Raw genomic sequence first — 72,089 nt, forward strand, 5'->3', positions numbered from 1 at the left:
AACAGCAACAACATTTACTGTGTGCCAAGAAATATTAGAAGCCCGGCATGTATGACCTCACACATATATGCACAACCATGAAGTAATAATAAGAAAATTCTTTCCTCACTACATCAATTTCCGATTACTAATTTACTTACTAACATCTTGGGATCTGTGTGGTTTATTCCTGTCATTTAACTGCTCTCTCAAAATTCATCTTTGTCTTCCATACTAACAAATCTAGCAGCTTGCTCTTCATTATTTTCTGAAATATTCATTGTGGAGGACGACATTTTTTAAAAGTTGGCCTCCCTTGGATGCCATGAAACTACATCATCTGAGTTCTCTCCCACCTCTTTGATACTATCTCCACCTGTTTTGTCACTATTTCCTTCTCATTTAACCCAAAGTGTAGAGATATGGGAAGAATCTGTTTTAACCTAACAATCCCAGCCACTTCCATAGCTTCAATTAGCATCTCCCCAGGTAGAGGGAAGTATTTAAAAGGCAAATGCAGACAATGCAATGATGCACTGATTTATTAAATATTTATTGAGTGTCCTTTTTGATAGATACTTCTTTAAATGATGGGAAAACTGCAGCAACAAAAAGAACAGAAATTCATTCCCTCATAGAATCTTATTCCTAGTAATGAGAAGGAAATAATCCTCTTAATCTGAAAAGATGATTTTTCTAATAAAAAGCAAAACAAAAAAAAAAGGAGGGTAAGGAGAATTTTATTTATGGCAGATAAAGACAGTTATTAGTATTGTGTTTCTGAAGACTCTTCAAAAATGACCATTTGCAATTTATACTTTTCACAGGCATCCTTATAAAAGAACAAAAATAGTGAACTCATTTAGTATGATGTTAAGATGCAACTAAAAGGAAACAATGAAAAGTCACTTAATGCAAAGTGATGAAGTTTTTTCTCATGTTAAAAAAATTCTATGGTACACAGGTGAAGGCAAATTTGCTGGGTCTCCAGTGCTATTGAATATAAAAGACTCTAAAACTGTATCCATTTTCATTCATCAATTCCTATCATATCAAAGGTACATACGATCAACATATTTTATGACTTGATGTTGACCTCGATCACCTTGCTGAAGTAGCATTTGTCAGGTTTCTGCACTATAAAATTACTCTAGTTTCCCCCTTTTCCATATTGTACTCTTTGGAAGGAAGTCACTGTTCACAGCCCACATAAAGCCCATATAAAGCCCATATAAAGACTGTAGATTTATGCTCCCTCTCTTTGAGGACAGACAATCTACAAAATTTATTTAGAATTCTTCTGCACAGAAGACTTGTCTCTTCCCCCCCATTTATTAATTTAGTCAAATATTTGTTTACATCTATATGGATTCATGGATATTTATTTTATATTTTGGGTTATAATCCAATATTACTTCACAAATTTTTCCAGTTTTGGCCATTAGGAGTTCTTTCAGTTGGCTCCTGTGCCTCTTAAGACACACTCATATCTGTATAGTTTCCTTCTTTATTTGTTTGAGCACTTGCATATTTTATGACACTATAAGATGCTCTAGAGTCATCTCATATGTTGCCTAGAATCAGTCATTTCTCCAGGGACCTCTGGTTCTTTTTTCTAGTAAAGGGTATCAGAAACAAAGATCTGGGTGGTAGCTATGCTCACTGCTACTGCAGTGCCATTTCTTTCAGGCCTTCTCAGCAGTCAGAGAAAAGAAATACCTATGTAACTAACTCATGTATATACACATATTCATTTTAAATATTTCTATATGGAACCATATCTATTTATATTAAGTTAAACATGAGTTCTTACCGATGTCTCCAGCTCTAAGCCCTTACCGCATGTTTTATTCTAGCCTCCTTCTCTTGCTTATCTACAAATTCCCACCCCAACAGTGTGAAACCTGGCTCCCACTATCCACCATCCTTTTGCTTAATTGTTCAATTCCAGTATACATGTATAGAAGTATCAGAAGCATTAACCCCTACCCCCAGAGGAAACAATTTATCAACCACAGCACAGTGAGCCTGTGCAGTTTTTTTTACTTGTTTGTTTGTTTTGGTTTTTCTTTTTTTTTAGTCTTTAGTATTACATACTCCACTCATTTCCAAAGTTACTTAGGTCAGCATTTTCACCCCTTTACGCTCCTCAGTGAGCTTGTTTCATACATTTGTAATACAGATGGATATTCTTGACAGAGCCTACATTCCTGCTCGTGACACCTTGAGCTCCTAAACGGTATTTTAAATTTGCAAGCGTTATGACACATTATTTGTGCTGTGAGATTCTATGCATTTTCAAAATATAAATCCTGTGACGTACAATACATTACGTGTATGATAAAGAATGGTTTCACCATCATAAAAATCCCCAGTGCTTTGCCTATTCATTCTTACCCTAAACTTTGAAACCATTGATCATTTTACTTTCTCCATAGTTTTGTCTTTTCCAGAACGTTATATAATTGGAATCATACAATATGCATCCTTTTCAGATTGGCTTCTTTCTTGTAGAAATGTGTATTTAATGTTCCTACATGTCTTTTAGGCTTGATCGCTTGTTTCTTTTTATTGTAGAATAATATTCCATTGAATGGTTATACCGAAGTTGGTTGATTCATTCAACTATTGAATAGCATCTTGGTTATGTCCAGTTTTAGCAATTGTATAAAAAGCTGCTATAAATATTCACATGCAGTTTTTTTTTTTAAATACGTTTTCAACTCAAGTGGGTGAATAGCTAGGAGCACAATTGCTATCCCATATGATAAGAGTGTACTTAGGTTTATAAGAAAGTCTTGAAATGTTTTTCATCATGGCTGTACCATTTTGCATTCCCACCAGCAATAATTGAGAGTTTCTGTTGCTCACATCCTCATCAGCATTTGGTGTTTCAATGTTTTGGCTTTTCGATATTCTAATAGAAGAACTTAAATTACTGATGAGGTCTTAAATATATTTGTATCCCCTATGGCACCGTGAGCAAATTTGAACAAATGTTTGCAGTTACCCAATATGTATGAAAATGTTCACAGATGCATTTTTCAATAAATCTACAGGAATTATTTTCACTATTTTACTGATAATTTCATTAAGGCTCAGAGGTTAACAAAGTTTCCCAAGCTAATGTAAATATCAGGGGCCAAATCACCCAGACATGTGTCAACTACAAATTGGCATGTTCCACTGGCACTTGCCATCTACCTGTACAAGGATTAAATCATGTGCTGCTGACTTTCAACACCCCTTGAAAGGAGTTCAGGTAGAGAGCAGAAATGAGGCATTCCGGGCTCTGGAAGAAAACTAGCAGAACAGGTCTTCAGATAGTTAGATATTTTCAGGACATAATTTTATGAGCCCAGTTCTTGTATCTCCTCATATCTAGAAAATCACTAAAATCCTTCATGGTGACGTCTGCTTCTCGTGACGAGCAGTAACCTGCACAAGACTAGCAGAAACCTTCTGTAAAAAATATGTGCTTGATTGCATGTACTCCCCCTTCATCAAAATCACATATATACTGACCTTCCCCCCCTGCCTCTTTGGAGCAGCTTCTCAGAGCTATCGGGGATGCAGTCTCCCGGGCTGCAGCCCTCATTTTGCCCCCAGATGAAACTTAACCAGCAACTCTCACGCTGTGCATTTTTTAAAAAGTCGACACACATTACCTCAAAGCCATGCTATTTTACCATTCCATGATAACTTCTATGGGTCTGGGCAAATGGGTAGTCGTCAATAAATAAATTGAGTGTATTTGTTCTGACCACCAATCCTGGGAACAAATAAACCTGTTATTTAATAAATGCAATTGGTAAAATGGTTCAGGTATCTTCAGCGTTATGTTATTTACCATTCCTCTGTCTGGGTTCCCTTAGAAAACTTGTTGATTGGTGAAGGGAACACAAGTTGCCACCCCAAATGTGCTTCTTCAGCATATTGATTATCTGAGCTGCTTATTTTTAAGAAATTGCACACACGTAAGAAGTTCTGAAAACAAGCAGAAGTTACCCTTTTGTAAGACATATTTACATTTATAAGGGAAATCTCCATTTGTAAGAGTATCTACCTCTCTGGACCAGAAGAGGATGACCAAATCTGTGGAACCTCTTATCAGCAGAGAAGCAGAGAAGCGGGGACTTAAATCTGCATGACAACCCTACCCTTGTTTACTATGCTTTTCCTGACAGCCTCCCCCAGGTGGTAACTGGTTCCACCACCCACAGCATCTTCTTTAGTCTTTAGCTAAACATGTTATTCAAGGTAGTGGCTTGGGCCATTTTGGAGAGTTACTCAGTTTTTCTGTGTCTCATCCATGTATACAGGGGGTGTACGTGTCCTTAAATTTCTGTTTGTTTTTCTCCTGTTAATCTGTCTTTTATTACAGGAGATGTCTCAGCCTAGAACCTAAAAGGTTAGATAGAAAATTATTTGTCCTTCCCCACATTGGCACTTATGATGGAATAAATGGTGGGCTATAAACATTGCTGCCAGAAAGTTAGAGTTTATTGAATCTTCTGCTTTCCTTATCTTTTTGTTTCTTCTTTTTGTTTCTTCTTCTAACTTCTTTTTGTTTCTTCTTCTAACTTCTCTCCTCTTTCCATTTGCCTAGCCCTCTACTTGCAAAAATAAAGAGTAGCAACCAGGGCCCTAAGGTTGAAATAACGAGCACTGGCTTTAATTAATCTGAAAAAATGTTACCTATTTGTCTTGAAAATTTTCAGACTGCTTTTTCCCCTCCTGCAAAGAATTTAATTAATCCCCTCCTTCACAAAGAACTTATAACTCACATTCCAAGCTAATTAAATCTGGAGAATGTATTACCTTGTTACAATACAGCCTATCATTTATATAGTGACAGTGGTATTATTACTTTTACCAATTATTTTGTATTTCATTCTATCTAGAATGGGACCACCTGCAGCAACCTCATTGGTCCTCACAAACATGAAACAGTAGTCAGGAATTGGTGGTGAGGTTATTGATGAAAGCAGGGTACATGCGTCTTAACATAATTCTGAAAGAGGTCTAACCCTCTAGCTCATTTCTCAAATTGTTTAAGCTGACTGCCAGTATGTCTAAGGCTGTAGAAGCTTCTGACTCCAAGGAGCAAAAACCTACTCCAATCACAGAAAAGGTATTAGAATTGGGAACAGAAAGCCTAGGATATAGGCTGTGGGGACATTTGTGGCATTGCATCTAACCAGCATTTACTCTACCTCTTTGGGGGGACTCTCCTCCCATTTGACACAATCTGGTAGGACTTCATCAAGGTGTCTGGAGAAAAAGCAAACGCAAACAAGACCAACCAAACTCTCCCCTCCATAGAATTTGAATCTTGAGAGACAAACAAAGCAGACAACAGAAATAATTTGCTCCAGCAATGCTCTTGAGATGACACAGAGACTTCGTAAGTTGCTTTATGGGCTTGATTCTTCAGCTTTTCTGATTTCGGTGAGCACCTCCAAGTCTAACAAATTCATTTTTCCCTTTAGGTAGATTTATTTTGCTCTCTGCAAAACTACCCTAATTGATACAACATGTAGCTGTTCATTACTGATTGTGTGACCTTCAGCAAGTCACTAAGAATCTATAAGCTCAACTTTTGTCAAATGTGAATAATATATGTGTCCTATAAATCTCACATAATCTTCAGGACAATAAAAGAGATTATAAATTGTCCTCATTTTGCAAATGACATGCAACATAAAATTAATAGACCTAAGAATAATATGTTCTATATGTTCTTGTTTTGCAAATTAAAAATTATGACAATATTTATTTATAAACTATATTACATATCACATATATATCTGTATATTTATGCATATATCTACATCTGTCTATCTATCTATCCATCTACCTAATCATCTATCCATCTATCTTTATTGGTTAGGATAAAGGGCAGAATAAATGGAAGGCCAGAAGCAGAGCAAAGAGACCTCCATTGATGGTTAAAAGAATGTATAAAAGGGATGAACAGGAGATATGAGAATAGTTCATAACACCAAAGTGGTGTCTTCATTGCTATCATTCTAGTTTGTCTGGATGAATATGGAAATTAGAATAGGGTTCCATATTTACTCTCGTTGGCATGTTGTAATGCAAAGAGATTGTAAGACTAAGTACTTAAAACTCATTTAATGGCTTAAAAATTTGAGTAGAACAAGATTGCTATTCTGTTTCTACTAAAGGCAGTAGAATATGACCAGGGTTTTCCGTGCATATTTTTGTCATCCGATCATCAGATGATTACTATTAACAATCATTTTGTAGGTCTGGCATTTAAGAGAAGAACAAACTTCTGCTCAGAATTCATATCTATCATTAGGTGAGATAATAAGCAGCAGGTGTAACGATGGACACCTTGTGCATTCCAAATGCAAGGAGGGTCAAGAACTTTTACCACTAGAGTTATGGTTCGATTAGGACTGTGTCCTTGGGCTGCAGGTAACTTTATGTTCCTCCATTAGGAGATTTACCTTGGATATTCTTGGCAGAGTTTTACTGCTGTTACCCAGGCAACTGGTGAACTTGCCGATGGTAATAAGGAAACTAACATTTGCGTTACCTCTCCTAAGTGCTCAAGAATTTCCTCTTTGTGCTTACAAGCTTTACCCCATTAATCCCTTAGATTATCCCTGTAAAGTTCATATAATTACAGCTATTTTTCTGGAGAAACTTCACTGTAACATCATGCTGGAAACTCTCTAGCGAAACTGCACTGATTTCTAACAGATGTTGGTCTGCAGTGCGACAAAACATACTCTCTCTGAAGTGAGGCCAGCTACCTTTCTCCTTCTCCCCCTTTCACAGTTTCCTTTGTGATTGGCCACTGTGAATTGTATCTGACTTATACTAGGAGCCAGGCTAAATGGGAGGAGGTTGCTCATTAACTACAGTGTGTGATGAAAATATGATTCCCTTTTAATATGTCTGAAAAATATATTCTTTGTAAGTATAAAATTTTAATTGTCGCAGAGCACTTTTGTGGTACAAATGATAAAGTTGTTGAGGTGTTAAGGATACTGATGATGGAATTTAAAAGTGGTAAAGCACTATGCAAATAAAATTAACTTATCAACTTAAAGAACACATTTATCAAATGCCTACTATGTGCGAGGGGGCTCTGAAAGGACTGAAGATAACAACAGTTAACAAGACATGTCTCACACACAAGAAACATATACAGTGTCGTTGTTGCTATTGTTGTATACTATTAGCTATATTTCCACTCATTTGACTTTAATGCTCTACAGCATTGGATGTGAAGTTACAAAGATGCAGCACAGCGTTTTAGGGTTTTTGCTTCACTTTGGTCCTTGATCACGTCAATCACACTTATGCAGATGACTCCCAAATTCAAATCTCAGCCTTTCTCGGTGAGCTCCAGTCTTGTGTTTACAAAGTACTTGCCCAACCTCTAAATAACCTGCTAGCCACTCAAACTCAATCTGCCCCAAATGGAGTCTCATAATCTCCTTCTCTCCAAACCTAGTTAATCAACCATAAAAATATAGGTTCAATTTTGGGTTCTTGTTGTCAGCTCAACCAGCTGTTAAGTCTAGTGAGTTCTATCGTTTCCATATGTCCTTTCTGGCTTTCCTCATCTAGAATTGCCTCACACCAACCTTTCCTATTTCTTAGTGATTTCACTTTCTTTCTAGGTATGGTTCTGATCATCTCGACTATGCTCAGAAACATTGGCACTCAACAAAATGTACTAAAATTCTTCAGTCTATTGTTGAAAGCCTTCCATCATCCGGCACGAACTTCTCATCTGGCTTGTTTTCCATAGCTCCTAATGTCCAGACCACACAGGAAAACTGTTTGTAGAACATGCCAGCACATTGCTTCTTCCTGTTCCTCCACCTAGACCCTTCCACTCTCCACCCACATGGCAATCCCTACTCACCCTTCCAGGCTAATCTCAAAGTGTATTAATTAATTCCATTAAGCATTTCAGATTCTACCCAGGTATAAGAGCAGTTCTAACTCATCTTTAATTCTAGGACCTTTGACTTGCATCATATGTATGATTCTTGATACTTTTAACATGAAATTAAAGGTATATGTTTATATACCACATCTCTGTTAGCAGATTTGAACTCAAAGCAAAAACACGTCTGATTTGTATCTGTATATATAGAGAAATACATATCTCAATATTATAGATTCAGAAAAGTACATAATCACAAATGTACATCTGGATAAATAGATATTCACAAAGCTAGCATATCCATATAGCTAATATCCAGATTGAAAACTAAATAAATTAGCAAAACACCAGAAGTCACCTCGTGTTCCCTTTCAGTCACTACCCTTGCGCCAATGGAAATCTACAGTCCTGATTTGTAACAACATAGTCTAATTTTAAACTTCATATAAATGGGATCAAATGAATGTACTATTTTATACCTGGCTTCTTTGATTCTAGTTTACATTTATGAGCATGTTGTTTCATGTACTTGTAGTTTATAGAGTCTCATTATTGTATCATGTTTCACTGCATGAATGTATCCCATGTTGTTTATCCATTCTTCTGTAGAATGGCTTGTTTCCAGTTGTGGATATTACAAATTTTGTTGTTCTCCTGAGTCGGTCTTCAGGTGCACATATATAATGCATTTCTATTAGGTATATAGTGTCTGATGTATTTTTTTTTTTTTTTTTTTTTTTTTTTTTTTTTGCGGTACGCGGGCCTCTCACTGTTGTGGCCTCTCCCGTTGCGGAGCACAGGCTGCGGACGCGCAGGCTCAGCGGCCATGGCTCACGGGCCCAGCCGCTCCGCGGCATGTGGGATCTTCCCAGACCGGGGCACGAACCCGTGTCCCCTGCACCGGCAGGCGGACTCTCAACCACTGCGCCACCAGGGAAGCCCTGATGTATTTTTTGTTGTTGTTGTACCTCAGAGTATCCAATTCAGTGCTGCTACTTGAAAAAAATGCATAAATAAATAAATAAATACAGTATATCTTTTCTTCTTAAATTGATTTTAATTTGTCAATGCACTATGCATTTTTGTTTCTTTAGGCATCAATGCTTTGTTCAGAATAAATGTGTAAAAAAACTGGATTAATATTATTTTCTTCCTGGTCCTTGAAGGTGTATGTCATAGGTTAAGACTTTTTATTACTTAGGATTTGTCAGATGCTAAAGGAATGTGGTTCCAGTTGTACGTGTACCCAAGACAGAGCTAAACGTGAATGAGATTTTTAGTGAGTGGCTAAACCTGGCCCATCACTTTATCAGAGTGCAAAAGAGATGGGTTGGGTATGAAGTCAGTTCTAATTAAGGTTCTGAAAAAAAGAGTAAAATAAAAACAATAAAATCTGCATTTAGAATCAGATACGCTTTTAAAGTTATATATTAATAAACTAGAGAAACTTTTTGTGTGTTTCTTCACTGTCTCATACCGCTAATAAAGTGATTCAAATTGCTTTAGTTTCTTCCTTCATCAACAGAGGAAAGTGCATACTTAAAGCTATAAAAACACTTCACCTAAGAAGAGTGAGCCTCCTTCAGGCAGCAAAATGAACATATATTGTTAATATAATATGGATTTTTCTGTCTCTCTGTCTTTCTCCTTCTCTCTTCCCTCTCTGTCTCTGTCTCTCTGTCCCTCCTTCCCTCTGTCCTTCCATCTCTCCCTCCCTCCCTTTTTCTCTTTTTCTCTGTTAGTTTGGTCTCCCTAGAAGTAGACCTGATACAAGGATTTGAATGCAAGGACATCTTTGAGAAGTGGATGGAACAGTGACAGCAGAGTGGAGAAATGATACATAGAGGACAGCTCAGTAACACAGTGAGTGACTAGAGCTCAATCCAGTGGGGTAAATTGGGAAATGATACAAAGCAGGAAATGATGCAAAACAATTCATACTTATCCCATCCAAGGGGTGAGGGAGGTGGAGTATTTCTATACTAACCTGAGAGTCAGTGATAAAGATATTTTCACAGAGATTGTTAATCCCTGGCACTTCTAGCCTTTCAAGCACATGTGCATCACAGCCTTCCACATTTCCAGAAAGTGACCTCAGCATAGATACAGATACTAGCAGTTCAGACTCAGTCAGGACCCGCTAAAATAGTAGGGTCTGACAGAATATGGACAGAAGGCTGACAGTAACTATTATTTCTTTCTTACACTAGTTCTTTCTTTCTCTTTGTCTCTTTAATTCTTTCTAACACCATAGCCACCATAAAAGGCTTTAAATTCACCTTGATACACTCATCGAGCATTAAAAAAAATTAAAGCTAATGAGATCTAAACAATGGGAAAATAAAAGTTTAAAAAAATAAAAAGAAAGAAAGAAAAAAAAAAAAGCATGAACACAAAATACTTTTCATGCAAGGCATGAGCCACAGGTGCCCTTGAAAGCTTTCTAGACACCAACATCAAAGGTAAACATGATACAATTTATATTATCTATGGCAGAATAAAGCAATCCTGCTTCCCAGGAAAAGCACTTTTTACTAATACCAAGATCATAGAGACTTTCTACACCAGGCCCTCATAAAGTGTGTGCACTATTCAGTGTGGTAAACAATGTCATTGTCAAACTTCCTAGAGAAACAGAAGATGTACAAAGCTGGAGGGAAATCAAATTTAAGGCCTTCGGAGCAAAACTGAAAGCAAGCCTGAAAGGAATCATGTCTCCTCTGAAAACTATTCTCCAGCTTCAGAATCAAACCTTCAGGAAAGAGCTGTCACAACCAGGAATCTCTAATGGCATCATTAAGAAGTTGATAATTGGCCTGAAGATGCTTCAAGAAACCAGGGACCATCTCAATGACACACTGACCTTTGAAGAGCCTCTGGAGAAAGATCAGGGGCAGTCAATCCAAGAACTGAGGAAAATAAAATACAAGGATCAAAATCATTCTTGCTGTCATCAATGGCTATCCAAGCATGACTATTTCAGGGACTGTCACCACTCTGGGCTTCAGGGGCAATGAGAAAGAAAGAGCTGGCAGCCATCTGTCTCAGAAGCAGTAACACAATTCCTCCAGCAATTAGACCCCATAGCCACACTGTTTAATTAAACCAACAATACAACTGGGTGATAGACCTTTCATCCCTGTCACAAAAGTTCTCCCCTCAACCTGACCCTCTAGTCTTTAGAGTTGCTGTCATCAAGATGTTCTACAGTTCCTTGATTCTAACTAGCTATACCCTACGTTTTACATTTTCAAACTATTCACTCTGCTTTCTTGAAACACAACTCTATAATAAACAAGCTCACTTTTATCTTTAATCTTTTCCCTTAGCTTTTTCTTTACTTCCTTGCTTTAATGAACAATTACTTTCTCCTAAAGATATAGTTTCCCATGATAATTCTGTCTTCTATCAAAATTCATATATTATAAATTTGAGGAGAACGTTAGGGTTTTTGGTTTTTATTTTTCATTAAGCCTTGCTATTCACAGGAGTGTTAATCCCCTGTATAAGTCAAGATAGGCTTGAATAAGCCACAGGAACAAAGACATCTGAAATTTCACGGTGTGACACAGAAGTTTCTTTCTCACTCAAGAAACAGTCTGAAGAGAAGGTCAACTGACCTTCCTCAAATAGGCTGCCTTTTTGTGGTTGTTCCAATCATCTTTTGACATTAAGGTCATCTTGGTGTCATTCAGACAAAAAGAAGAGAAATATATTGAGGAGAATACACACTATGTAAGTATTCACCTCAGCAAGAAAGTGACACGTTAGTTCTGTTTACATCTCATCAGCCATAAATCAGTCCTGTGGCTCCAAGCTAACCGAAAGAGTGGTTTTGAAACATAGACTTTTAGGGTTCCCATGAAGAGGAAATAAGACTGTGGGTATCCACCACAACTCAGTATTCTGGTCAACAAACAGACATTTTGTCCTTTCTCCAACACATAGAATACACTCTTTATTCCTAAGAGGGATAGGCCAAATTACTATCTGGTCACTGTTTCTAACTCAAAATTCCAGGAGATTCCCAGTCCTCTACATCAAGTCCACATGCAACTCTTTTTTCATTTAGATAAAATATATACCTCACTTCAATATAAAATATTGAAGTATGAAAAAGATATCCACATCAGACACTTTCCCTCAAAAAGAAAGGGGTCAGGAGATAATGGAAGACACATGGCAGTCACAGGTTCATAGCAATTTTGAAATTCAGGGGACCAGGCACTGGGACTTATCCTTGTCTGGGAGATAGTCAAGATTCCATGAACTGGTTCTACTCTTTGGACGAATCTCTTTTGGTTATAGCTCTCCATGACCTCACGTTCATCTCTCAGTAAGTGTTCTCTTTCCCACTATCCTACATGGCCACATCTTAAATAAGGATTAGCTAGTGTGACCTCCTTGATGCAATGGCTGCCTCTTGATTGTGGGAAACTAGGGAAGTTGTGGGAAACCGGAAGTTGTTTTCATAACTAGAACAGCATTACAGATTTTTTACCTGGTCTTGACGTTTTCCTGGCAATACATTTTTTTTATTTTTCAAAACTTATTAGGCTTGGGTTTTGTCTTCTTCTAGTCAATTCACGGACCAATAAATACATCCAAAGTTCTTTCTAGATATAATTGTTGAGCTGTGACTTTCTCTATGTTATAATGACTATTACCTTGATGAGCTCTTGAAATAAACATGAACACAGACTATACACTCTATTTCATCTTCACCCTAAACCATTTTGGTAAAATGAAAAGTTGAACTGGATTTTGACACTCAAGAAAATTTTTATTCCATTTCTTACTATCTGGAGTCTAAAAAGATGCTTTTCCGACCCTACGTGACCCAAATATTTTTGACTCCCTATATTCCCTTTCATTTCCACTAGAAACCCAGACAATTTTTCATCATGTAAGCCCTTTCTTAAAACATTTTGCAAAATGCAGTCAATAACAGCCAACTCACATTAATTATATGATTTTTTCAAATCTCTTCCACTAAACTTGCCAGCTCAATTAGGCAAATCACCTGCTTTCAAAGTGTTACCAGAAGTGACAATTTTCCAAATGTTTTGCCTCAACAAAACATGAGTTAACTTTTTCCAGGCTTCCAATAGCATGTCCTACCTGCTTACTCTCCTACTAATAAGCCAGTGCCATATATTTGTGGAATTCTTTGTGTGTGATATAAATTCACTTCAGCTCAAGATCAAACCTGAATAAGTATTAAAGTATTAAAATTCAGTGACTTAATACAATAGAAGTTTAGTTCTCACTCATGCCATATTCAGTTGTGAAAGGTAAGATTTCCTGGCAGCTTTCCTCTAAGTGTTCACTCATAGATCCTGTTATCTTCTATCACGTCTCTGTCATCTCAGAATCCTTTTTCCATCCACAAAAAGGCAAGAGAGATAATGGCCAAGGAGATTTCAACTGGTTTGAGAATTCAGGCCTGGAAATAGCCTACATTATTTCCGCCCACATTTACTTGACCTATTAATCATATGACTCCTTCCTAATTGCAAAGGAGGTTGGGAAATCTAGTCTTCTCCTACTCCTAGAAAAAGGACATAAAATTGATGAGATTCAACCAGTTCCTGCCAGAGTTCAGGCTTCTGGTCAACAAATACCTGCCTAAATGCATACAAAATTCTCACTCATAACAAAACAACCTGAAGTCTCCATCAGCCACTCCTTCTGGCTAAATTTCTGGAATAAAGAATGAGTCTCAGCTTTCTCTCTCATCTTTGGATATGGTTTATCCTGATCCCATAAACTGTGGACTAAAATACATACATATACATACATACATATGTATAAAATACATGCATGTATATGTACATATGTATGTATAAAATACATACATATACATACATATAGTAGTGAAGCAGGGACAGGATATCAGCAGTAAATATTCCCATTTGGAAACGTGAAGAATAAAAATCTCACCATTCTCACTGGTCCAAATAATTCTGCACTGTTGCTGGCAGACACAGTGAAAGTCTCTTCCACAGGGCTTGTGATTCTAACTCTCTGGGAGACATCTCTTGTCCATTGGTCTCCATGGGCCTTGGATCCCTCCCTTTGGGAGACTTTTTATTCTTAATCACATCACTGGTCTGTCTAATAAATGCAGTTAGAACATTTCTCCTCTGAGAAGTGACTCAAAAATCAATCTATTTCCACCTTTTGTTCCTTACATCTTACAGTTTTAAGTTAATTCTGAAAACATCCAGCAGAGGCAGATGGAGGGAAGACATCAGAGGGTAGATATACTGGTTATTCCATTATCTTGTTAAAAGACTGACAACATTACTTCTTTTTCATACCAATGGCCGGAACTCAGTTGCATGGCCCCAATATAACTGCAAGGGAGGATGGGGACTGTTGTCTTCTGATGTGGCCAAGAAGAAGAAATGGGATTGGTTAGTCTCTGAAACTCTTCCCCACTCTCTTATAAAAAGCTGCTCCTTGAGAGCTATTGTTATTTGACTCTATGATTTTCCTCTCTCCCAGAACCATCATTCCCAGTAGTCCTATTCTTATCTGTCCTGCATCCAAAAAGTTGGTATTTTGAAAACTCTTCTTTTCTACCTTTATTGTCATTCACATGGTTAACTCATCCATCCTCAACTTGATTTCCTCAGCTCTGATGATCTCTTCCAACAGGATGCCTTAAGCACCTACTCAGATTCACATCCTAGAACTTATTATCATCACCTGAACCAGCTCCGTTTCCAAAATACTAATCCCACTTTCTCTCTATGCCCCCACCCAACTCAACATTGTGGTCCAAACATCATCTTTATCTTTCTTACTTTAAAAACTTCTTCATAATTCATCATTTAAAATCCACTTTTAATCAGTCTCTATGATCCTAGACCCCTGTTACTCCAGCTGACTTAGTCAATTGACCCCTTTGTACCTAGGCTAATTCCCTCTCCTTTTTCCCAATGCAATAACCTTCCCCTTTCACTAATTCTCTCATTATCCAGTTTAGTTTCTTTGATTCACCATTTCAAAAACATTCTTGGCAAAAACTTCCTTTCTATTATTCACTAAACCAATTTTGAAAGATACCAACCCTGAATGAAATCAAATATTCCCTTTCTCTCTGCTGCCATCCAAGCAACTGGATACTACTTGAGAAAACGGTACAAAAGAGCATATTGATACTATAAGATTTTACGATCTTCAAATTAAGAAGCCCTAATGCTTGCTTTAAATCAGACATTTCTCTGGTCCACAAATCTTGTCCACTTTCCACAACAATCATTTTAAACTTTTGTGCTCCCCACAGAACTCTGACTATCCAGCTTCTCGCCTCACTCTCATTGCCTAAAAAAAGAGAAATGTAAGCCATAACACAGGAATCTTTTATCATCTCCCTATCAGCCTCAGAAGACTACTTTCTTCATTCCCGGGGCCCCTTCACCTCTCTCATTATAACTGAAGAGATATACATTCTCCAGTATATGACTTACCTATATTTCAGTCTTCATTCTCATCTGTTCTCATAAGAAATTACTCTCTTCTCCCCCTCTGTTATTACTCACCCCAATACTTAACTTTTCTCAATAGCATTTAATTCCACTTAAGTTTGTCTCATCTGAAAAATACAGTAAATACACTAAAAATTCTCATTTGTATCCAGAGCTTCCATCTCCATCTTTGTGTCGATGACTGCTAATTCTCCTCTGAGCTTCAATACACATAATCTTCAGCTACCCTCCTGACACACAACAAGCAGCTTGAACTGAACACACCCAAAACTATAAACACTGGCTATTTTACACTCTAAAATCTTCTTGTTTTTCCCCCTCTCATAGTGAATGGCACCACTGTTAATCCTTTTCAGAATGTCAAGTGCCTGGGAGTCATCTTTGACCACACCCTCTCTTTTTCCACCTCCATTAACAAATCCTGAATGCCACATCTCCTAAATACACCTCAAATACATCCCCTTCTATTTCCATTACCAACACTAGCCTGGACCAAAGAACCTCACATCCTTCTGGACCATCAAAACACTCCCTTTCCTCTTTCAGTTTTTAAATTCCCACTCAACTCCATTTAATCAATTCTCTTCCCTGCAAGCAGAGTGGTAGTTCCTAAATGCAAATCTGGTAATACATCACATCTGTGTAAAATCCTTAAAAGAATTATTTTTGCTCTTTGCTCTTGGGGTACAATTAAAATAGTTAATATGGCTCAACAAGGTCTGGGCCCTAAATACTGCTTTAGTATCATCTCACACCATGACCCCCTCAGCTTTCAAAGCTCTAGCTATATAGACCTTCTTTTTAATCTTCAAATAAAATATGCTCTCTCTCACCACAGGGCTTTACACATGCTGCTCTATTTTTGAATATCAGCTCTCATAACCATTTTTCACCAATTCTTTCTTACCCCTTTAGTCCTCAAATCAAATGCTATTTCCCCAGGAGAGCCTCCCTTGACATGTCAGACTAGGTCAAACACCCTTTTTCATACTAACATTGTATATTGTTCATTTTCTTCATAAGATTTATGATTTCATATTTATGTATATGATTTAAATTTATTTATGCTATTATTGCATTGGAGTCTATCTCACTCTCTCCCCAAAACTCCACAAGTATAAGGACTATGCTTTACTCTCTGATGTGTATTTCCAACACCCAGCACAGAACAGGGGTATAGGGAGTACTCAGTAAATATTGTTGAATAAAATATATTAATTAATTTTAAGATGGCAAGATAAAGAGCAAAACAGTGTGTCCCAGATAGGCAGCTACCTTATTCAGGGATGAACCACGGAAGAATAGATGGAGAGTATACACATTATGCATTATTCAACCCCCTATAATATGTCCCTCAATTTCATTTTTTTAAAATAGTGGATGACAGTTCAAAATTATCTTCCTTGAAAAATAACTAGAGAGAAAATATTTGTGCTACCATTTTAATACAGATCCTACCAGGCTTGGGGTTAATTAATATACTGTACACACCAGGAAGATAAGTATAGATATAATCATGAAAAATTAATTTACACTATCTCAGACAAGCCTACTGAGAAAATGCTGAGTGAGACCGGCACCATATTTCAGGAACTCCAGGTTGAGGGATCTCATGGTTATGTTAGGATATGTTCTCCTAGAATTATCTCTTTCCAGGGTGAGTTTCAGAGAGGTCATATAATGGAAGGGATGGGATCCTCTGTCAATCAAAATGGTGATATAACAGGATAAACTCTTGATTAGAAATTAAAAACATGTTTCAGTCCTGGCTTTGTCACAGTGTGATATTCTGTACATTGAATAAAGTCTCTGAAACTCAGTTTTGTACCTTTCAAAATGTGAAGGTGAATTTATAAAATCCCATTCACATCCAAGAATCTCAGACTCTTAATTCAGCATCCTTGTTATGTTTCAGTAACAACCACGATGGGCAATTCAGAATTCATCTGAACACAGAGTTTAATCAAATACTGCAGGGTCAAATATAAAATCCAAAAAGTGAGAAAACACACACATACAAAGAGAAAACAAATAAATAAAACATCAAACCCTTCAATAGTTTCTTATTCTTGGCCCACCTAGTTCTTCTGTTGCTTGATATCCTGAAGAGACATATTTTATCCAAGTTTTATGCTCTTGTTAAAAAATTAATATGAATATACTAAGAATTTTCCCATCGGGTTTGCAATTATTATTTCCTACAATGTTTGGCATGCACATGGGTGGAATGAAAATATAACTTGTCCTGATTTGTTTTCCCTTTGGTGGGTCTGGATATTATCCCAGAACAATGAAGCACAAAAGGTTAAAGAGAGGTAGTAAAATGAAATATAGATGGAAGTTAGGAATTGCTCATACAGCTTGGGAAGAGTTTATCTCTAAAAATAAGAGAGCCTCCTTAAAGCAGTAGCTGCTTATTGGGCTAGATTATTAAAAAGAAATACTATGGTTGTGTCACAAAACCTGGAATAATAAAACAGCATTTCCTGAAACTAATAAAGTACACTGTGGTGTCCGAATATGGGAAGATTTGCTGAAGACAGCAACTGCTATTTAATGGCTAAAAAAGGGAAGGGGACAGAGAGGACGAACCTTTTTGTAGCAGAAGTCCACATTTTGAAGTTTCAACTCACCTCAAGGCAAGAATATAATCCTCATTCTCCAGTGAGGGTAAATAAGGAAGTCTTCATCAGTTAGATTCTGGTAGGTAAGTAACCACATTTGAAAACGAAGTACCTACAACCACAAAGATGTTTTAAGAATAAAATACAGTTAAAGGAATTAGAACAGATTCTAGCTTATAGTAAGCAATTCATAAATATCAGTTATTATTGATCTTTATAGTCAGGGTCTTCTAAATATAACCAAAATGGTAAAGAATATAATAATACGGTTATTCTTCATTAGTCTCAGATTTCATATTTGCAAATTCACCTACTTGCTAAAATGTATTAGTAATCCCCAAAGCAATACTCGGGGTGTTTTTTGTAGTCATTCAAGAACATGCATGAAGGAGTGATACACAGTGGAACCCAATGTACAGAGTCCCAGCTGAGGTCCAATGAGGTGATGATAATATGCCCTCTTGTTGCAGTTCTCATACTGTAAAAAAGTCTCCTTTCTGTGGTCTACTGAGGCCACATTTTCACATTTTTGTGCTTTTTCTTGCTGATTTTGCTGTTTAAAATGGCTCCCAAATATAGAGCTGAAATGCTGTCTAGTGTTTCTAAGTACAAGAAGGTTGTGATATGCCTTATGCAGAAAATATGTGTGTTAGATAAGCTTCATTCAGGCTTCATCCAATGCTAATGACTCAACATAATATTTAACAAGGTGTCTTTCAACAGAGACACACATAAAACAAGGTTATGTATTGATTGGTTGACAAAAACTATTGCAAGCTAAGGCTGGCATGATTCTAAACCTGTATTTCCCCCAGGAACAGCATTTGCTAACTCAGTGTTCATGGCAACTTTATAGAATATAACTACTACAAATGAGAATCAGTTTTAATAATAAAAATAAAATAATAATAGTAACAACAACAATAATAATGTACTATTTCTTGAGTTCCAGGTATTTCACATTTATTCTCTCACAGGCAACGGCTGCCCATCTCAAACACCCTCAGATCACTGCCACATTTGCCTGAAGCTGCAGCCGACAGTTTTTGTATGCTGATAGCTTTCTGCCTCAAGAACATATATGTCTCTGCCTCTGCCTATGAGGTCTCTCTGCTGCACCTGAGTGCAACTCAGAAATGTGAGCAAGTTAAAGACCCAGGGGCAGATAACCAGTGAGAAATGGGAGATTGTGGGTAAAAACCCTGACATCCCAGCAATCCTGTGGGACAATGCTGAAGTATAGTACATCTCAGAATTCCCCAGCAGAATTTAGTCAGTTTCCTGTAGGGATAAGCAACCTTGGTGGCCAATCTTTCATATTGACTAGGCTTATCTGTATAATCAACAGGATATTAAGGAAGTGATATTGTATGACTTCTGAGGATATGTCATGAAAGATATTAGGGCTTCAGCTTTGTCCTCTCTTAGATCACTTGCTCTGGGGGAAGAGAGCTGTCATGTGTTGAAAATATTCAAGCAGCCCTATGGTACATATTATAAGGAACTGAGATCTACTCCCAACAGCCAGCATCAACATATTAGCTATGTGAGTAAGCCATCCTGGAAGCAGATCCACCAGCCCCAATCCTTCAGTAACTGCATCCCTGGCCAACATCTTGATTTAAACATGTGAGAGCCTCTGAGGCAGAACCACCCATCTAAGCCTCTCTCAAATTTCTGATTAACAAAACCTATATGACATGATAAATATTTATTGTTGTTTTTTTTTTTTTTTTCGCGGTACGCAGGCCTCTCAGTGTTGTAGCCTCTCCCGTTGTGGAGCACAGGCTCCGGACACGCAGGCTCAGTGGCCATGGCTCACGGGCCCAGCCGCTCCACGGCATGTGGGATCGTCCCGGACCGGGGCACGAACCCGCGCCCCCTGCATCAGCAGGTGGACTCCCAACCACTGCGCCACCAGGGAAGCCCCTTATTGTTGCTTTAAGTAACTTAGTATTGGGGTAATTTGTCACACAGCAGTAGATAGCTAACATACCCAAACACTAATAATGATTTCACTGGTCTTGGTCATTTCCCTCACCCACTTTCCTCACTCTCACATGTATGCTTCATAGGATCATCTCAAAAATAAACTACACGTGCCTGTGTTGTTATTTCAGGATTTGCTTTTGGGAGCTCAAACTTTGACTCATGTATCGAAAAGGTCCTTGAAAGCAAATACTTAGAATGGGATCCTGGGATTGAATCACTCACTGTCAATGGATCCCATTTATGGTGCTAATAGGGTGATGATATCTGGAAAAATGTGATTTCATAATTACTAAAACTCTTACTTTTGGTTTATTAAGAATTAGATACATGTAGAAAGGAATATATTGGCTTAGGTTGTTCTTCATTAGTCTCAGATGTCATATTTGCAAATTCACCTACTTGCTAAAATTTATTAGTAACCCCCAAAGTGATACTCAGGGTGCTTTTATAGTCATTCAAGAATATGCATGAAGGGGTGATAAGGCACAGTGGATAAGGCACAGTTCTTGAATGATATTGGGAAAACCGGCTTTTGTTAATTGTCCTAGAAGCCTTGAAGAAGAATGGCAAACATAAATTAATCTGCTATTCTCTTCAAGTATTTTCTGAAAAACAGGAGGCATTCATGTCAAAATTTAAAGAGAATACCCTTCCCCGCAGCTAGACGGTTCGGTCAAGTATTTGATCATAAAGGTAGTAGAGCTATAAAGACTTAATACACTGGCAGCTCTCCTATGGTAAACTGAAAGCCTTATTAGGGACATGTAATAGCATCAGATGAGGTGTATGTCTCACAAAATGATGCTTGACTTCTTCAATATCTACTCCTGCTTCCCTTCATTGCCTAACAACTAGAATCAGTCTATGAATAACATAGAGAAGTACAGTCTTACTTTGGTAAAAAATGTTTTATTTACCCAAGAACTACAGGATTTTGTTAATATGTACCAACAGTGACTAGTGACACAATAACGGGAGTGGATCTTAAAGATGTTGCATCAGGAGTGTGTAATTTGAGGAAGGATGTAGGAGTTTATTGATATGGGAACTCTCTCTTATGACCAAAATTTAATATCTTGGTAAGGACACTAGGATCAGATTCAAACATTAAAATGTATGGCTCCCATACTTTAAATAGGATAGTGACCTACAGGGAATGAGGTTTAGGTGCCAGATATCCCTTGATATAGAATTTAGGAAGGAAACAGAGAGGTGAGCATTAGAATAGATTTATTATGTGAAATCAGATAACCCACCAGCTGATTACTCCCTGGGAGGCCCAGAGATAACTCCATTTACTTAAGCAATAAAAATACACTAGGAAGGAGAGGGGCCATGGCTGCACTGAGAAGTGTAGTGGTGACTGTCTTCTATAGATCAGGATTAATAACAGAAGATGCTGTTATGGATCTGGGTTCACTGATATCAGTGGGGATGGTAGGACTCTGGGAGAGCAGAGGCAAAATGGTGATACATAACATTGAGGCAAGGTGGATGGATTACTGTCATAGGCAATAAGAGGTGGAAACAAGAGGACCTTGAAACTCAGGGAACTGTTGCAATAGCTAACAATCCAACATATTCCTAGAAATGAAATAGAAGGGCAGCCAACAAAGAACTACTTGACTTATATCAAAAGCTGGTGAATTCCATTACAGCAGCAGAAAATCATGATCTCTCACCTAGTTTCCAGATTTCTGCCATTTTGAAACCCATCTATTGAAGGAGAGACTGGGCCTTCTTGAGGTAGGATCTTACAATGACAGAAGAATATGTGTTAAATATTCTCTAAAACCCTCCCCAAACGGTCCTGTGGTCATTCTTCAGTGCAAAAGTATACTGCTGTAAAAGAAATATTTTTATCATCTTAGACTTGTCAGAAACATGATGTTGATCTGATAACCAGAAGATCTGAAATGCTAGCATGAATTCCTCTTAGAATGAAGGTGTATAGATATCTTTTGCTGAACCAAGATGGCAGAGTAGAAGGACGTGCTCTCACTCCCTCTTGTGAGAACACCAGAATCACAACTAGCTGCTGGAAAATCATCAACAGGAAGACACTGGAACTCACCAAAAAAGATACCCCAAAGACAAAGGAGAAGCCACAATGAGACAGTAGGAGGGGTGCAATCACAGTAAAATAAAATCCCATAACAGCTGGATGGGTGACTCACAGACTGGAGAACACTTATACAACAGAAGTCCACCCACTGGAGTGAAGATTCAGAGCCCCACATCACGTTTCCAAACTTGGGGGTCCGGCAATGGGAGGAGGAATTCCTAGTGAATGAGATTTTGAAGGCTAGTGGGATTTGATTGGAGGACTTCGACAGGACTGGGGGAAACAGACACTCCACTCTTGGAGGGCACACACAAAGTAGTGTGCACATCGGGACCCAGGGGAAGGAGAAGTGACCCCAGAGCAGACTGAACCAGACCTACCTGCTAGTGTTGGAGGGGCTCCTGCAGAGGTGGGGTGTGGCTGTGGCTCAATGTGGGGACAAGGACACTGGCAGCAGAAGTTCTGGGAAGTACTCCTTGGCTTGAGCCCTCCCAGAGTCTGCCACTAGCCACAAAAAAGAGCCCAAGTAGGCTCCAGTGTTGGGTTGCCTCTAGCCAAACAACCAACAGGGAGGAAACCCAGCCCCACCCATCAGCAGTCAAGCAGATTAAAGTTTTACTGAGCTCTGCCCACCACAGTAACAGTCCGCTCTGCCCACCACCAGTCCCTCCCATCAGGAAACTTGCACAAGCCTCTTAGATAGCCTCATCCACCAGAGGGCAGATATCAGAAGCAAGAAAAACTACAATCCTGCAGCCAATGGAACAAAAACCACATTCACAGAAAGATAGACAAGATGAAAAGGGCAGAGGGCTATGTACCACATGAAGGAAAAAGATAAAACCCCAGAAAAACAACTAAATGAAGTGGAGATAGGCAACCTTCCAGAAAAAGAATTCAGAATAATGATAGTGAAGATGACCCAGGACGTCAGAAAAAGAATGGAGGCAAAGATCAAGAAGATGCAAGAAATGTTTAACAAAGACCTAGAAGAATTAAAGAACAAACAAACAGAGATGAACAATACAATAACTGAAATGAAAATGACACTAGAAGGAATCAATAGCAGAATAACTGAGGCAGAAGAACGGATAAGTGACCTGGAAGACAGAATGGTGGAATTCATGGCTGTGGAACAGAATAAAGAAACAAGAATGAAAAGAAATGAAGACAGCCTAAGAGATCTCTGGGACAACATTAAATGCAACAACATTCGCATTATAGGGGTCCCAGAAGGAGAAGAGAGAGAGAAAGGACCCGAGAAAATATCTGAAGAGATTATAGTCGAAAACTTCCCTAACACGGGAAAGGAAATAGCCACCCAAGTGCAGGAAGTGCAGCGAGTACCATACAGAATAAACCCAAGGAGAAACATGCCAAGACACATAATAATCAAATTGGCAAAAATTAAAGACAAAGAAAAATTATTGAAAGCAGCAAGGGAAAAACTACAAATAACATTCAAGGGAACTCCCATAAGGTTAACAGTTGATTTCTCAGCAGAAACTCTACAAGCCAGAAGGGAGTGTCATGACATATTTAAAGTGGTGAAAGTGAAGAACCTACAACCAAGATTACTCTACCCGGCAAGGATCTCATTCAGATTCGATGGAGAAATCAAAACATTTACAGACAAGAAAAAGCTAAGAGAATTCAGCACCACCAAACCAGCTCTACAACAAATGCTAAAGGAACATCTCTAAGTGGGAAACACAAGAGAAGAAAACGACCTACAAAAACAAACCCAACACAATATAAGAAAATGATCATAGGAACATACATATCGATAATTACATTAAACGTGAATGTATTAAATGCTCCAACCAAAAGACACAGGCTTGCTGAATGGATACAAAAACAAGACCCATATATATGCTGTCTACAAGAGACCCACTTCAGACCTAGGGACACATACAGGCTGAAAGTGAGGGGATGGAAAAAGATACTCCATGCAAATGGAAATCAAAAGAAAGCTGGAGTAGCAATACTCATATCAGATAAAATAGAGTTTAAAATAAAGAATGTTACAAGAGACAAGGAAGGACACTACTTAATGATCAAGGGATCAATCCAAGAAGAAGATATAACAATTATAAATATATATGCACCCAACATAGGAGCACCTCAATATATAAGGCAACTATAAAAACAGCTTTAAAAGAGGAAATCAACAGTAACACAATAATAGCAGGGGACTTTAACACCTCATGTACACCAATGGACAGATCATCCAAAATGAAAATAAATAAGGAAACATAAGCTTTTAATGACACAATAGACCAGATAGATTTAATTGATATTTATAGGACATTCCATCCAACAGCAGATTACACTTTCTTCTCAAGTGCACACAGAACATTCTCCAGGATAGATCACATCTTGGGTCACCAATCAAGCCTCAGTAAATTAAAGACAACTGAAATGATATCAAGCATCTTCTCTGACCACAATGCTATGAGATTAGAAATGATTTACGGGAAACAAAAGTAAAAAACAGAAACACATGGAGGCTAAGCAATATGTATAACCAAGAGATCACTGAAGAAATCAAAGAGGAAATCAAAAAATACCTAGAGACAAATGACAATGAAAACACGATGATCCAAAACCTATGGGATGCAGCAAAAGCAGTTCTAAGAGGGTAGTTTATAGCTATATAAGCCTACCTCAAGAAACAAGAAAAATCTCAAACAAACAATCTAACCTTACACCTAAAGGAACTGGAGAAAGAAGAACAAACAAAACCCAAAGTTACTAGAAGGAAAGAAATCATAAATATTAGAGCAGAAATAAATGAAATAGAAACAAAGAAAACAATAGCAAAGATCAATAAAACTAAAAGCTGGTTCTTTGAGAAGATAAACAAAATTGATAAACCATTAGCCAGACTCATCAAGGAAAAAGAGGGAGAGGGCTCAAATCAATAAACTTATAAATGAAAAGGAGGTTACAACAGTCACTGCAGAAATATAAAGCATCTTAAGAGACTACTACAAGCAACTCTATGCGAATATAATGGACAATCTGGAAGAAATGGACAAATTCTTAAAAGGTATAACCTTCCAAGACTGAACCAGGAAGAAATAGAAAATATGAACAGACCAGTCATAAGTAATGAAATTGAAACTGTGATTAAAAATCTTCCAACAAACAAAAGTGCAGACTAGATGGCTTCACAGGTGAATTCTATCAAACACTTAGAGAAGGGCTAACACCCATCCTTCTCAATCTCTTCCAAAAAATTGCGGAGGAAGGAACACTCCCAACATCATTCTATGAGGCCACTATCACCCTGATACCAAAAGCAAAGATACTACAAAAAAAGAAAATTACAGACCAATATCACTGATGAATATAGATGCAAATATCCTCAACAAAATACTAGCAAACAGAATCCAACATCACATTAAAAGGATCATACACCATGATCAAGTGGGATTTATCCCAGGGATGCAAGGATTCTTCAACATACACAAATCAATCAATGGGATACACCATATTAACAAACTGAAGAATAAAAACCATATGATCATCCCAATAGATGCAGAAAAAGCTTTTGACAAAATTCAACACCCACTTATGAAAAAGACTCTCCAGAAACTGGGCATAGAGGGACCCTACCTCAACATAATAAAGGCCATATACGACAAACCCACAGCAAACATCATTCTGAGTTGTGAAAAACTGAGAGCATTTCCTCGAAGATCAGGAACAAGCCTTGGATGTGCACTCTCACCACTATTATTCAACATAATTTTGGAAGTCCTAGCCATGGCAATTAGAGAAGAAAAAGAAATAAAAGGAATACAAATTGGAAAAGAAGTAAACCTGTCACTGTTTGCAGATGACATGATACTATACATAGAGAATCCTAAGGATGCCACCAGAAAACTACTAGAGCTAATCAATGCATTTGGTAAAGTAGCAGGATACAAAATTAATGCACAAAAATCTCTTGCATTCCTACACACTAATGATGAAAAATCTGAAAGAGAAACTAAGGAAACACTTCCATTTACCATTGCAACAAAAACAATAGACTACCTAGGAATAAACCTACCTAGGGAGACAAAAGACCTGTAGGCAGAAAACTATAAGACACGACACTGATGAGAGAAATTAAAGATGATGCCAACAGATGGAGAGATATAACATGTTCTTGGATTGGAAGAGTCAATATTGTGAAAATGACTATACTACCCAAAGCAATCTACAGATTCAATGCAATCCCTATCAAATTACCAATGGCATTTTTTAAAGAACTAGAACAGATAATCTTACAATTTGTATGGAGACACAAAAGACCCCGAACAGCCAAAGCAGTCTTGAGGGGAAAAAATGGAGCTGGAGGAATTAGACTCCCTGGCTTCAGACTATACTACAAAGCTACAGTAATCAAGAAAATATGGTACTGGCACAAAAACAGAAACATAGATCAATGGAACAAGATAGAAAGCCCAGAGATAAACCCATGCACCTATGGCAACTAATCTATGACAAAGGAGGCAAGGATATACAATGGAGAAAAGACAGTTTCTTCAATAAGTGGTGCTGGGAAAACTGGACAGCTACATGTAAAAGAATAAAATTAGAACACTCCCTAACACCATACACAAAAATAAACTCAAAATGGATTAGAGACCTAAATGTAAGACCAGACACTATGAAACTCTTAGAGGAAAATATAGGAAGATCACTCTTCGACATAAATCACAGGAAGATCTTTTTTGATCCACCTCCTAGAGTAATGGAAAAAAAACAAAAGTAAACAAATGTGACCTAATGAAACTTCAGAGCTTTTGCACGGCAAAGGAAATCATAAACAAGACGAAAAGACAACCCTCAGAATGGGAGAAAATATTTGCAAAGCAATCAATGGACAAAGGATTAATCTCCAAAATATATAAGCAGCTTATGCTGCTCAATATTAAAAAAACAAACAATCCAGTCCAAAAATGGGTGGAAGACCTAAATAGACATTTCTGCATAGAAGACATACAGATGGCCAAGCAGCACATGAAAAGCTGCCCAACGTCACTAATTATTAGAGAAATGCAAATCAAAACTACAATGAGGTATCACCTTACACCAGTTAGAATGGGCATCATCAGAAAATCTACAAACAACAAATGCTGGAGAGGGTGTGGAGAAAAGGGAACCCTCTTGCACTTTTCCTGGGAATGTAAATTGATACAGCCACTATGGAGAACAGTATAGAGGATCCTTAAAAAACTAAAAATAGAATTACCATATGACCCAGCAATCCCACTACTGGGCATATATCCAGAGAAAACCATAATTCAAAAAGACACGTGCACTCCAATGTTCATTGCAGCACTATTTACAATAGCCAGGTCATGGAAGCAACCCAAATGCCCATCCACAGAGACAAGTGGATAAGGAAGATGTGGTACACATATACAGTGAATATTACTCAGCCATAAAAAGGAAAGAAATTGTGTCATTTGTTGAGATGTGGATGGATCTAGGCACTGTCACAGAGTAAAGTCAGAAAGAGAAAAACCAATATCGTATATTAATGCACATATGTGGAAACTAGAAAAATGGTACAGATGAACCGGTTTGCAGGGCAGAAATAGAGACACAGATGTAGAGAACAAACCTATGGACACTAAGGGGGGAAAGTGGTGGGAGGGTGTGTGTGGGGGGGTGTGATGAATTTGGTAATTGGGATTGACATGTATACACTGATGTGTATAAAATTAATGACTAATAAGAACCTGCTGTATTAAAAAAATAAAATAAAATATAAAAATTAAAATAAAAGAATGAAGGTGTATAAATTTCAGGTAACAAACAAAACCCTGGATGAGGTCTATATTACAACAAGCCCATAGAATTGTCCTGTGTTTTGGTTTTCCATCTAGTACCTGGATCCACAGACTGGTGGTACAGAGATTAGTGCTACCTTAAAATATTTGAATGGGGACTGGGATATCCAGCATATCCCCATTTGATTCATTGGAATGGCCTCTGCAAGAGACAACTGTATCATGGCAGATTAAGGATATCATCATTTAAACATAACTGAATGATAGCCCCAATCATGTCTACTCTGCTGGATATATCTTTAAAAGAACAGATCAACATGGGCTTGGCAGTAGGTACGGGGTCATGGATCTGACAAATGTGTTCTTTTCAATCTCCAACAGGAAAGAGAATCGAAAGCAGCTTTCATCCACTTGGCATAGATTCACTTATCTTAACTTTCCAGCTTTCACTTGGGGTAATGTCCAAAGGGACTAAGATTTCCTTGGTAGTCTGAAGAATATCATCCTGCATCCTCTATATTAATAAGGAGGATAATGTAAAAAAATGGTCCAAATCTCCATGTAGGTGTGAAGACCTTCCAAATCCTGGGTGTATTGCCAACACATAGACCTCAGCTCTTAGTCCCCCTGGGGATTGCCCCTGCTGGAAAGAGCCACCTTAGCCTGGTTTGTGCCCTCTTCCTGGGGTGGGCTGTCTCCAATGACTGATCAATGTTGAGGTATGAAGCCCTGACTGACTCTCCTTACCTGGGGAAACTTCTTAAGGGGAAGGTTTATTCCAGCTCCAGTGTTTCTATTGAAACTGCATCATAGCTCATCACCTTCTGACCAGTTACCCTTCTTCATTTACCTTCTACAGTGTTGCTCCAAAGAATACACCGTAATAAACCTCCTGCATGCTAACTTTGGTCTTGTGATCTTCTTCCTTGAGAACTCAATCTGAAACATTACAGTATTTGAACCTAGTGAAGAAAAAAAGGGCAGATATTTTGAATGCCCTCTCAAGACACGTTTGTGAGACTACAGAATATAAACCTTACAGAAATTCAAGAGACTGCCACTTTTGTGAAGTTTTAGGAGCAAAATTGTCTAGGATGGGCTGGAACACTGCTTTTAAAGTAATACAAAAGTTACTGTACTTTGTGTCTTCAGCATGAAGGAAAATGCATAGTGCTTGATGAACCACTTTGGATTTTGTGGCAGAGAGTATTTCTAAAGCAAAAGAGGATTTTGCATTAGATATAGGCTAAAGTACAACCTGCCGTTCTGCTCAGGTCATAGCAGATCCATCGATGCTAGAGAGTCTGCGGCAGATAAGCGTGGCATGTAGAGAGTTTAGTAAGTGTAACAGGAAAATTACAATGAAGTTCCGTAGTATTCTGGAGCAAACCCATGCCTTCTTCAGCAGAGTATTACTCATTGTTTTAAAACCTGCTTCTGGAATGCTACTGGGCCTTAGTAAAGACTAAATGCTACACCATGGGAAATAAAATATCTATGAAAATGTAGTTGCCTACCATGTCTTGGGTATTGTCAGACTCCCCAATTCATTGAGCTAAATGGATGCAGAACCAATCCATCATATGGTAATAGAAAATTTGGTACTAGAACTGATCAGGTTCAGAAGGCCAAAGGAAGTTACATACCAGATACTCTACATGCCAATGTCACCTACCTATGCTATGCCAAGACCTTACCCTCAGTTCACATTATGGACTTGTGGGAGTCCCCCAAGACCAGCTGACGTAGGAGAAAGAAAACCAGGCTTGGTTCATGGATAGACCAGCTCAAAATACTGATGTGAGCAAAAATGGACTACGTTCACTTTATACCTCCACTCAGGGGTCCTGGTGAGGAAGAACCTTCCCAGCAAGCAGAATATGGAGGTGGATTTGGTCAACACCTTCATATAGAGCACGGATTAGCAAACAATGGCCCACGAGCCAAATACAGTCAACTGCCTGATCTTGTAAATAAAGTTTTTTTGGTCATAGCTAGACCCATTTTTTTCTGTATTGCCTACAGCTGCTTTCACACTAAAATGAGAGTTGAGACAAACGAATGAAATGAAAGCTGCGAAGCCAGATTTAAGTATTTATTATCTAGCCTGACCCCTGATATAGAGAAAGAAGTAGCTTAATATATGGGTATACATGTACTATTGGGTAGTGGAGAGTGGCTCAGATGTTGGGAAGGGGTCTGGAAAGAGCAAGATCAGATGATTGGAGATAAGAAGTTTGGGGGAAGAGGTAGTTTATGAGAATGAGCACAGATTGTGTGGGTAATGATCTGTCATTTCAATGTCCATCAGAAAGCATCCACTTCAGAGGAAGCATTTAATAAGAAGTAGATAGAATGGCACATCCAGAGGTGGTTAGCCATCCTCTTTCCATGAATAACCTAATGCTTGAACATAAAGTAGTCACGGTGGTAGGAATGGAGGTTATTTTTGGACCATTAGCATTAACTCCCTCCTAGCAAAGCTAATCTAACAGCTGTCACTGTTGGCATGTCAGTGCCCAAAACACACACTGAACCTTTATAAGTAGGGTCCTTTGAGAAGACCATCCAGCCACTTGGTAAAATTGTTTACTTTGGGCCCCATCAATCCTGGAGATGCATCCATTCATCTCTACAGGGATTGTTACTTATTTGGAATATGAGTTTTACTTCCTTGTCCACATTTCCTGGGCCAGCATCAACCAAAGACTCAGAGAGCAACTGATTAGTGACATAAAATACCACCAAAGATTGCTTCAGACTAAGGGAACAATTTTATGATTAAGAAGGTACACATGACTATGGAATTAATTGGTGCTAGCATCACTCAAACACTACTATTTTGATTAAATTTTTTAATGGACTTTTAAAGACTCAGCTAAGGAACCATCTTGAGAACAATACCCTGAACGGTTGGAACACCGTCCTCTAGGATGTGGTGTATATCAGTACTTTGAACCAACAGCCACTAACATGTAAAAGTAGCATTGGCCTTGGGGCCAATGCTTGGGGAAATTTTGCATCCTTTACTCACTGTTATTGGTTACATTGTGTCCACCAAAAAGATAGATTGAACTCCTAACCTCCTGTATCTGTAAATGTAAATTTGTAATCCTCTTGTCCTGCCTCTGGATTTACTTGCCTCTGTGATAAACGATTTCTGGAATGATGGCTGTGCCCTATCCCAAGTGCATGCATCTTTCTACATCTCTTGCCTGAGTGTTTTAAATAGCATCATGAGGGTGCTTGGATGTATGAAGGTACAAACTACTCAAAGCAGAGCGAGAGTTAAAATTCCCAGGGAAGAAGAGAATGTGCAAAAGTGCCCCAACCTCCCATCCTCTATCAGGACCTTTCATGTGGTTTCTTCAAGGGTCCTCAGGGCAATTGTGCCCCATTTGCCCAAAGTGTAGTCTATACCCTTTATCTTTTTGTTCCCCAGCTCAGTTTCACACTCACTTGTATTCCCAATGGTTATATTCAAGTCCTTATCTCATGGTCTGCTTTTGGAGAAAACTCAGTTCATATACTTACCTTTCAAAACTATCACAAGGTGAGTATAATTATCCATATTTTATGGATAGAAAAATAAGACTCAAAAAATATTAAATAACCTGACCAAGATCCCAAGCAGTTAGTGGAAGACAATTTTAATTGATACTTAACTTTATTTCTTTACATAATTTTGTTTCATTTGCATGCCACTTAGATTATTTCACCCAATTTGAATATATATATTTAAAAGGAAAAGTCACTATAACAATAAATGTAAACCCCCTAACACTTGCTATAAATACAGGATAACAATAAAAATGTGTACAATAATTAAACTAATCCATGACACAACGAAAGGCCAATGACAGCTATATTCTAATGATATGAGGTGACTCTAAAAAGACTTTTCTTTTTGCTTCTGGCATTAGTTTCTCCCTTTCCCCCATCTTCTGTTTTGCTTCAGCTACGTTACTCAAAACTAAATACAACATTCATTTCTCTCTCCCATCCCCACCATGGAGCATGTTCTTAAAATCATCTTTACCACAGCTCTGAAAACCACATTACATTGTAAAGGCATAGTCTGTGAAATTCTCCCCATTGAATTTCTTTTCCTTCTAGAACACTTGTTAGCTTTTTTTTTTTTTTTTTTTTCCTTCGGTATGCGGGCCTCTCACTGTTGTGGCCTCTCCCGTTGCGGAGCACAAGCCCGAGACGCGCAGGCCCAGTGGCCATGGCCCATGGGCCCAGCCGCTCCGCGGCATGTGGGATCCTCCCAGACCGGGTCATGAATCCATGTCCCCTGAATCGGCAGGCGCACTCCCAACCACTGCACCTCCAGGGAAGCCCCACTTCTTAGCTTTTAATGCCTAACTTTATAGAATGCACTTATCTATAGATACAACTTTTTTTTCAGCCAATATGCCTAAGAAAAATTTATATCTACCTTCCCAGTTCTAAATGCAACATTTACAATGTGCAGTGAAAAGACAATGGGCAGTAACAGCTATGAGTTACCATTCCAGACACAATTGATAGAGGATTAGCATCATGGTGGACCTTTTGTAAAGCACTCTGAGCATCAACTAAGGGGATGTGGAACTCAGTGTTGCTGGTGCCAAGAGGCAAAACAGGGTCATACTCAATATGAGTTTTTTTCCTGCCTGCCATCATGGCCTTGTCCTGAGTGGATTTCTGTAGTATTGTTTATGTTTAGCACTTGTTTTTGCTTAGTGCTGTTCAATAACTCCCCCGGGAAGTTAACATTTTGCTAAAGAATAGAGAAAGAGTCAAACTAAAGGAGAAAGACAATTACAAGAAAAGAAAAGATGTTACTGCATAAAAGGTGATTCAACATGATTACTACATTGATGATCAGTTTTAGTTACATGTTAGGAACGTGGTTGTGGATTTTGAGATCATGTGTAACACATTATAATTTTTACCACTTAAAGTAAGGGGAAATTGGCTCCCAGTTGCTGTCTGAATGCAGAATGCCTGATTTTCAGGAACAGATTACTGATGACAGCAGTTAGGTAACTATCTATCATTCATCTATCTATCTTCATCATCATGATCATCTATCCTGCTCATCTTTAAAAAATAATCAAAAGTGACTCATAGTACAGAAAATATAAAGTTTGAAAAACTGAAATAAAGGAATATAAAAACAAAAATCCTAGGAAGAATAAGAAAATAAATACAGCAGACGAACATGAGTGTAGCATCATCATCTATATCTGTTTCCTAATAAGAAAAATAACAAAGTGTAATTTCTGCCAATTTCTGTGGCAGAAAAAGAAAATTCCCAATACAAAATTTAAAATTTTATTTTTCATATGGACTTTTATATAGGGAATGGTTTAGCAAAAAATATGAACATGGTATGAATATGGCTTTTTATTGTGAAGACCCACAAGGTCAGCCAAAAGCATTCTGTTAAAGCACAGCTCCACAATGACAATTTAGTGAGTGGTTAAGATGATATGGACTCATTTGAAAAATGATAGAACCTAAATGTAGGAAATAATGTAAAATCGATTTCTTTATTCCTTAACCTTTTTCTTTCTTTTCTCCTCTCCCTCTCTCTCTCTCATTACTATTTCTCAGAACTAACGTTTTGGTACAAGTTGGTCTTCGGACAATAGGGATGTGCCTACTTTTATGAAAGTACAAATGCTGATATTCCATGTTAGTGGCTAGGACAAAAAGCTACTTTTAGGAAGTTAGACATTATTGGCACTTAACTGAGACTAAATCGTAATCCCAACCATTTCCCTACACATTCTTCAAAGGAAGATTTTCTCCTGAATGTCTCTTCCTATTGAACTTGTGTAGTCTTGACATTTAGTTGACAATCAACAAGTATCTTTTAATCGACTAATACAAAATAACCACTCCATTCTGGATGGGAAATGGAGAACCTTCTTTGGCCAGCCATTACCTTAAGCCAACATTCAGCTGATACTATTGTTTCAAAAAGAGACTGAAGTCTCCTTGACAGCTTGGTTCCTCTGGTAGCTAAGGTTGACCAAAGAGAACAAAATTCATAATGAAGGAATTGATGCAAAGCCTGGCTTATCCACTGGTCACCATTGTACAGATACAGACATATCCTGTATACTTCAGAGTTGAATATTCATAAGCCCTCCCTTTGCCTTTGATTGTGAGGACAATGTATACATGACTGATCTCCCTATTTACATCATTTTTTTGCTAATTGTTCTAAATAAGTGTTTCTGAGTTATTCTTTGAGATAATTATATTAAAAGTGTATATGTACATACAGTTCTTTTGTTATCCCTCTAAAATCCATTCATAGAAGAAACCACAAGCATCTTCCAAGGCTGAGATCTATGAAGGCTTAAGTAAAACAGCAACATGGTCAGTTTGATGGAACTATATTATAGCAATATCCCAAGGAAGTGTTTCACAGCTACCTTTTTTTTTCTCATGAAAGTGATGGTATGTGCTCTGAATTGTTTTCCCAAATAAGATAAATAACTTAAAAACCATCCATTAAAAAAAAAAGTCATCATAGTTTCAGAAGTTGAATGTGTCCTACTCCTCTTGCCTAAGTGGAATCAGAATTGTGCCAGGCCATTGGATCGGCTTTGATCTGAGATTGGCATCCACCATCTACTCTGAGGCTGCTCAGAAAGTCAAAGGTGGGAGGATGAGATAACTTTGTGTTCCTATGAGGAAGCCAGCCTCTAAACAACAGAAGACTGCATGCCAACACTACACACACACACAGAGGTATATATACCTATCTGTATCTATATCTATATCTATATCTATATCTATATCTGTATCTGTATCTATATCTATATCTGTATCTATATCTATATCTCTTTCTATATCTATCTGTATTGTGCCAAATACTTAGAAGTGGGATGGGACATGATATAGGGGTAGAGGCAGGTAATTGGCAAATAACAGAACGTATTGAGTGTATGTCTGGAACATAAATAAGCATTACAACTTATTTCACCTGGTTGTTTGGGGCTTGTGTACTAAGTTTAGACAGCTCATGTGTCTAAAATAAAAACAAAATAAAAAAGATTCCCTCAATATATCTGACATTAAATCAAAACAAATCTTTCTCCTTCAACCCACTATATTGAGACTGGGGGCAGTTCTACCTCTATCCATTTATCTGAATAGTATAAGAGAGAATAGACAAGGAAAACAAAGTCACTTTCTTCCCTACAGGATGCCTCTTGGTGGTATCCCTGTTTTGTAGTCTCCACCACATTGGCTGGCCCTATGTTAACACTTCTACCTATTCCCATATGGTTTCTCTTTTCTCTGCCAACGTTGAACTGTGTACAAATAGCCATCTGGATTCAGGCCAGAAGCATGATGAATCACTGCCTAACTTGCCTACTGCTCTCTTCTGTTTCTATTTTCTCTAACCTGTGCTCTTAATCTATCACAGAAAAGAGGAGACAGAGGCCACTGGTGAATTTTGTATTTCATAAATCTTGTCACGCAGGCCAGGCTTCAGTTGCCCCCTCTCTTTATTCAAGTAGGGAACTCGATGAATCGAATATCACTTGCTCTGGGTTGGATCCCTGAGGGCTACCCATGGCTAAGCCTTTGCTTTCCAGGACAGCAAGCACAGAGGACTGCCATGCAAGATCAAGGCTCTTGGTGACCAGCTCATCGCCTTTTCCCACAAAGCACAGCTTTCAAAGACAGAGTTCAGGAGGGAGCCCATCGGGGTAACTCATTTTGTCCAAAGAAACAAAGCCACACGTTTGCGTGATTTTTTCAGAGGGTTGCAGAATATTTGCATATGTTGAAAAGAAGAATACCTTGCAAACACAGAGCTCTGTATTCTTCGGTGTGTTACAGGTAAAAATGTTATTATGTGGTTGTTATAGTACCCTACCCTCTGAGGCAGACAGGCCTGGCATAATTGTGATATATTGATAAATGAGAAAATGGAGCCATTGAGAGTTTAAATAACTGGATCACGGCGTCAAACCTCTCAGAGGGGAGACTACAACCAGAAACTCAAACCCAGAGCTCTTTTTAGTGCACTACACTCCCCACATTGTCTACCAGAAATTTGGAAATTCTTTGTGTGCTTGTATGACCAAGTTTTTTTCCTGGCTGAAACCTACTCTGTATCCACTTTCACTTTATGAAATAAAATTGACAATCAAAAAGGAAGTAAATAGTGTCAGAATTGTATCTCTCCCTTTGACTCTCTCTGCAACTTTACGGTAAGCACCCTTCCATCTTCTTTCAGAAGACTCATATTATCAAGGAAAATATTCTCCAACAATGAGAAACAACCTTCCAGGGCACGAGGAGTGCAAATACCATAAAAAATATGTATATGAATAGGGTGGCTTCTTCTTCTTGACAAGCATCCTTGTTCTGTGTTACAACCCCCAGATAACTGAACTCCCTATTCATGCCTCTGTAAATAGCCCTTCTACTAAATTCTTCTCCAGTTAACTTACTTTGTGTGTGTTATCTGTTTCCTTTTGGCATTTTGACTAATATAAGCCAGTCCCTTTATCACTCTGAATTTCTTTTTCTTCATCAACAAAATGGGACTAATAGTATTTATCTTGTATGATTCTTATAAAAATCAAAATTTGTAGTCAATAAACAAAAAATTGACAAAGGCTAATTAGGTGTCAGGCAATTAGCTGGGCTCTAGAAATCCAGCAATAAAATAATATAGACAAGGTATAACAGTTATAATACTGCTGTGTAACAAACCATCCCCCAAATTCCACAGCTGGAAATGACCATTTCATTTACTGATAAATCAGTAGGTCAGTAATTTGGGCTTGATATACCTGGGTGGGTTTTCAACTGACTTCACTCGGAATCACTCACTGTGGTGTCAGTCAGCTGGTGGCTGGACTGAGGCTGAATAGTCTAATGTGGTCTCATTCACATGCTGGATATTGGTGCTGACCTCTGCTCTATATGGTTACTCATCTTCAAGAAGGCTAATCTTGGCTTCTTTACACGGTGGCCTTAGCTCCAAGAGCAGAAACTACAAGGCCTCTGAGGCCTAGGCTCAGAACTCCAAATGTTACATCTACTGCACTTCATTAATCAAAGGCCAGCCTAGACCCAAGTGGCTGAAAAAGCAGATTCCACCTTTTCTTGGAAGGAACAGTAAAATCTTATTTCAAATGGGGTATACATCCTGGTTTGCAGCCATTTCTTTGCATTGCACTGCACAAGGTTTTTGACTTCATAGAACATATGCTCTGGTATGAAAAACTCCTGTGTAATATAAGATGCACAATTTATTCATTCATTCAACAAAGATGTATTGAGCACAAGGCATTGGGTGCTTGAGATACGCCAAACCATAGTAGTTAATCACAATTCAAAATAAATAAAATATACCTTGCCAACCCGTTGCTTTGTCTCCAGTTTTGGTCAGAAACAATCAGTCAGAAAGAAAACTCCTTGAAACTAAATCCAAAGACCCACACTTCAACTTAGGCAAAATATATAATGGATAATGACAGTAATTACATCTCCCTCCTTTCCTGCTGTTAACGTTATTGCCACCTCCCCTTGAATTGAAAAACAATGTCTTAACCCCACTCTTCTGGGTACCTGGCAAGTTTGTATCTGGACCATGCTTTGGTGCCCTCTTACTCCCATTCCAATTCCACAGCTTTACCTGGGCAATCTGGCACCATCAACAAGAGGGCACCCTGCTCCCCAAAGCCCATTCATCTTATAAGGATTTCACACAGCAACAAGCTTGTTCAAGGAGTCATTGTGCCTTTACTCCCCTCGATATCTTCTTTTTTCCTTCCAGGTTTATTGAGATATAATTGACATGGAGCACTGTGTAAGTTTAAGGTGTACAGCATAATGATTTCACTTACATGGATCATGAAATGATTATCAAAATAAGTTTAGTGGACACCCATCGTCTCACATAGATACAAACTTAAAGAAATAGAGGGCTTCCCTGGTGGCGCACTGGTTGAGAATCTGCCTGCTAATGCAGGGGACACGGGTTGGAGCCCTGGTTTGGGAGGATCCCACGTGCCGCGGAGCAACTAGGCCCGTGAGCCACAACTACTGAGCCTGCGCGTCTGGAGCCCGGGCTCCGCAACAAGAGAGGCCGCGATAGTGAGAGGCCCGCGCACCGCGATGAAGAGTGGCCCCCACTTGCCACAACTAGAGAAAGCCCTCGCACAGAAACAAAGACCCAACGCAGCAAAAATAAATAAATAAAAGACTAAACTCCTACCCCCAACATCTTCTTTAAAAAAAAAAAAGAAAAGAAAAAATTTCTCTTCGGGTTTACTCTCTTAACAACTTTCATATATAACAGGCAGCCACGTTCATTATATTTATCATATACACTACATCCCTAGTACTTATGTACTTTACAGCTGGATGTTTGTATCTTTTGACTACATTCATCCAATTCCCCCTCCCCAACTTCTCACCTCTGGTAACCACAAATCTGATCTCTTTTTCTATGAGTTTGTTCTTGAAGTTTAATTGACCTACAACACTATGTTAGTTCCTGTTACACAACATCGTGATTTGGTATTTCTATAAATTACGAAATGATCACCACGATAAGTCTAGTTACAATATGTCACCATACAAAGGTATTACATAGTTATTGACTATATTCTCCACACTGTACATAGCAACCTCTCTATATAAATATGTAATTATTTTAAATTGCTGATCTCTTAGGTTCAAACACATTTTAACAGCCCTGCATTTTTACTCCCTCTGCCCCAGCATTTACTGTTTTTGATATCATATTTTATACCATTTTGTTTCATGCATCCCTTAACTATACTTATTGTGGATATAGATGATTTTACTACTTTTGTCTTTTATCCTTGCTACTAGCTTTATATATGGCTGATTTACTACCTTTACTGTATATTTCTCTTTACGAATGAGGTTTTTCCTTTCATAATTTTCATGTTTCTAGTTGTGGCATTTTCTTTTTTGCTTAGAGAAGTCCCTTTAACATTTCTTGTAAGGCTCATTTGATGGTGCTGAACTCTTATAGCTTTTGCTTATCTGTAAAACTTTTGACCTCTCCATAAAGTGTGAATGAAAGCTTTGCTGGGAAGATTATTCTTGGTTGTAGGTTGTTCCCTTTCATCACTTTAAATATATTGTGCCACACCCTTCTGATCTGCAGAGTTTCTGCTGAAAAGTTAGCCAATAGCCTTACAGGAGTTCCCTCATATGTACCTTTTTGCTTTTCCCTTGCTGTTTTTAATATTCTTTTTTTTTTTTAATATCTTTATTGGAGTATAATTGCTTTACATTGTTGTGTTAGTTGCTGCTGTATAACAAAGTGAATCAGCTATATGTATACATATATCCCCAAATCCCCTCCCTCTTGCATCCCCCTCCTACCCTCCCTATCCCACCCATCTAGGAGGTCACAAAGCACCGAGCTGATCTCCCTGTGCTATGCAGATGCTTCCCACTAGCTATCTGTTTTACATTTGGTAGTGTATATATGTCAATGCCACTCTCTCACTTCATCTCAGGTTACCCTTCCACCTCCCTGTGTCTTCAAGTCCTTTCTCTACGCCGGTGTCTTTATTATTTTTATTAATGGTTCTTCATAACCATTTTTTGTTAGATTCCATATATATGTGTTAGCATACGGTATTTGTTTTTCTCTTTCTGACTTACTTCACTCTGTATGACAGATTCTAGGTCCATCCACCTCACTACAAATAACACAATTTCATTTCTTTTTATGGCTGAGTATATACAATATTCCATTGTATATATGTGCCACATCTTCTTTATCCATTCATCTGTTGATGGACACTTAGGTTGCTTCCATGTCCTGGCTATTGGAAAGAGTGCTGCAATGAACATTGTGGTACATGACTCTTTGAATTATGGTTTTCTCAGGGTAAATACCCAGTAGTGGGATTGCTGGGTCATATGGTAATTCTATTTTTACTTTTTAAAGGAACCTCCATACTGTTCTCCATAGTGGTTTTATCAATTTACATTCCCACCAGCAGTGCAAGAGGGTTCCCTTTTCTTCACACCCTCTCCAGCATTTACTATTTGTAGAGCTTTTGGTGATGGCCATTCTGACTGGTGCGAGGAGATATCTCTTTGTAGTTTTGATTTGCATTTCTCTAATGATTAGCGATGTAGAGCATTCTTTCATGTGTTTGTTGGCCATCTGTATATCTTCTTTGGAGAAATGTCTATTTAGGTCTTCTGCCCATTTTTGGATTGGGTTGTTTGTTTTTTTTATATTGAGCTGCATGAGGTGCTTGTATATTTTGGAGATTAATCCTTTGTCCGCTGCTTTGATTGCAAATATTTTCTCCCATTCTGAAGGCTGCCTTTTTGTCTTGTTTATGGCTTCCTTTGCTGTGCAAAAGCTTTTAAGTTTCATTAGGTCCCATTTGTTTATTTTTGTTTTTATTTCCAATTTTCTAGAAGGTGGGTCAAAAAAGATGTTGCTGTGATTTACGTCATAGAGTGTTCTGCCTATGTTTTCCTCAAAGCATTTTATAGTGCCTGGCCTTACATTTAGGTCTTTAATCCATTTGGAGTTTATTTCCATGTATGGTGTTAGAGAGTGTTCTAAGTTCATTCTTTTACATGTAGCTGTCCAGTTTTCCCAGCACCACTTATTGAAGAGGCTGTCTTATCTCCATTGTATATTCTTGCCTCCTTTATCAAAGATAGGGTAACCATAGGTGTGTGGCTTTATCTCTGGGCTTTCTATACTGTTCCATTGATCTATATGTTTGTTTTTGTGCCAGTAGCATACTGTCTTGATTACTGTAGTTTTTTAGTGTAGTCTGCAGTCAGGGAGCCTGACTCCTCCAGCTCTGTTTTTCATTCCCAAGATTGCTTTGGCTATTTGGGGTCTTCTGTGTTTCCATACAAATTGTGAAATTTTTTGCTCTAGTTCTGTAAAAAATGCCATTGGTGGTTTGATAGGGATTGCACTGAATCTGTAGATTGCTTTGGGGAGTATAGTCACTTTCACAATGTTGATCCTTCCAATCCAAGAACATGGTATATCTCTCCATCTGTTTGTATCGTCTTTCATTTTTTTCATCAGTGTCCTATAATTTTCTGCATTACAGGTCTTTTGTCTCCTAGGTAGGTTTATTCCTAGGTATTTTATTCTTTTTGTTGAAATGATAAATGGGAGTGTTTCCTTAATTTCTCTTTCAGATTTTTCATCATTAGTGTATAGGAATGCAAGAGATTTCTGTGCATTAATTTTGTTTCCTGCTACTTTACCAAATTCATTGATTAGCTCTAGTAGTTTTCTGGTAGCATCTTTAGGATTCTCTATGGGACAGTTTTACATCTTCTTTTCTGATTTGGATTCTTTTTATTTCTTTTTTGGCTCTGATTGTTGTGGCTAAAACTTCCAAAACTATGTTGAATAATAGTGGTGAGAGTGGGCAACCTTGTCTTGTTCCTGACCTTAGTGGAAATGGTTTCAGTTTTTCACCATTGAGAATGATGTTGGCTGTGGGCTTGTCATATATGGCCTTTATTATGTCGAGGTAGGTTTGGTCTATGCCTACTTTCTGGAGAGTTTTTATCATAAATGGGTGTTGAACATTGTCAAAAGCTTCTTCTACATCTATTGAGATTATCATATGGTTTTTATCCTTCAGTTTGTTAATATGGTGTATCACATTGATTGATTTGTATATACTGAAGAATCCTTGCATTCCTGGAATAAACCCCACTTGTTCATGGTGTATGATCCTTTTAATGTGCTGCTGGATTCTGTTTGCTAGTATTTTGTTGAGGATTTCTGCATATATGTTCATCAGTGATATTGGCCTGTAGTTTTCTTTTTGTAACATCTTTGTCTGGTTTTGGTATCAGGGTGATGGTGGCCTTGTAGAATGAGTTTCAGAGTGTTCCTCCCTCCGCTATACTTTGGAAGAGTTTGAGAAGGATAGGTGAAAGCTCTTCTCTAAATGTTTGATAGAATTCGCCTGTGAAGCCATCTGGTCCTGGGCTTTTGTCCGTTAGAAGATTTTTAATCACAGTTTCAATTTCACTGCTTGTGATTGGTCTGTTCATATTTTCTATTTCTTCCTGGTTCAGTCTCTGAAGGTTTTGCTTCTCTAAGAATTTGTCCATTTCTTCCAGGTTGTCCATTTTATTGGCATATAGTTGCTTGTAGTGATTCTCATGATCCTTTGTATTTCTGCAGTGTCAGGTACTACTTCTCCTTTTCCATTTCTAATTCTGTTCATTTGAGTCTTCTCCCTTTGTTTTCTTCTTAAGTCTGGCTAATGTTTTATCAAGTTTGTTTATCTTCTCAAAGAACCAGGTTTTAGTTTTATTGATCTCTGCTACTGTTTTCGTCATTTATTTTCCATTTATTTCTGATCTGATCTTTTTGATTTCTTTCTTTCTGCTAACTTGGGATTTTTTGTTTTTCTTTCTCTATTGCTTTAGGTGAAAGGTTAGGTTGTTTATTTGAGATTTTTCTTGTTTCTTGAGGTAGGATTGTATTGCTTTTAACGTCCCTCTTAGAACTGCTTTTGCTGCATCCCATAGGTTTTGGGTGGTAGTGTTTTCATTGTCCTTTCTAGGTATTTTTTAATTTCCTCTTTGATTTCTTCAGTGACCTCTTGGTTATTGAGTAGAATATTATTTAGCCTCCATGTGTTTGTATTTTTTACAGTTTTTTTTTTCCTGTAATTGATATCTAGTCTCATCACATTTTGGTCAGAAAAGATAGTTGGTACGATTTCAATTTTCTTAAATTTAGCAAGACTTGATTTGTGACCCAAGAAATGATATATTCTGGGGAATGTTCCATGAACACTTGAGATGAAAGTGTATTTTGTTGTTTTGGATGGAATGTCCTATACATATCAATTAAGTCCATCTTGTTTAATGTATCATTTAAAGCTTGTGTTTCCTTATTTATTTCCATTTTGATTAATCAGTCCATTGGTGAAAGTGTGGTGTTAAAGTCCACTACTATTATTGTGTTACTGTCAATTTCCCCTTTTATGGCTGCTAGTATTTGCCTTATGTATTGAGGTGCTCCTATGTTGGGTGCATAAATATTTACAATTGTTATATCTTCTTCTTGGATTGATCCCTTGATCATTACATAGTGGCCTTATTTGTCTCCGGTAATAGTCTTTATTTTAAAGTCTACCTTGTCTGAGATGAGTATTGCTACGCCAGCTTTCTTTTGATTTCCATTTGCACAGAATATCTTTTTCCATCCCCTCACTTGCAGTCTCTACGTGTCCATAGGTCTGAAGTGGGTCTCTTGTAGACAGCACATATATGGGTCTTGTTTCTGTATCCATTCAGCCAGTCTATGTCTTTTGATTGGAGCATTTAATGCATTTACATTTAATGTAATTATCGATATGTATGTTCCTATTACCATTTTCTTAATTGTTTTGGTTTGTTATTGTAGGTCTTTTCCTTCTCTTGTGTTCCCTGCCTAGAGAAGTTCCTTTAGCATTTGTTGTAAACCTGGTTTGGTGGTGTTGAATTCTCTTAGCCTTTGCTTGTCTGTAAAGGTTTTAATTCCTCTGTTGCATCTGAATGAGATCCTTGCTGGGTAGAGTAATCTTGGTTGTAGGTTTTTCCCTTTCATCACTTTCAATATGTCCTGGCACTCCCTTCTGGCTTCCAGAGTTTCTGCTGAAAGATCAGCTGTTAACCCTATGGGGATTTCCTCATATGATATTTGTTGCTTTTCCCTTGCTGCTTTTAATATTTGTTCTTTGTATTTATTTTTGCGGTATGCGGGCCTGTCACTGTTGTGGCCTCTCCCGTTGTGGAGCACAGGCTTCAGAGGTGCAGGCTCAGCGGCTATGGCTCACGGGCCTAGCCGATCTGCGGCATGTGGGATCTTCCCAGACTGGGGCATGAACCCGTGTCCCCTGTATCGGCAGGCAGACTCTCAACCACTGCGCCACCAGGGAAGCCCTGTATTTAATTTTTGATAGTTTAATATATGTCTTGACGTGTTTCTCCTTGGATTTATCCTGTATGGGACTCTCTGCGCATTCTGGACTTGAATGACTATTTCCTTTCCTACATTAGGGAAGTTTTCAACTATAATCTCTTCAAATATTTTCTCAGTCCATTTCCTTTTCTCTTCTTCTCCTGGTACCACTATAATTCGAATGTTGGTGCATTTATTATTGTCCCAGAGGTCTCTGAGACTGTCCTCAGTTCTTTTCATTCTTTTTACTTTATTCTGCTCTGTGGTAATTATTTCCACTATTTTATCTTCCAGGTCAATTATCCATTCTTCTGCCTCAGTAATTCTGCTATTGATTCCTCCTAGAGAATTTTTAATTTCATTTATTGTGCTGTTCATCATTGTTTGTTTGCTCTTTAGTTCTTCTAGATCTTTGTTAAACGTTTCTTGTATTTTCTCCATTCTATTTCCAAGATTTTGTATCATCTTTACGATCATTACTCTAAATTCTTTATCAGGTAGACTGCCTATTTCCTCTTCATTTGTTTGCTCTGGTGGGTTTTTACTTTGCTCCTTCACCTTCTGAGTATTTCTCTGTCTTCTCATTTTGCTTAACTTACTGAGTTTGGCGTTTCCTTTTCGCATAGTTTTTGCTGTCTGCCCCCAGTGGGTAAGGTTGGTTTAGTGGGTTGTGTAGGCTTCCTGGTGTAGGTGACTGGTGCCTGTGTTCTGGTGGATGAGGCTGGATCTTGTCTTTCTGGTGGGCAGAATCACATCCGGTGGTGTGTTTTGGGGTGTCTGTGAACTTATGATTTTAGGCAGCCTTTCTGGTAATGGGTGGATTTGTTTTCCTGTCTTGCTAGTTGTTTGCCATCGGATGTTCAGCACTGGAGCTTGCTGGTTGTTGAGTGGAACTGGGTCTTAGCGTTGAGCTGGAGATCTCTGGGAGAGCTCTCGCCAATTGATATTATGTGGGCCTGGGAGGTCTCTGGTGGTCCAATGTCCTGAACTCTGCTCTCTCACTTCAGATGCTCAGGCTTGACACCTGGCTGGAGGACCAAAACCCTGTCAGCCACATGGCTTTTGGGAAGTCTGAGGTCTTCTGCCAGCATTCAGTAGCTGTTCTGTTGGAGTTGTTCCATATGTAGATTTATTTTTGATCTATTTGTGGGGAGGAAGGTGATCTCCACATCTTACTCCTCTGCCATCCTGAAGGTCCTCTAATCTCTCTTTATCTTTAATTTTTGCCATTTTAATTACTGTGAGTTTTGGTGTGATCCTCTTTGGGTTGAGACTCAAACCCAATCTTCCTGGACCTGGAAATCTGTTTCCTTTCCCAGGTTAGGAAAGTTTTCAGCTATTCAAATATGTTCTCTGTCCCTTTCTCTCTCTCTTCTCCTTCTGGGACCCCTACAGTACAAATGTTAGTATGCTTGATGTTGTCTTAGAGGTCTCTTAGACTGTCATAATTTCTTTTTATTCTTTTTCTTTTCCCTTTTCATCTTTAATGATTGCCACTACTCTGTCTTTCAGCTCACTGATCCATTCCTTTGTATCATCTAATCTAATGTTGATTCCTTCTAGTGTATTTTTCATTTCAGTTATTATATTCTTCATCTCTGTTTGGTTCTTTACATGTTCTAACTCTTTGTTAGAAACTTCTCAATCTGGTCATACAGTCTTCTCCCAATATCTTTGATTATCTTTACCATCATTATTTTGAAATCTCTGATGGTAGACTGGCTACTTTCATTTACTTAGTTCCTCTTCTGGGGTTTTATCTTATTCTTCGTCTTGAATATATTTGTTTCCTCATTTTGCCTAAATTGCTGTTTTTATTTCTATGTATCTAGTAGTTTGGCTACATTTCCTGACATTGAAGAAGTGGCCTTTTGTGTCCTATGTGTCCCAGTAGCACATGCCCCTTTGGTCACCAGTGCTATATGCTCTAGGGGTGCCCCCTATTTGGGCTGTATGGGTCCTTCTGTTGTAACACACTAACTACTGTGGGGGGTCAAGGCTGGCCTCCCACCCAGTGGTTGCCAGTCCTTGCCTTGTGCAGAGGCTGCCAGCCACTGGTGGGAGGGCTTGTTTCACAAGGCTGCTGGCTGCACATCCCTGGAGGGGTCCAGGGCTAGTGTTGTCCCACTGGTAGGCACATTCATGTCCCAGAATCTCTGGCTGCAGTCCCTGAGGGTCCTGGGGCTAGTACCTGCACACTGATATATGGGATCAGGTCCTGGATCCTCTGGTGGACAATCCCAGATCCAGGGGCAGCTTTGGGCTCAGGGGGTCTTGAGGCTGCAGGCCTGCTGGTGGGTGAGTCTATGTCTTCTCCAGGCTAGTTACTTGGCCTGAGGCATCACTGTACTAGTGCTGACAGGCTGGTGGGCAGGGCCAGGTTCTGGTGCTAATAAGCTAGAGGAAGGACTCCAAAATGGTGCCTGTCAGCACCAGTATCCACATGGTAGAATGATCTCCCAAAATGCCTGCTCCCAAGGCCTATGTTTCCAGGGTGAGCTCCAGTTGCCTCCTGCTTCTCTGGGAGACTTTCCAAGATCAGAATGTTGGTCTGACCCAGGTTTCTTTCAAATTACTGCTTCTGTCTTGGGTCCTGAAGCATGTGAGATTTTGTGTGAACCCTTTAATAGTGGAGTTTATGTTTCCCACAGCCCTCTGGCTCCCCAAAAAGTAGGCCCTACGGGCTTTCAAAACCAAATATAGTGTAGGCTTGTCTTCCTGGTGCAGGACTCCCTGGCTGGGGAGCCTGACGGGGCTCAGACCCCTTGCTGCAATTGTAATTATCCTCCTATTTGTGGGTCTTTTCCCAGGGGTATGGGTTTTGACTATACTTCATCTCTGCCCCTCCTACCCATCTCATTGTGGCACCTTCTTTATATCTTTAGTTGTAGAAGATCTTTTCTGCTAGTCTTCTGGTTTTTATCATCAATAGATGCTCTATAAATAGTTGTAATTTTGGTATGCCTTTGGGAGGAGATGAGCTCAGGATCTTTCTACTCCACCATCTTGGATGCTCCCATCCCCAGATATCTTATTAGTAATTAGAGGCATTTCAGAATGACAACAAATCATTATTTTGCATGTAGAAGAGCAAGCAAGACAGGAAGACACTGGGTCCCCTTCCAAATACTGGAATGAATGCTAATTGGATGCTATTAATTACCTCTACCACTAATGCTCTCTATTCTTCCAAAATTCCCAGCTCACAATATCTTCCAGTTTTTCCCTCTGGCTGCCCCTCAAAACGCACTAGCTCAGAACATTTGTGGGGAATACGTGAGGCACAGGTTCAAGAATGTTAACCCAGATAACCCTTGTTCCTACTAAATCTTCATATTGCTCTCACCTGTCTCATGGTTAAACAATTCTAGACTTCCATCCTTGACCCAAATGAATGTTGCACTCTAAATAAAGCCTTTGTGTTTTTCATCCTTCCATTCCATCTGTCTAAATGTTTTGGTGTACCTGGCCAACTCCTTCTTGTACTTAAAGTCCTAGCAAAAATATCAGCTCTTCTCTGAAACCATGCTCCATTTGCCTAGTTCAAGCTGACTCATTCAGCACTTAGAATACCATAGAATTCAGTGTACAGATCAATCATTGTCACATCATGTCAATTTTCTTTTTACAAAGATTTCTTTTCCTCACTTGAAATTCATCTCTTAAGTAAAGAGATTTTTGTTTCATGATTTTCTCTGCCTCGGTGCCTGGCCAAACATGTGTGTAACTTCTATGTTGAATGGGATTAGAATTTAAATTTGTTTTTAGCTTGATATCTAATTTAACAAGATCTCTCTTCCGATATGTCCATAATGACTCTTGGGCTAGAGATTTTTAGTTCTCCACTGGCACTCAGTCAGTTCATTCCATTAAATGCAAAACCAATCCGGAATAGCTGCTCTAAGAAATTAAACTCTGTTCTTCTCTTTCCAAAAAAAAAAAAAAAAAAATCCTACAAACTCTCCAGTCTTCAGGGAGGTATTTCATATATATACATATATATGATTTTCAATGAAGAAAAATAAATAATTGGTTTCCTTAATTAGTCCCGCATAGCTGAGTCTGTCGCTGTTAAATCCACGGCTGTACTACCTCAGTGCTTAAATAAAAGGAAGGGAAACTCTGAGCCTAATTCACTTTCTTCGTAAGGGTGAAGGTTATATTTTTTCGAAAGGCAACGAATAGGAGTATTTCAAATAGAACATTTAATATTTAGGGTTCTGAATTTCTTCTTAACAAGTTTTGATTTAAAGGCAGATGCACAGTCTAAGAAGAAATTCTTTGCTGGACATTTGGATCCTATAACATCCTTATCCTATTCCTCTCTTTGCCAAATCCCACCTTGGTAAAATATAATTAATTGTAAACAAAGGAGAAAATAGTTATTAAATGGAGGAATAAAGACTCAGATTTTTATTGCTTATCCAGAAATTCATTCAATCAACAGTTTTCTTAGAACGATCTATTAGAAAAACACAAAGAGAAAGTTTACTTTAAAAAAATAGAATAGGGCTTCCCTGGTGGCGCAGTGGTTGAGAGTCCGCCTGCCGAAGCAGGGGACACGGGTTCGTGCCCCAGTTCGGGAAGATCCCACATGCCACGGAGCGGCTGGGCCCGTGAGCCATGGCTGCTGAGCCTGCATGTCTGGAGCCTGTGCTCCCCAACGGGAGAGGCCACAACAGTGAGAGGCCTGTGTACCACAAAACAAAACAAAACAAAACAAAGAAAGAATAAAACTCACTTTACCTTCAATTATCATATGGGTTCACTGAACTCTTGTTTGTAAAATAACTTAAAATTTTGAAAACGGTACAGTAGACTCAAATGGCAAATAGTTATGGATATTTTCCTGGAATTCCAAGGCTTAAGGTGTATTTTGTTTGTTGTCTTTGTGTTTTTGATGTTGTTGTTGTTTGTTTTGGGGTTTTTTTTTTTGGCAATTATTTCTCTCCTGCAGGGATGTATAGTTAAATCACTGTGTTTTTCAGTTACTTTGAATAGTCCTATCCCAAGATAAAAATTTGTTAATTAGCTGTTTGTTTTGATTTGATTTTTAGGATTGCTTTTAAAATTTTAATTTTATTGTACAATTGTGTATAATGCTTTCATGATTCCAAATTCAAAACAACAAAGAAGTCTAGATTTAATACCCTCACCCTTCATTCTATTCCCTTTCTTTTCCTATAAATAAACATTTAAAAATATATTATGGTTTATCTTTTTTTAAAATATAAGCATATAATAAGTATAATTTAGATTTTATACTTCAATACAAGTATACATATTAATAACCCTTTCCTTAAATAACCAGATCTATAGATTGTTACCTATTTCTGTGTAACAAACCACCCCAAACACAGTGGACTGAAATAGCAATCATGTATTTGTTCATGCTGGTTGTTGACTTGATCTCTTTTTTCCATGTGTTGTCCATCCTGAAGGTTAGCTCAAGCTTTTTTACACAGCAGTTCTAGGGTAGCAAGCAAAAGTAGAAGTTATAATGCCTTTTGAGACTTAGGCTGAAAAGTTTCACATCTATTACAGTGTATTCGTTTAAGCCACTTCCAAAGCAAGTCCAGATTCACGAGGTAGAGAAATAAATTCTACCTTTTCAGGGGAAGAGCAACCAAGGCACACTGTACAGAACACGTACATTGTAGGAAGAAATCTTTGTGACTAACTGATCTGTTCTCAGGACCTTCTTCCTACCCGTGTCTGAAAAGGTTTCAGTAAAGCAACACATTAGCAAAAGGGAATGATAAATGTCATGGGCTCTAGTCAATTGTGTTAGCAATTAGTCTGCCTTTTGGGGGAGGAAACATGGAATAAGTGTGGAAAGAGGGGCAGAGTTCTTCATGAGAGTGTGTTTGCTGCTTACTCAGAAATTCAATTGTGTTCTTCCAAACATAGTTCCAATTTTGTGAAAATGTCCCCTTAATCCCCATGAAACTAAGGGAAGCGACTTCATCTCTAGCTGTCCTGAGTTCATCAGTGAATGACATTCTTACGGTAACTCTTTCTTGACTAGCAGTGGTTTTGAGATATAAATTGGCCCAAACTAAAGGAAAGTGTGTTCATGTAATTCTTGGCAGGACAGTTTCTCTCTCACTCCTGCTGGACATGAAAAAGAATCCCTTTGGTCACAAATTTTTTTGCAAAGTATTTAAACAGCATAAAGGCAACCAGCCTTAGAGGAAGCCAATACTGAGGGTAGAAGATTGGAAAGACATTAAGAACCAGGCACTCTGATGATTCTATTCCATTCCACACCTAGAGCCTGTCCTGCTGGACTTTCATTTATGCAAGATTTCAACACTTTCATTTCTCAAAACAGGTTAAGATTATTTTTGTTATTTAACTTTGGATCCTGCAATCACTAGTACGGGGATTTGAGTTTAGAAAATTATTTTCCTATTTATGATATATTTAACATTGATGCTACATCATTTGCCTACCACTAGTGAGAAAGGTTCTATTGTTCTCAACACTATTTTGGAGTTAAAGAATCTGACGCTCAGAGAATGTTAATAAAACAAAACGAGACAATGAATGAAACAGTGTGTTAGACCCAGTCCAGAGCCTTAGAGGAGAGGTTTGATGAATGTTAGTCTTAGGATGAATTCCCATTTCCCAAGGGCTTTACTACAACATTCTTAGCCCCAAACCTTACTACTAAAATTTGCAGATTCACAACTTGAATTCAAGTTCTATTTCTTTCTCACTATGCCGCCGTGCTTATAGTTGGTATTCATCCCAGAAATTCTTTGGTGAGAGCAAACTCTTGAAGGAAACAGTGTTCTGGGACAAGGAGAAGTATTTTTTGAACATTAGAATACTCCCCTAGAAAGAAAGACTTAGAAAAAGATGCTTCCAGGGCAGCATAAGGGCAATATGTATATAAATATGAAGAAGACAGTAAAAGTGACCTAAAAGGAAGCAGAAAGGATGACAGATTTAGAGCAGTGAAAAATCTTGAAAAGAGCACTGATTTTGGAATCCAGCAGCCTGGTTTGAAATCACAAATATCTCTTGGATATTATCTCTTCAAGACAGTATCTTCCTGATTAACACAGGGGTAACAATATCTACCTAGAAGGTCAAAAACTTATTAAATGACAATATATAGAGCAGGGGTCCCCAACCCCCAGGCCTACTAGGAACCAGGCAGAACAGCAGGGGGACAGAGGAGGGCGAGCGAGTGGAGCTTCACCTGCCGCTCATCACTCGCCATGGCTCGCATTACCGCCGGAACCAGGCCACACCTCCACCCCATCCATGGAAAAATTTTCTTCCATGAAACCGGTCCCTGGTGCCGAAAAGGTTGGGGACCACTGATATAGAGGATACCTAGCACAGGCTATACTTCACATCTGGTACTCCATAAATGTTACTGTAAAGACATGCTCTGGTGGGAATGGACCCAAGCTTTTGGAATTCTGACTACAAGTGTGTGTGTATGTGTCTTTAGGAGTGGACTTCCAGTTTATTGCCAGAAATATTCTGCTTTTTTACAGATGAACTCTTGATTTCAACTTTGGGGCAACACTTCCTTTCTCTTTTATGAAAAGAAATATTATATTTGTAGTTTGCTGATATAATAGTAAAGCAAAGCAAAAGGAGAGGAAAGATGTTTGAGATAAGGGATAGCTAAACTATACTACACAATATATTTCTTTTTTTCAGGAGCGAGAGAATATGCTTCTTTCCTAAATATGGGTTAAACTTTCCTCTCTCCAAAAATCATGTTAATTCTTGAGAGATATGCATGAGCTAGCTATTATTACCCACTGGAGACTGGCATAGAGACATGCTGTTGGCAGGAAGTTCTCAGAGGCATAGCCTCACTGCATGATGTTCAGGAATCTGGTAGGGAAGACTGAAGCCCAATCTGTATCTTCCACTGAAGTCTTCCATGTGTTATTTTCCTGAGCTTCAAAATTCAGACTATGGGAAATGTCCTGTACTTGGAATATGCCATTCAAATGGCCTGGCCAAAGACACATTCTTTGGGTAAGGGGAGCTGTTTTGATAAAGACAGTGAACATTCTGGCAACCATCATGGGCATGAGGAATTTTTCAGAGGAGTGTAAAGACTCAAAATTGGAATCGTCTACACAAGATAGGTTCAAAATCATATCCATGTATTCATTTTTTTGTCCACTCAATAAACATGTATTGAGTAGCTATTATGTAGCAACTACTATTCAGGTGTTTGGAATAGAGTCATACAAAACCTCTGCTTAAGGAGTTTCACTCTAGTTGGAGATATGGACAATAAACAAGTAAAACATTACATAAGCAATATATAAGCAAAGAAATGCAGATAATAATCATTACTGTGAAAATAATATTTTCTCTGATCAAGGAAGACCCCACTGAGAAGGTAACATTTGAGCAGATGTTTAAATAATATAAAGAAGCAGAGTAATGGCCCCAACAAAGATGACCACATCCTCATCTCTGGAACCTATGGATATGTCATTTTACATGGCAAAAGGGAATGTGCAGATGTGACCTTTAGGGTTAGGGACCTTGATGTGGGGAGATGATGATCCATGTGGAGCTGGATGAGCCACATGGATCATCATCTAATCTAATCACTGAGTCTACAGGTGGAAGAGGAAGTCATAATAGTGGGTCAGAAAGATGTGGCATGAGAAGGACTGAACACACTGTTGCTGGCTTTGAAGATGGAGAAAAGACACCACAAGCCAAGCAGTGCAGTTTGGATTCTAGGAGCTGGGAATGGAACTCAGCTGACAGCCAGGAGGAAAACAGGGACCTTGGGCCTACAGTCCCAGTAACTGAATTCTGCCAGTAACCGTAATGAGCAGTAAATGAATTCTCCCCTAGAGCCTGCGAGAAGGAATGCAGCCCTGCTGACCACTTGATTTGAGCTCCGTTAAGAGTCATACTCGACTTCTGACTTACAGAACTGTGAGATCATAAAAGTGTGCTGTTTTATACCATGAAGCTTTGTACAGCAACAACAGAAAACTAATACACATGCAGAGATAAGAGGGGCCTGCATTCCAGACTGTGGATATAGTAATGCACAGGCCCTAGCATGGCTGAGGTGGATAGTGACAATCGGCACAGATGTTTGCAGTATTTAGACGCTCTCCAGAGTGTCAAGATGTACTTGAAGAAGGAAACTTGGTAAAGATATCTAATGCCTCACCATCGACTGAGGTACAGGTTTAGGCTTTTATGAGTTGGAGAAAGATGAATTATCACACAAATTTGTGAAACCTAGATATCTGGGTTTTATTAGTAATGCTTCACAGCTGGAATTCACACCAAGCCTCTCAAACAAAAGTGTGCTGTTCGGCAAACACTGGAGTTCCAGGGTAGAAATCTTAGCAATAACAAGGAACCAGCCTGAAGAGTCCATTTGTATGAGCATTTGATAAAAGAAAAAGGATGGAGGCATTACTCCATCAGTGCAGCAGCATAGCCATACGATCCCCTTAGTAGGGCGGGGCATCTGACAATAAGTAGAGAATGAGCAGAGGAAGGGTGACCCTGGTTGAGCAGAAGAGGGTGTTTATGGTCCTGAAAGAGCTTTTCTTTTTGCGAGAGAGGGAAGAGCCTTTCTGAGGGCCGATGCCATTAGCTTTTTCATAGGGGACACTGACGCAGGAAATTTAACCACCTTTCAGAAGCAATCTCTCTGCTTTTCTATTTTACTGTGTTGCATTTCAGCTTTTCTCTTTTTCTCTAAATTGTGTAACCAATTGCAAACATGTCCCAGGAAAAGGGAAGAATAGATGTCATCCTGTACTCTGGCTTCCAGCCATGTGCTGCCCCTTCCCTGCTTTTACAGACTACAAACTTCACACCAGCCAGCTGAGAAATGGCCAAAGTGAAAAGCAATTTGCAAGTGGGAAGCATCCTGGCTGTCATTATTGACTTGTGGTAAAGGCAGATGGGACACGTGCAACGGTCTGGGGAGGGAAATAAGGAGACAGTGGACACAATAAGAAGCTGGTGTGCATGGACACTGCTTCTTGGAGAGGGAGCTGAGATGAATAGAGAGAAATGCAGGCATTACTGCTTCCTATATATACATCCTAGCATGGAATCGGGGCGAAGGCTGAGGGAGGGCCAGCTGGGATGGCACAGCATAGCAGTTAATAGCCCTGGCGATGTGAAGCCTGGGTGTAGATGCTTGCACTGCCACTTTTTACCTGTATGACCTCAGCAATTAATGTACATCTTCTGTACCTTATTTCGATATTGTGATGATTGCATGATACTACATATAAAGTGCCAAGGACTTACGTGCTCTTGGTAAACATTAGTAAATGCTATTACTATTCTTGACATGTATTTTTAAAGGGTGGCTAAGTTCTAAATAACTTTTAGATACTTTGCTACAACTAGAAGTAAGTAGGAACACACACCGTGCCTCAGAGGAGACACATCATATAATCAACAAATGTTAGAGCTGAGAGACATTTTGGTGATCAATGAAACCAATCCCCTTAAGGACATTGATGCTCACAATGTTTTGTGATTTGTTCAAGATCACAAAGCCAGTAAGGGACTAGGCAGCCAGGTAAAGACGGGATGTCTCACTCTCATTCTGTGACTGTCTAGACACAAAGTGTTTGTTGTTTTTGCTACATGATTTGAAATCATTGCCTTCTATGACCCGTAAGACTGAGACCATGGAAATCACATATGTGTACCCACGTACCGCCAGCTCACGCTGCATTTTATCCCCACCCGCATTACAACTTCTGCGGGGAGAACAGCCTCTGCCTATCTCCTATTTCTTCATATTTTTCATGTTTCCAGGAAGATGGCTATGGATCTCCTGAGTCACCAATCCCAGTGGAATCACCTGATTCTAATAGCTTCAATATTTTTAGGGGGAAAAAAAGATGTATTTCAATTTAGAGGTTAAAAAGTAGCTGTAGCCAAACCACAGACAGTTTTGGATTTTTCCAAAAATGTTGTGAACCTTTTGAATTCGACAACCTACCCCAGTTTTCACAGCCTCCGCCATTCTCCTTCTTAGACTCAACTTTATCCACACATTTACTTATTTTTGTGTCTGGCTGGGCACTGTAGATTTTATTTAGTGACTCCTAGTATGTACGAGCTTTTTCTAATTAAAAAAAATATGTACTTTCAATAAAGCTTTCTATTTAGACATTCCCATTGCATTAATGAGAAGCTGTTACGTATTTTCTGAGTTTAAACTTCTGGATTTAAGTAAAGAGGGCTTTCTTCACCAGGACGTGGTAACTTAATGTGATATCCTATCGAGAGTTATAAAAACTAATATAGTTGTTGCTGGGAAAGTATCTTGTAGATGTAGTTAACATCAGTACACTTTCAGTAAAAAGATTGCCTCAATTATATGGGAAGGCCTCACCCAATCAGTGGAAAGGCTTTAAGAGCAAAACGGGTTTTCTGAGGAAGAAGAAATTCTGCCTCAAGACAGAGTTTCCAGCCTGCAGGACTGCCCTGTGGATTTAAATCTTGTGGGCCCCCATACTTGTGAAAGCTAATTCTTCGTAATAAATCTCTTTATACAGATTTAAATCTATATAAATACATATACCATTATATAATATATAAATACATATATCTTATTATATATATCCTACTAAATATATCCTATGGGTCTGTTTCTCTGGAAAACCCTGCCAGTTCAGAGGGAAAGTAAAACATTAGCCAATGGTTCATGGGAGACATTACCAAATGTTTTAGATAAGGTAATGCTAGCCGCTGAAACAGCTGGACCATGAATTTCTACAGTTTAACCCATTAGAAAACTGTTTCTCACTCACACAATGAACATCTAACAGGTGGAGGTGGGGAGAAGTGACCCAGCATAGCAAAGGCTTAGAAACGATGTGACATCCAAGGTCACCTACAGCCAGCAGACAGGGAAGAAATAGAATGGAAGATCCAGTGAAAGGTTTTCTAAGCCAGGATCATTTCTATACACATTCCATTGGCCAGGATTTGGTCATCTGGCCATACCTAACTTCAAGGAAACATGAGCTAGCTCTTTCCCAGGAGAAACTGAAAATGTGCTTGGCAAATAGTCAGCCATTCTCTGTCACGCAAAGTCGTTAGTAGAGAAGCTTCTTGGAAAATATCATGTATTCTTGCTAGGACTATCTTGTTTGTTAAAATTTTGTGACTAGCTTGTTATGTATTGTGGTCTCAGTACAGGAACAAATACAGAAAATGGAAAAAAAAAAAAAAAAAAACCAGAATGAGATGGCAAAGAAAGCAAAGTCTGAGGCAGGAGACAATTTTAAACAGCAATTAGAGTCTAATTAAATCCAAGGTTTGGTATCATTATCAGAAGTGAAGACATAGCTAATTATGCTGAAAGCAAGTTTCAGTTCAGGTTATGGTCATTCAATAAGGGAATATTTTCTTCCCAGCAGAAAACACTAATTTTGAAAACCACTTAAAAGATTCTCAGTAATGGCTGGTATGTATGTGTATGCATTTTAAGCTCTTTATCCATATTGTCTATGTGGTATTTAGTCTTTGTACTTAAATCAACAGTGATTGTTTGTTGTAGCATGAGAAATTTTTGGCTCATTGATTTTCCATAGCACTGAAATGTCACATTAGCTCAAGGTGAAAAGCTAATAGGATGTGAATAATGATAATAATAATCAGAACGATAATAGAAAGAATCATACACCTGAATGTACATTAAAATCCTCTATTACTCTCAGGGCTCTGGTGACATTTCAAACAGCAGGAGAAGAGAGAGAAAATGGTTTGTTAACATCATTCTCTCTAGAGGCCACTGCAACCTTGGCTGCACATTTTGGTATAGATGGCAATTTACAGAATGAATGAATGAGAACCAAGGACACGGGTCCCACCTACTGTGTAACGCCCTCCCCCCCCGCCCCAATTTTACTCCGTTTCCAGGTACAATTCATTAATGTTCAGTCTTCCACATTCCTGTCTGAGATACATACTTGAACTTACAAAAGTAGAGAATTCTCGAAACAGGCATTTGGAATTTGCGATATGCACAGGATTCGGTCATCTGGCCATACCTAACTTCAAGGAAACATGAGCTAACATTGAGTAAACGCACTTGAGCTAGATATAGCTTGGGATCCCAGGGAGACTAGGTATCACCAACACCCAGAACATTCACTGAGTCTCAGAATTTTCGGGCCAAGGACCCTGGCTTATGCTAATGATATTAAAAAATAAAAATGAAAGAAAAGAGTCTCAGATCCTGATCCCACTTAAGCAAAGTAACATCTTACTTTGCTTTTTAGGTATGCTAATTCTCTGCTGGTAATTGTAGATTCATAATTATAAACAAATGAATTTATTATTCTATTATTCCAGAAAGTTGCTTCAGAACCCGGTCTCCCCCCACCCACCTCCCACCAGATTCTGTTTAATTCCACTGTGATACCTTTTCGTGGAATTCTAAATTTCTATATTATAGCACTTTGTCACACGTCAAATGGATTTTTAAAAAAATGGTTAATGTCTTCTTTCCCTCTAGACTGTATGGTAGGGGATCCAGTTCCTATTGTCTTTCAGTTCTGCATCTTCAGGACCCAGAAGAGGGTAAAGACAGTGGCACTCAATCAGTGGATGCTCCGTGGCTGACCTGAGAGTGCCCCATTCCTCCCTATGTAGGGCTGACAACGGTTCTGCTTTCAGACTGAATTTTACCGCAGTATTTCATTCTAAATCTGCAACTATCTATCTATCTCCAATCTATCTTACTCCATCATCTGTTCAATTGATCTCATAACTCTTGACTATATTTTTACTTGTTCAGAACAGGCCAGTCTTTAACTCTTCACCACATTGTTCGTTATTATCTGTAAGTCCTTACTCGTGCCATGTTGTTATTACATTACATAGGCTTAGTATTAGGCTTACATTATAATGGGAACAGTCTCAACATTTCCAACTCTTCCTGTTGATTCCAACTGTTCTTAAAGACTTATGGGCATTGCAATGAGATAATGATGACATGCCCCTAAACTATTTTTTAAGAAAAAGAGGTATAACTTTTCAGAGACAAACTATAAAATCAACACAACATGCATCATAGCAGTGATACACAATTAAATGGAAAGAAAAATTCCCAGACCAGATCGAGACTTGATACTAATCAAACTAAAGAGGTTGAGCACATCTGAAGTGTCACATTTGGAAATAAATTCTTAGCCATGTTTTATGAATACTGACTCAAACTCTGACCAAAAGGAAGGGTTCTAAATTCATTAACTAATATCCTGGTCCTCAGAGACAGTATATCACAGAAAATAGTTATAACATTAAATTGTCCACTCTTATAACTAATTTTTATTATGAATCTATACTCATCAAGCTAGCCTCGGATTATTGTTTTTTAATAAGGAGATGAAATCTTATTTATCAAAATATTGACCATTTTCATTTTGATATACATACTTTAGTCTCTTGTGAATTTATTCAGCACGAATCAGTGTCCCTGAATAACCCAACTCAGCTCACTGACAAGTTCAAGTTTCTGTACCTGCAAAGCTGAGGAACTTTGGTGTATTAGTGTATTACTCAGGGTTTCTAGAGAAACAGAGCCAATAAAAGATATATTAATAGATAAATGACTGACAGATATAGAGATAGATATCTCATATCTGTTTACTTATATCTATATTTGAAAGTGATTTCTTATAACATTTTGCCTTACATGATTATAGAGGCTGAAAAGTCCCATGATCTGCCATCTGCCAGCTGGAGAGCCAGTGGTGTAGACTGCAGTGGTGTAGACTGCTGGAGAGCCAGTGGTGTAGACTGCAGTCCAGGTCTGAATGCCTGAGAACCAGGAGCCCTGAGGACAGGAGAAGTTGATGTTTCAGCTCACGCAGTCAGATACAGAGCAAATTCAACTTTCCCCTGCCTTTTGTTCTATTCTGGCCTTCCGTGGGTGGGATAATATCCACCTACACTGGGGAGGGCCATCTCCTTTCCTCAGCCCACCAATTTAAATGCTAATCTCTTCCAGAAACACCCCCACAGACACAGCCAGAGATAATGTTTAACCAGCTCTATGGGCACCCCATGGCCCAGTCAAGTTGCCACATGAATTAACCATCACACTTAGACTTCTACTTCTACTTCTAAGACTTCTACTTCTAAGGTAATGTATGCCTATTAGATTTCTTGAAGGCCAATCAGGCAACTTTCCCTGGAAATATTCTAACATCTCAATCTCTACATTTTCTTTCTCTCAGAGTTACATAAAATTCATCACCCCCATGGAGTTCTTTGTGACTGATCCTAGCCCGTACCACAAGCACCTTATTTTGTGAGCATTCTGGGCTAGAGGACTGTTTGTATGTACCAGCAAAAGAATGCATGATGGTAGTTTGTTGCCATGTAAAATAATGATGATTTTTAGGATTATGTAATACCAACATGGTATGTATTCTCATAAACTGTAAACTCTATTTTCTGACTGTTACCATGTACTGTAATCATCATGATCTATAATCTCTCCAGAAATTACCAAAATAGAATGAGCTATCTCTTCCAGGTCACAAATACTACTGAAATCCTAAAGTCATCTCTTTTATATGATAAGCCCTTTGGGAGTTAAGGGAGACCCATACCATAGGCATAGGTCTTCAGGGACTGGTGGATTCCACACATTTGATAATGGCACTAAGCAGAAACACAGAGCAAACAGGCAAGCGAATTCCTGTGTCAGAAAGCAATTAGATATGCTAATTACAAAATAATATATGTAAATGTTCAAATGTATGTGTGTGTGATCATTAACCACCACACAGTGAAAATCACTTCCTTTTTACAGAATTCTCTTCTCCCCAGGGTATTTCCAACAGATGCAGGATCCCACACGTACCACTTACCAACTAGAATAACATCTCAAATTGGCCTTCAAAGTCCTAGCCAGGGTCAGAAATGACTGACCATTTGAGTGCTATGGACTCCAGTGCAATAAACAAGCAATAAACAAGCTGTTGGGTTTCATGTGTTATAAATTCTCTGATCGAAATTTGGACACTCTTAGTTGAATACTTCTTATCAAGCAGTAAATAGTAACACTTGAGGTGAAATGGGAGTTGCATTCTGATTTAATCTTAAAGATTAAAGGATCCTTTTTCCTTTCACTCCCTCTCTTCCTTTAACCAACTGTGAATCCTTAGCCAGCAGTTTTTCCTGTCCAATTTCCTTGAGCTTCTGTATCCTTATCTGTAAAACAGGAATGATTCCACTACTTGATATATCTTTAAACAAGTTACTGAGAGGAATCATATTGAATACTGAACATGAGTGTTGTAAAAACATATAACAAAGTATGTAAAGACACATAACTATGCAGTCCTGTAGAAATTTAAATTGCCAATTTATACCCCGTATATATACACAGAACTAGGAACCTGAAAATTGATGAAAAAAGACCCTGCTGAATTGAGATTTGAATTAATTTTCGTTTTCATTTTTTCATTCCTTAGCTCTGAAAAGAGGTGAAAATACTGTGTGATGAAATGAGAGAAAAAGCACAGGTGAGAAAAAGTGAACACTGTAATCTAAAGAAAATGGATTTAGACTGTGAGTTAGAACTGCTTCTGGTTCCAATTCCCCTGTGTGACTCTTTGGCCTCATTTTTCTCCACTTTCAAACACATATTTCTTACTTCTCTGATGAAGTTGCTATATGAGAAACTTGGGTTATCTACTTAAACTCTAGAGAATTGGCAGGGGATGGAAGACCAAGGGAAATCTCATTTTTCAAGGAGAGATGAAGAGATGATACAGAAAATAGAAGACAAGTTAGTTACCCATAGCACCATCCATTTACGAAGGTCTTTAGAGTTTATGTACAGCATCTTATACAATCTTCATGCCACCTGAGAGGTGGGTAGAATTACTTTTTCTTAAGGAAAAAGAAATTGAAACTCAAAATATTTACACAAGACCAAGGACACACAGAGCTAATAAATGGTAGCCATGGACAGAATAATTCTTACTTCAGTGCTCTCAATGGATGGCTATCAGAAGCATTAAGTTGTGCCATTTTTCAAGATAAAATAAATCCAGGGGTAAAAGACACATAACTCATGAGCACAGAAGGATTAAGCACCAAAAGACCTAGTCATCTTTCCCCAAATTAAAAGAAGTTGGCAAGTTGTCAATGCATGAGTGTATATGTGTGTGTGTCTGTGTGTGTGTGTGTGTGTGTGTGTGTGTGTGTGTAAATAACTAAGCAAGAGCAGAAACAAATTTCCATTTTAGAAGCAATCAGATTATCACCTAAATAGGATGATTTACAAATGTCTCTGCCCCAAAACAGGAGGGTGGACCCCAAAAGTTACCAGTTTAAGTTAGTAATTAAGAACATGCATGGCCTGAAGCCAGACTTCTTAAGTTTGAATCTTTCTTACCTCTACCACTTACAGCTATGTGACAAGCAAGTTATTTAACCTCTCCGTGCCTCAGTTTCTCCTCCCTAAAGGTGGAAAATTAATCGTATCCACTTGTTGTAGGTATTAAAATAATACAGCACATGTAAAGTTCTTAAAAGGGTGCCTAGCACTCAGAAAACAAACATATAATGCAAAGGAGAAGTTTAAGGGCCCCTCAAACATACCCAATACAGGTGAGCAAACTGGCTTCTGCAAGGATCATAGCTATAAGCAGTCAGGTAATAAGAGTTGTTTCTTGCTGGATTGATTAAAATGGAAAGAGATCAAACAGTTTATTGTTTCTGTTTGTTGTGTTTTGGCTTTAAGCTGAGTTATTCTTTTGTTATCCACCACATAGTCCTTGAAATGTTCTTCCACCTATAATCCACTCTTGATCAACTTTATTGTTTCTTCTCTTCCTCTGGCTCTGAATCTTCCCCCTTAGTTCGCATTAGTCAAAGGGGTTAGAAACAGAGTAGGTGAAACAGAAAGGAAAGTATCTTATAGAAATCTGCATAAGGCATCTATCTTTTAACCCAGATGTCAGGGTTTAATTGATAGTTACAGATTATAATTTATTTCTATTAACATTTTCATTAATGTTTGATAGTGATACAATTATTTTACAACTTAAAATGGTAATCACATGCATTGTTTTCAATCTTCTCAACAAACCTGGTAGGGTAGACAAGACAGGTTTTAGCCATTTTTACAATCTGAAGGAAATGAATCTTTGGTGGCAGAATTTTAGGCTTAGTAGCAAGGAGTGGGAGAGTCAATTCTGTGATGTAATATACAGGAAAGATTTTACTTATTTATTTATTAGTAACAAGTTATATACTTCTTTTTTGCTTCCATCTCTGAAAACTACCTGGGAAGAGAGTGGAGAAGAACAGTAACTGACTGGATATCAGTCTATTCTGATAAATATCAATCCCAAACTATTTCCTTCTCACTTAAAGTGGTCTCATTTTGGGCAGCTATTTAGTCAGCTCTAGGTATTACTATTATCTTTTGCACTCCAATTGTTCACTACCAGAACTTTTGGAAGACTTACCAGCAGAAGTGTGTGTGCATGTGTGTGTGTGTGTGTTGAGATGGCAAATGGAGGGAACAGTCCTGAATACTTTCCCCTCTTCCTGTGAAACACAGTGACTGCTCTTGAGAATAACTACCCAGTTGGCAAGCTTGTTATCTGCTTCTCTATCTCCTCCCCCCTTTCCAATTTCTCATCTAAGCTCCTGGCAAAAAAATACTAGAATCTTGTGGGACACATATTAGGGTTATTTGAGGGTTCATGGAAGCTGCTCTTAGAGTAGATGCCCAGCATTGGTGACCCTGGAAAGAAATGACTCCTCTGTCTCTCCATGTCACAGAAGATCTACTTAATTTTCTGCCTAAATTCCCTTGCTTGGGTATATGGCTGCTCATTTAGGGGACTCCCAAAGGGACTTAAGCTCTGCTGCTTTCAAAGTATCCTTTCTACCCAGAGAAAACTCCTGTGTCCTTGCCAAGTTGTGGGAAAGCAGGCTGCCCTGGGTCCCTTTTTTCTTATCTCTCTCTGTCTCTATTCCTCTCTCTTTTATGTGAGCACACACATATACGTTGCCACTCACTGACAATACCAGGAAAGACTACCAATTTAGCTCTGAAACTTTTGGAAAAGGTCTGTGAGATGGGACACAAGTTAGATCTAACACCTTTATCCCCTTACTCACTACATACCACCCATACAGAGGGATAAATGCTTCAAAATTTTTGCTTTCCCTAAGAAAATAACTTCTTTCTTTGACTTTTGGCTAATTGCTTTCACCTTTTTCTTTGCAGTAGTTGCCAATCTAGTCCAGCTTCACTGGAACACGTAGACAGAGAGACACCACAAATTACTCTTTCACTGGCAGGAAATTCCCTCCTTTTTAATCGCTTTCTGTTTAGTCAACAGACAGGACCAGCTAATCCTGCACAAAGAAGAAAAGTTCCCCATTATCCCTCTGCCTCTAATATACATCCTAACAATGTGTCTATCTATCTGTTTATCTATCTATCTATACATACATACATATATTTCTGTCTACCCATCTATTCATCTAAGCATCTATCTTCATTCCAAATGTATCACTTTTCCATGCGTTGTACTGAAATATAGGGCTTACAGACTCAGTCTTTGAAAGCTCAAGACATTACCTTCTTATAAAACTGTACCCAGGCCATATCATTTCTAAAGTTTTGAATTTTTTGTTTTTAATTCAAAGCTAGTTGTTTGAACACAGTGGTAACTTCCCGATTTCATATCTTCCCAACACCCTCTCCACAAAACTTGTAGCATCAACAAAAATAATATGCCTTAACATTACTAGAAAATAAAAAAGCAGGACCACCTTTAAATTAATTATAAGTAAGTTTAAAAATTTCAATCCCAAAATTCCAAAGGGCTCCCACACATTGCTTCAGGCTTGTAGATATGGAGAATGGGATAGAAGAGACTTAAGGGGCTTAATGAAGAGGACACAGAAAAAGCACAGACAAAATCACCTGATAAAGTGAAAGTCCAGTATTAAATGCCAATATGGTGAACACAAGTCAGAACTTGGTGGTTTGCAGTACTGGCTACAGCAAAGGAGCTTGGCAGGTAGTGGCAACCACACAGAAGAATTGCTTTTAGAGGATAATTGGATACGTAGAGGATGGATGGTACTCCTTAGCAGTGAGATAGCAAAAGGAAATAAAGAGCAAAGTGGGGGGAATTAAAGATCACACAAACAAAAGAGAAATAAGGCACATCAACCCTTCTTCCCCCAATCCCACTAAATTTCTCCTTTCCTCCTCAAATAACCTTGAACTTAAGAAAACTATAACACTAAACTCAAAAATGAATTAAAAACCTCAGCAAACATTTGGAAATGTGAAGATCAAACTTTGAATCAGAAATATACTGACAGGGACTTCCCTGGTGGCGCAGTGGTTAAGAATCCGCCTGCCAATGCAGGGCACACGGGTTTGATCCCCGGTCTGGGAAGATCCCACATGCCAGGGAGCAACTAAGCCCGTGCGCCACAACTACTGAAGCCCTTGCACCCTAGAAGCCCACATCGCAACTACTGAGCTTGTGTGTTGCAACTACTGAAGCCCGCATGCCTAGAGCCTGTGCTCCACAACGAGAGAAGTCAACACAATGAGAAGCCCGTGTACACAACGAAGAGTAGACAGAGCTCACCCCAACTAGAGAAAGCACAGCAACAAAGACCTAACAAAGACCTATAGATAGATAGATAACCTATAGATAGATAACAAAGACATAGATACACATATATATATATATATATATATATATATATATATATATATATGGGGTGAGACCCAGCTCAACAAAGACCTAATGCAGCCAAATATATATATATAGATATATATATATAGATATATATGGGGTGAGATATATATCTATATGGGGTGAGACCCAGCTCAACAAAGACCTAATGCAGCCAAATATATATATATAGATATATATATATAGATATATATGGGGTGAGATATATATCTATATGGGGTGAGACCCAGCTCAACAAAGACCCAACAACAAAGACCTAATGCAGCCAAATATATATATATATATATATATATATATATATATATACATACTATCAGCAAATGCTGGCAAGGATGTGGACCAACAGGAAGTCTCATTCATTGCTGGTGGGAACGCAAAATAATACACTTCAGAAGACAGTTTGGCAGTTTCTTTCAAAATTAAACACAAGCTTACCATACAATTCAACCATCGTGTTCCTAGGTATTTACCCAAAGGATCTGAACACTTATGTCCACACAAAAACCTTAACAAGAATATTTATATCGGTTTTATTTCTAATTGACAAAATTTGGAAGTACTCAAGATGCACTTCAATAGGTGAATGGATAACAAACTCTTGTACCTCCATAAAACGGAATATTCTTCAGCAATAAAAACAGATGTGCTGGGTATGGGGATATATGTATACGCATAGGTGATTCACTTTGTTATACAGCAGCAACTAACACAACAATGTAAAGCAATTATACTCCAATGAAGATATTAAAAAAAAAAGTGCTATCAAGTCACAAAAATACATAGAGGAGAGCCTTAAATGCATACTGCTAAATGAAAGAAGCCAATATGAAACGGCTAAATGATGTATGATTCCAACTTTGTGAAATTCTGGAAGAGGCAAAACTATGGAGACAGGAAAAATATCAGTGGTTGCTTGGAGTTCAGGGGGAGGGGAGGGGGAGTAATAGATAACAGGGCATTTTGGGGGCAGTGAAACTATTCTGCATGATATTATAATGGTGGATACACTATACATTTATCAAAACTCATAGAACTATATTACATGAAGAGTGAATGTTAATATAAACTATGGACTTTAGTTAATAACAATGTATCAACATTGGTTCATATTGTAACAAATGTACCACACTAGTTAAACAGGGGGAACTGATGGGGAGGAGAGGGCCTTTTATAGAAACCCTTGATATTTTCAGCCCAATTTTTCCATAAGCTCTAAAAATTAAAGTCTATTAAAAAAAAAACAAGCAGGGCTTCCCTGGTGGCGCAGTGGTTGAGAGTCCGCCTGCCGATGCAGGGGACGCGGGTTCGTGGCCCGGTCCGGGAAGATCCCACATGCCGCGGAGCGGCTGGGCCCGTGAGCCATGGCCGCTGAGCCTGCACGTCCGGAGCCTGTGCTCCGCAATGGGAGAGGCCACAACAGTGAGAGGCCCGCGTACCGCAAAAAAAAAAAAAAAAAAAAAAAAAAAAAAAAAAAAAAAAAAAAAAAAAACACCAAGCAATTATCTGAACAGATGATTCACCAAAGAAGATATACAGATAGCAAGTAAGCATATCCACAGATGATCAACATCATTTGTCATTGCAGAGTTGCAAATTAAAACAATAATCAGATATTATATACCTATTAAAATGGCTAAAATCCAGAAAACTGTCAATAACAATTTTGGAGAAGATGCAGAGCAGCAGAGGAACTCTCACTCATTGCTGGTGGGAATGCAAAATGGCACAGCCAGTTAGGAAGACAATTTGGCTATTGATTACAAAGCTAAATATAGTCTTATCCAGCAATCTCACTCCTAGGTATTTACCCAACTTATTTTAAAACTTATGTCCACACAAAAACCTGGATGTAAATGGTTACTGTAACTTTATTCATAATTGCCCAAACTGGAAGCCACCAAGATATCCTTCAATAGGTGAATAAGTTAACAAGTTGGTACATCCATACAATGTAATATTCACTGATGAAAAGAAATGTATTATCAAGCTACAAAAGACATTGAATAACCTTAAATGCACATTACTAAGTGAAAAGAAGCCAGTCTGAAAAGGCTACATATTTTATAAATCCAATTATATGATATTCTAAAAAAGACAAAACTATGAAAACAGTCAAAAGATCCCTTGTTGCCTTTGGGTCACAACCTCAGGAACTTTCTGGGTAAAATCTGAAACTGACTTCCCTAGAAAAAGGGTAAGGACAGGCAGACTACTCCAGACTGACAGGATGCAGGTTTAATAAGCAAAGGAACTTACATACCAGGCTTGTCTTGAGTGTCTGCAAGACAGATTTCTGCACGCAAGTCTTATAGGTCTTAACTGGATTGATTCAATCACATATTCAGTCCAGATAGTCTCAATACGTTTTTCTCTCAAGGGTGAGTTACCCATACACATGCATCTATGTCAAAGCTGTAACAATGTGAACATAAATAATGATAATATTGAATTATATCACATAAATTAAAAATAACCATCCCTGAGTCCATCCTGATTTAATAAATAATTAAATAAATAAATGGGGGAGAAAGGCAGCATTTTTTACAGTTGATTTTCAATTAGTAAATGTAGAAGAACAGGAGGAAGTAGAAAATAATCATTGCATAAACACCACAGTGTAACTGCCGTGAACAAGATCCATGACGGATGTTAAAATTAGTAAGCAAAAGTTTGAGGAGAAACAGGATTAGTATAGTCTCAAAGTATCTCCCTCACAATATTTATTCTATAAAGGAAAAGATGCTAACTTTGCAGTGGAGAAACGTGCCAAAACCACCTTCAGCAAGTGACTACGGTCGAGATCACCAGTAATAACACATATCAATATAATGAATCCTATGATAGGACGCACTGAGGATGTAGCATCATTTCTGCAGCATTTTTGCCCAAAATACATACCTGCAGTCAGGACAATCAAGAGAAAACATCAGACAAACCAAAACTGAAGGACATTTGACAAAACAACTGGTCACTATTACTCAAAAATGTTAAGGTCATAAAAAACAAGGAAAGCCTGAAGACTATTACCGAGTGTAGGAGATTACAAAGAAAGAAAAATGCACGTTGGGATCCTGGATAAGACTCTGGAATAGCAAAAGGAAATTAGTGGAAAAACTGGTGAAATACAAATAAATTTTGTAGTTTAGTTAATAATATTGTACAAGGTTAATTTCTTGTTCTTGATAATTGTACTAAAGTTATATAATGTATTTACATTAAGGGAAGAGGGATGAGAGACAGATGGAAACTGTTTTGTTTTCCTTTTTCTGTGTTTCTGTAAGGCTAAAATTAGTTTAAAATTTTATAAATAAAGAAGCGAATACCTTGGTCAAATATATTAAATATGACAGTGTATATAAAGCATTAATGGCAGTGCCTAGAATTATTACACACAAAAAAGTGATCATTATATCATTATTATCAGTATTATTAATATAATAAGATGGTGTGAGGTACTACAAAGAATTCTTCTGTTTACCTAAGTTGACAACAAATGCCCATCGCTGAGGACAAAAGCGATATTTACAACATTGTGAGCTCAGACTTTTTAGTTCCTGGGGCAGCCACTTCACCTCACATCTTGCAGGGAAGCAGCATTTCAGCAGACCTAGCTATCACCTTCACTTACCCCAAGATAATTTAAAAAGACTGGGTGGGGGCAAAGTTTATCATTTTTGAACCATGCAGTATTCATGAACAAATTCTACCTCTTCTCTTCACATTCCATTTGGGGAAGGATGGGATCATGTGACTAGTTCTGCTTCTCAAAATCAAGGGAATCACTTGTCAAATTTGGCAGTGCCTGAAAAGAGGGGTGTTATGGGTGGAATCATGTCCCTCCTCGAAAGATGTGTTGAAGTCCTAACCCTGAGTACCTCAGAATGTGATCTTATTTGGGTTAACATTTGTAGATGTAATTAGTTAAGTCAGATGAGGTCATACTGGAGCAGGTAGACCCTAAATTTCATAAGTCTTCATAAGAAGATACTGTGAGACACACAGGGAGAACGCCATGTGACAATGAGGGAGAGATCGGAGGGATGCCAGCCAAGAAATCCCAGGGAACAATGGCCACCATCAGAAGCTAGGACAGGACAAGGAAGGATTCTATTCAGAGTCTCAGAGGGAGTATGGCCCTATCAACACCTTGATTTTGGACTTCTAGTTTGGTGAGAGAATAAATTTCTGTTGCTTTAAGCCATGCAGTCTGTGGTACTTTGTTATAGTAGATCTAGGAAACTAATACAAGGGGAGAGGGGTAGATGTCCAGAAGGCTACCAGTTGGACAAACCTGCCCAATGCTCCCAGAGCAGGGGGAAAAGGCTTGCGGAGGAACGGTATAGTAGAACGGACAGGCATAGAAGATGGTTTCTAGTAGTGCCCACAGATACTAGAGGTGAGGTCACAGTGCATAGGTGAGATTAGAACCCCAGAGTGTGGACCAAGGAGACATGCACAGCAAAGAAAGATGGCATGACATCATCAGCATGACTAAGGGGCTGAGCTCACCAGGGGGCACCAGGGTCTAGTGGGACTGCTTAGATTTCAACCCCCATCAGTACAAAGTCTCCCATCAGCTATCCACATCAAGCTCATAATCAACAATGTAGGAAAGTAATCTAAGCTACCCATGAAAAAAAAGCCAACTTGCACATTTTCCCCTAATTTTCCTCTCACCCCTATATCCAAGAGATTACCATAGTGAAGGAAGGATGTGTAAAGGAGAGCAGAATCCCATACCTCAACCACAGAGTAGGAGAGGAAAGGGAGAGCTTTCTTTTAGATAGGAAATTGAAGTTTTAAAATGGAAAGTTCTGAACATTAAGAACTAAAATAGAACTGTTTTAATAACCTAAAGAGACTAAAATGTTATGAAATTAGATACCATGAAAGGCACCTGCTCCCCGGTGGGAGAGACAGGGGTCAATTGAGCATTTATTGGAAACAAAAAAAACAGTTTTATGTTTACACCACAATAAGCCAAGACTCCCTAACTAAACTGTAAATATAATAATAATAACACAACAATAATGTAATAATATTCATCACTGTATCTTTTCATCTTATTAGCAACATGTTCCTTATCTGTAAGTAAGAGAAGCCTTCCTTTCCTGTTTATCTGAGGACAAAGCTCCTTTTGATCATAACATAAAACAAATAATTATTGATAAGCAAAGGATTCAAAGGACTCAGGGAATTTGGCAAGGCTCATGGGTTCCTAAATTATGAACATTTTAGTAAGTGAATGGTGGAGGTGGCGAGGTCTCCAGGGAGTCTTGTGCCTTGAAATATAATGAGCTTCTTTGGGGAGTAATTCATTAGGAAATGAGAAAGCAAATGCTCTGTCAAGAGGAAGTTTTTGAGACTATTACTTTGTTTTAATCAGCAGGCTTGATTTTCTATTAAGAAACAAGACAAAATGTTTTCCCTGGCCAGGCAACTCTTTCAACAGGAGATTCTGTTGGTTTTTAATAAGGCACAGTATTTAGAAACCTGCAGATTGGCCCACCTCAAGAGGTTTGTGGAATTTCAGAGTCAGGAAAATATGAAATGTTTTTACTTATTATAGGAGAGAAAGTTGCTAACCTTAGGTAATCAGCATTGTCTTACATCTTAGAGCTAGGTGTGTGACCCTGGGAAAACACCTTCACCTCTCTGAGCTTCAATTTGTCCTCTACAAATGAAAATAAAAGCACGTCTCACAGAGAAGTATTTTTGAGTTGAAAATGACACATGTAAAGCACTTAGCGAAAAAAGAGCTAATAAATAGCAGAGCCAGGATTTGAACCCCAGCTGTTCTGACTACAAAAGCCAAGTTCTTAATCTTTACCCTCTGTTGCCTCTATTTTTACAGAGAATTGTCATGAAGATCACATACAAATGCAAGAATATAAATATAAATTTTAGAGTCTGCCAAGATAGATCCAGGACTTTACAATCAGAACTAAAGGCTTTTGGTAGTGATTTGAAGAAAAAAGAAAGAGCTCTATTAGAGTACAAAAGATATTTCTTTTGTTCACTGCTGTATCCCTAGCTCCATAATGCATAATGCTGGCTTATTATATGTATTTGTTGAAAGGATGACATATAACCAACACCTATCAAAGGAAAGAGAACATTTGACAAGTACCTATTTCAAGACTAAGCCCTGTAAAGGCAGTGACATCATTATTCTTAAAGGTTTAGCACACATAAAAAGTACCTACTCTTTAAGGAAACTTCTTTATAGATGTTGATTATTTTGAACTTAGTATGTGAAAGATAGAAAAAAGCATCATTTTAGAAGATGTTATGGCTTGACATGCATATATTCTTTTAGAAAAAAAGTTATTCAGTTAATCCTTATCTAATCAGATATATTAATTGAAAATAGATTATAATTATGCTTCACACAGATGCTGTTCTTTTCTAGACTTTAGTCAGACTCCTCTCTAAGCCCTCTAAGCCTAGACCTTGATGTCCATTGTGGCAAGAATCTTACTAAGTCAGGTTAGTGAGAATCCACCCCATCCCATCCCTACCTCAGTATCAGATCAAATTCCTCATCCTTCACCATCCCCCCAGCTGATATCTGGTCAGCCTGAACTGTCTTCAGCAAGAATCCTGTTAAATCTGTTTAGCAAGAATCCCCTCTTACCCCTGCCTGATATTTAATAACTTTCCATCCACTGGACCCTCTGGCACCATTCTTGCTGCCTATCTTACTCCAGTTCTGTTAACATTTCAGTTGCTCAGGTGTGCCATCCTCCTTCCTATCTCAGGACTTTATGTGTGGAGTTCCCTTCAATTAATCAATTCCTATGTAGCATCTTTCAGATTTCAGTACAGAGGTCACTTCCGTAGAGAATCATCTTCTAACACATCTTGCTGTAAGTTCTCAATGTACACTGAACATAAAAGCATTCATCACAGTAATGACATATTTTCATTTCCTTTTTTGTTTGTTTTTTTTCCTCACTAAAACACCAAGCTCCATAATGTAAATGATACACACGTAAGCCACATTTTGCAAATTCCTTTACTCAACTGAAAGTGCAAAAATAAAAAAATTACCTAATATTCAGTCCAAAGGTCTTGTTTATTCTGCCCACCTCTCTCCTTTTCCTACCTCTTCTTCCTTCTCCATATCTTGTCTACCAATTTTTTGTAGTCTCTACAACATATCAGGGAACAAGTGACACTACACACACTGTCTCTAACTCTTAGAACAATAAATCACTCAAGGGAATTATTACTTTCCCGTGTGATGGATAAGCAAACTAAAACCTAGAAGTATGATCACTTAAACCCAGCAGCACAGAGAGCAGGTGCCGTAGTAGAATTTGGAACATAGCTCTGTACAGCTTCAAGCCCATCATATTCTTTCTCCAAGCTCCACACATTGTATTGTCTCATCCATCATCAAGACACCCTCACAGCATTACTATTGTATCACCTCTCCTGTGGGTACATGGATTGGAATTCACA

This window comes from Phocoena sinus, chromosome 8 (genome assembly GCF_008692025.1).
Source record: "Phocoena sinus isolate mPhoSin1 chromosome 8, mPhoSin1.pri, whole genome shotgun sequence".
NCBI lineage: Eukaryota > Metazoa > Chordata > Mammalia > Artiodactyla > Phocoenidae > Phocoena > Phocoena sinus.